Raw genomic sequence first — 72089 nt, forward strand, 5'->3', positions numbered from 1 at the left:
GCCACTCTGTCCCCTGCCCCTGTGTTCGGTGTAGTCCAGAATTTGGGAAGGTCCATTAGGGAGAACCTCTGCCCTCATGGAATTTCAAATCTCGCAGGAGAACCCACATACATGGAAAGAGGGAGAGGTGCACAGATACGGACAGGGAGCTCACCACTGAAAATTAAGACATTACTTCCAACTTGCCAAACTGCAGTGAGACACCATATCACACCCACTAGAAGGGCTAAAGTCAAAACGGCTCAAAACACCACCTGGGACGCTCTCATATTGCTGGTGGGATTCCAAAATCGGTGCAACCACTTTGGAAAACCACTTTGGAAGTTTTTCATGTAGCTAAACATACACTTGGCTCAAACTGCCACTCTGGTGCCCAAAAGAAATGAAAACATATGTCCACCAAAAGACTTGTATGAGAATGTTCATAACATCCTTACTCACAGTAGCCCAAACTGGAAACAACCCAAATGTCCATCATCGGGAGAGGGGATAAATAAACTGGGGCATCTCCCCGTAATGGAGTGCTACTCCGTGACTGCAAGGACCAATCTACTGACATATGAAATAGCATGAATGATTCTCAAAGTTTGTTGAGTGAAAGGAGCCAGGCACAAATCCATAGATATGACATGATTCCACTTATATGAAATCCCAAATACAGGGAGAACGAACACATTGTGATAGAAATCAGAAAGTTGTCAAGACCACAAAGCATACAGAGAACTCACTGAGGGGGATGGGAGTTTTACATATCTTATTTTGGGTGGTAACCACATAAGTGTATGTAGTCATCAAAGTTCATCAAAAACCCATAAGTTTTCTTTTGCGTTAATCAGTTCTCAATTAAAAAACACAAAAGACCTAATTTGGCAGGTGAGCGACACAAGCCCTGTTCAGGGTTCCCAGAACTCCCTGGTCTTTATGACTTAACTGCCAAGAGGTCCGGCCTTCTTCATACACCACAGATCTCCTGGAAGAGGGACTTCTAAACATCTTCAGTCTGTGGGGGTAGATAAGGTACTCAAAGAAGGCAACTATCCCATCTTACAACAGGAAGCAGAAGTTCAGAGAGCTTAAGCAACTCTCTCAAAGTCACCCAGCTGGCAAGCAAGAGAATCAACACTCAGTATCACATTACCTGTGTCTAAAGTTTATGCTTTTTCCAATATTCCTGTGACATCATTCCATAGGGTAGAAATCAGTGCCAGGATCCTGCATCTGGCATGCCAAAAGAAGAAGGGAATTTTATGACCCTAAGAGCTCCTCAGGGAAGGGGAGATTAATATCCATCGACATGAGTGTAAGGAAATTTACTCAACACCCCAGAAAGGCATTCCCTTGTCATAAATTCAATAAACAAATCTTAGCATCCAAAAGATATAAAGACCTCCTACAACTTAGTGAAGAAAAATACCAACAATCCACAGAAAAATAGCTAAAAGACATAGCAGCAATTTACAGAATATAAAAGCCAAAAAACAGTCTTGGTAACAAAGGAACACAAAGTGAATAATGAAATATGAATTCTGTCCATAAGTTTGTCAAATGTTTTTACAGATTGATAATATCCTGTGTTGGCAAGAATATGGACTCACACATACAGTGCAAGAGAGTATAAATTGGTACAACATTTTTGGAAGACAATTTGACAGTATCTAACAAAATATAAAACATAAATTCCCTCCAACTCACAATCTCCCTTTCATCTTACAGAAACATGGACACAAATCCACAGTGACGTGTACGAAGATTTTCATTAAAGCATTGTTTGCCACGGGGACATTTAGAAGCAATAACCATACACGTGAATAGGGACTGAGTAAACAGACGATGTTGAATTATGTAATGCAATACTATGTAACTGTTAGAAAGAATAAAGTGGTCTTAAAATGGCAGAGGAAGGGCTATGCTTGGAAAGGTGTCCTTGATACATAATGAATACATAGAAAATGTTGCCGTTTTTGCAAACTGGGTCCTGGGCAATGATTCCTCATTCAATGCACTTTCAGACTGAGTAAGATTGCGCCTTTGGGCACAGTAGAAACTCAAATACGGTTTGGGTTTGAATTTCAGGAGTGCTAACAGGCCACCAGAAAAGACCGGAGGTGCTGATCCTTGGGGATCATCCTGGGGGCTGAGACAAGGTCGCGTCTTGGTAACCCATCAAGATGTAAATGACAGCCATGGTTTTTATTTCTTTAGCACTTCAGAACTTTTGAAGTACTTTCTTATATATTCCCTCATCTAATACTCTCATCCCTTTCTTGGGGTTGGCATTGTCCCCCTCAGACTATGAGGAGGGAGTCTTCAGATCGGCTCCTCGAGTAACGCACATCCACTCCAGTCTGTGCAATTCCCCCACAGTGCTCCTGGGCTTTGGTCACCGCGCACCACACACAGGAAGAAAAGGGGTATTTCGTGAGTCTGCGAGTGAGTGGTTGGGTGAGTGAGTGAAAATGAGCAAATCTGCTGTCACTTGTGACAGAAGCTTATTCCGCTCATCCCCACCCCTCTAGGTAGGCAGGCAGGGAGTGCCCAGCACGAGACAAGACGATGTCAAGAATACAACCCAAAGCAGATAGCAGCCTCATCTCCTCCTCCCGCAGCTCTGGAATTTTACGTCTCTAGGGCAGAAGCAATGGCAGCTCGTCTAGATGAGCATCTCTTGGGGCAGACTAACCAGCAGGGCCGCCCAGGAGGCTCCCTGTGAGGTCTAGCCCTTCACACCCTCTCATGTCTCTTCCATCAGAACATGGTGGAGTGGTACAGAGACCTGACTTCAGATCTCCACTCGGTGCCTTGCTAGCTTCGTGGACTGAGGCCAATCGCGTAATTTCTCTGAGCTTGTTTCCTTGTCTGTAAGGGAGGGACATTCAAAGCTGCTGCCTAGCGAGGATATAAAGGGTTAATGGGATAACGCTGATAAAGTATGGCATCTGATACTTGGTTAACGAACATGCAATAGGCTGTCATTAGCTTCTGATTACCACCCAGGCAGGACCAGCATCGGAAGTAGGACCACAGGCTATCTGCTGAGAGCACTTTAGGCAAAGGTGTTTGCATGCAAACGTGTGTGCACTGTTGAGCCTCAGGGCTGAGCAGAGATGGTTTTGTGGTTTGGTCAAAGAAGCTGTGTGACGAGTGGGGTTCTCAAACTGTGTTACTGCCCTCCTGGAAAACCATTAAGACAATGCCCAAGCCCAGCCCAAAAGCTGGAGTCACCGCAGGTCTCTCTCCCCTGCCCGAGCAGCCTTTGTGACATCCCTCCCCTCACGCGGGCACAATTGGGAAACCCGTGAGAATGCTTTCTGACCGGAAGCTTGTTGTTTCAGTATTCGACCCCCCAAGAAGTGACGCTTCGCTACCTGACTATCGTGAGGAGTAAGAGAGACCCCAGAGTTCTCTGTGCTTTTGTGTCCCAACCACGTTTACTAATCAAGAGGCTCCATCTATTCCCAAATGTTTCCAGAGTGTTATTCCTCCAAGCTGGAGAGGGCTTTGCCATTTTGCTCGGAATCCGCAACTACTGGGAAAATGAAAAGAGGTAGCTTTTCCGCCACCATCCTCATCTCTCACCTGAAACTGTTTCTCTTCCCGCTGCTAAGAGGGAAGAGAAATCCCAAGAACTCTGCTGCGCTCCTCCCACCGGCCGCGTTACCGTGATGCTCCACGCAGGCGGCCCCGACAGCGCAGTCTGGGTTGGGCTGTCTTTCCCACCAAAACCATCTAACACAGGAGCTTAAGAAATGTCTTCACTGGGGAGGGTATGGGCTATGGTGAGTGCTGTGAAGTGTGTACACCTGATGATTCACAGACCTGTACCCCTGGGGCAAATAATACATTATATGTTAACAAAAATAATTAAAAAACAAAAAAACAAAAAAACAAAACAAGAGTCGGGATGTCCAGCCAACTGCTCCACCCAGATGCCCTGCACTTTTAAGTTTCTTACTGAAGAATGTTCGTACAATCAAGTACACACACACACATACACACACACACACACACGTCCTGAGTGGCACAGGAAACAAAGAGGAAGGAAAGGCTTTCCAGAACAATCTGGTATCTCCACAACACTACACAAGGCCCTGCTCAAAAACTGAGCATTTCCCCAGCAGAACTGCCCATGCTGTTTCCTTCCGTTTCCTCCCCCGCACCAGGTTGCCAAAACTCTCATGTGCTCCCCAGGCTGCCAGGACTTGACTCATGTGCTCCCCTGGGGAGAGCTTGCACTGATTTCTGGAGGCTGCTCACCCCTTCCCAGGGATGGCCCTGCTTGGATATGGCATCAGGTGGCCATTTGCTTGTTTTAAGGATGCTGTAGACCCTGGGGGTCAGAACACACAGCGGAAACAGAGAGCCACAGAGCACAAGAGGCAGCAAGGAGGGAGGGAAGGCTGGCTCTTAAGTAAAAGGAACCCTGGATGGCCCCTTCCAGTGGTTTCTACATGAGCTGTCTGCTAACTAGGAGTCTCCTAGGAGTATTCCAGAAAGGCCAACACAGAAGTTTCTGATTAGTTCCACAAACATGTAGATCATCCTAACGCTGAGTCTTTAAAAATGAGCACAGCACAGGCCTGGCCCGGAGGAGCCCATGAGCTAACGCTGGAAGGTCCTCCTGCAGCCTTGCATGCCTGCTGGTCACCTGGTTCAAGCAGGGCTCCAAGGGTCAGTCCGCAGGCAGCATCCAGTGACAAAGCAGCTGCTGGCCTGGACCAGAGCACACAGAGGAGTTGCCCAGGGTGGCTAGTGCCTAGGCAAGGAATTATCTTCAGGCCTAGGGGCTCTGAGGCTGCAGTGGGAATGGACAGGGGGTGACCTACTCCTTGCTTACTGTTTGGATAGCTTTAACTCTCTTTTCTATTCCAAAGACTGTAAAACTCCCATACAGATGTCAGAGACTTGGGGACTGACTGGTTTGCAAAATGAGCCTTCACCCATCCCAACAGAGGGTACCCCGGCTCCCGGCCCAGTCGTCAAGCCACACCTCAGAGTGGAAGTGAGATTATTCAGCTAAGGAGAATTGTATCCAGTAACAGACATGCTAGCTGTAAAAAATAAAAATATGCACATTTCTCCAAATCTTTACCAAAATTGAGTATAATCATTTAAATTTTTTCACTTCGATGGGTATTTTAATTATGCTACATCTATAAAACGAGATAATATATGGCTGTTGACAATTTGATTTTTTAAAAACAATGACACGATACAGCTTCAGTTGTATGCCTGAAAAAGATGTGCTGAAGTCCTTACCCCCCGTGCCTCTGAGTGTGATCTTATCTGGAAATAAGGTCAATTAAGGTGGGCCAGTCAATATTTTCTACCATATTTACTGGTCCCATACTTCCTTATGAGAATTATCTGCTCAAACCCTTCCAGGAAAGGTAACTTTTGAGGTTGAGAGTTAGCACTCCAGCCCAGGACTCTCCAGTAGCTGCAGGGCTGGCCCCTTGGCTGCCCCTCCTTGAGTCTCCTTCACTCTACTCTTTTATGCTCTGAAGATTAAAATCTGATCCCCTCAATTGCCCTTTAGTTCCCTTCCAAGGGTCGGTTTGGCCACTGACCTGAGCTTCCTCTTTGGCAGAGAACAGATTTGATAGAAAATTATTTAGCTTAAATTACTTCCAATGTTTCAAGCACATTTCCTGTTCCAGGATGGCAGAATTAATACAAGTACAATAGCTTAGGAACATTCGATATTACATAATTGGCTGATTGGGGCTCTTACTGTTGTCAAGTTCTTGACTGAGCACCTTTGGAATTTAAGATGGGCCCAAGAGGACGGGACGTACCTTTCTTCCCTATGCATTCCCTTTCTTACCAAGCCGTCTATCCTTAAAAGCCCAACACAGATAAATAGGAATTCATAAGCATGAGAATCTGCAGTCTGCTCCCCTCCCTCAGCCCTCCCTTTTCCCCACTAATAATAAGCCACAGCCTCTGTCTCTCTCCAGAGGAAGCAGGCCACCGAGCAAGGCTGCTGGCGAGAGGGTAGGGCATGGCCATTTTACAGGAGACGCATTATGAGGTCAGTTGCTTACGGGGTACTTTCACACTATACACTCTTCTCATATTTGGGTATTTCTAAAGACAATCTGTAGTTGTAATTTTTCACAAGCAACCTACTGTCTGTTTTCCTCCCAAATTAATGATTCTCCAGTTGGGAATCCTCAAAGAAGTTATCAAGTGTAAACCCTGATTCTATTATAACCCTTATCACCCTGTATTGGTTTATAGGGTACAGGTATGGATTTGCATTACTAGACTATGAGCTCTTGAGTTCAAGGTCATGATTTATTTCTCTTTGTATTTTCCCAGCCTGGATCCTACATGGTACATGCTCTATACAGTCAATATTCTTTTGAGGAAGATTTTGAAAGTTTGATCTGGCCTCCTTAGCCCCAGAGTGGGGCAGGATGGAGGAAAAGGCAGAGAAAACTGAAGGAATCACCCACACACCCTCACAGTGTGGTAGTTGGAACAGCTTAGGGAATGTCTCCCATATGAGGTGACCTTCCAACCAGAGCAGGAAAAAAGTATAATTTCACCCAGTGGGAAGGGGGAATGAAGGACAAGCCCAAGACAGTGTGCAAGTGAGTTTGTGTCATTACTTTGGTGTGACTAGAGCATAGGGCGGGCAGAAGGCCTGATGGAAACCTGCAAAAAGTTGCAAAATGTTCTCCCAGATTAAGCCTTCACCACTAATGAGCATGGTCATTTTACTGTGGTCTGTTTCTGACTTTAAATCCAGCCTGGTTCTCTCTCTCTCACTCAGTGGGCACACCGAGCATCTGCAGAATTTAAGACACTGTGTTAGGATTCATATGTCACAGTCTCACCCCTACAGAGGGCCATCCATTGCTCTAGAAAGGTGATGCAGACATTCTGTGCTGTCTCCTTTAGCTCTGAACTTAAAGGATGAGCTAAAGATTGCATCTTTAATCCTTTCATATCTTTCCACCAAACATGCATAGATGTTTTATAGTCATGGGTATTAATAAGTGCTTTTGAGTTGAATTAGGCTATTCTCAGGTACAAAGATAGCAGAAGGAAGAGGGATAATAGGTGGGGAGGATAAATACAAAAGAACACCTAGAAAGGAAAATGTTAGGGCAAGGGAGGAAATAATTAGAACAGAGAATAAAGGAGGTTGAACAAGAAGACGTTCAAGAGCACAGAGTCTTGAGTCTAAAAGGATGAACCTTGGGTTTAGATGGGTTTCCAGAGGCGAAACACTTAAGGACACCTCGACTAGGAAGGAAGATGGGCAGGATTCTAACACTCTCTCTCACGCTAAAGTTCTAGGCAGTATACAGCAACGTTGCTTTGACTCGTGTTTGACTAAGCAACTGCAGGCCTATTTACAGACCCTCAAAGATACGGCCCTTAGGCCATGTGCTGAGCCACTTGGCAAAAGGCGGGGTGGTAGTTATAGCAGTTGAACCCACGCCTCAGGGCTGGGTAAATTAGGTTGACAGAATTCCAAAGCATTAAAAAAAAAAAAAATCACAATAATCTTTCTTCTCAAACTCCAAGATACAGTGTCCAAGTTTTGAGGCTGTGAAAGCAGAGGACCCAACCCAGACTGTGTTATGTCTCCACATTCATTATTTCTGACAAGCCAAGTGAGAAGCACCATTTCTAACTTGTGCAAATCAAACTGCTCTTCAGATTCGCTGCTTCCAGAGAGAGAAAATATTTCCCCAATGTTCCATTTCCCCATTATGGTCTTGGTTGTCATACGGGCATCATAATAGTGACACATAACTCCCTTGTACTGTTTTTATTACATCAAGTTTCAGTGGACCTTGGGGAAGAGATGACTAATGACACCCCCTCCTACTTCAGCGTGACAGAAATGAATCAGACACCCCACCAGGAAGCAGTGGAAATAGAACTAGCTTATGAATCAGCAATCGTGGCTCTTAGGTAAGGTTTTGTCTCTAACTAAAGTGAGGAAACCTTGCAGACGTCTCTCCAAACTTCACTGATCACCTTCTTTTAAAAAATGTGTCCCCGTTAAACTTTGACATCCTTGTCTCTCAACCTTCTTCCAAAATCTAATTAAATTTCTATTTATGGTGAAATAGGTTTTATATGTTCATTGTCTGAGTGTTTTGGAGGACAAAGGATTCTATCCAGGTATTTGGACACCTGCTGAATAACACCCAGCTGATATATAAGATTTGCCTCCTCCAAAGCAATTAAAAGCAGAGGAAGCGTTTGGCATTGATTCCTCAAGAATTTAGAGAGGTTCCTTAAACAAAGTCTGCCATTTTGTTGGATGGACTTTTGCAGGCAGCAAAGCTGGAGCCCAGATGAGCTGAGAAAAAGAAGCGATACCATGCATTTCATTTCTCCTCCAAGAACTCAAAGAATTCATTCATTAGACTGCCTGGTTAATACTGTAAGACAGAATGTCGAAAGGAAGAAATCTTTAGCTACTGGGTCCTCAAAAGGTAGAGACATTATCAAGCATTTTGAGCTATACCATTAATACCGTAAAGTACTAAATGTGCTATTATTGGTCCTGATAGTATTAAATTTGCCACAAAAAAAAAAAAAAAAGTAGGAGAGTTGTCTCTTTTTAATCCAAAATTTCTTCTTTGGTCCTGTTGACATCGTGGCCATTCCCTTCAATGCACTCGGGCCCTTTCTTGACTAACAGATCAAAGAATTATCAACCACTCTTGGAGAATCTGACATGAGAAAAAGCTACACACTAAATGAAGGATACTTTGGAATATTTCTGAAATTAGGTAGAAGTTGGAGAAAGACTTTTTTGAGCAACGATCTTCCCTCGAGGCCCTGAAATCAGAGTATTCCTATGTGTCAGCAGTTTCGTGTCAAGTCACATCAAAAGCCTTCCAGCAAGCAGGATGCCAACCAGGCATCACTGTATGATCACCAGCAACTTTTAACACGAACCAATTACTTAGAAGTAAGTTCAGGTCCTGCCAGCTTCTCTTGGGATTCAAAACTGAACACCTAAGTCTGAAATGAAGCTGCCTAAGGCGGTAAGAGTGAGCCTGAGAAATGTGGACCTGGCCCAGGATGTCCTTCATAATAAATCAGAAGATTCCTGGTTAACAAAAGGTTAGAACAAAGGGAATCAACACTTTTCTTCCATCCACCAGGCAACAGTGAGTTGCACAGCCATGACCCACCAAGAAGGGAACTGAATGGGTTTTAGCGTTTTGAGAAATAACCGACTTACAAAGTAAAGTCCTACTTACAGAGCATCTTCTACATATCATAGCCACATACTGCTGTGTTTAACCTCTCTCTCTACTACCTAGCTACCTATTAGCTTCTGTCTCAAATAATAACCTCATCCTTGACATTGAAACCAGAGTAATGGTGAATTCTCTGCAGTGACCACAAAACAGACCTGAATCCCCATATTTAAAACCTCCAATCCTTGTGTTTGATGTGTGTATCTCACACACACTCAGTCACACACACACACACACACACACACACTCCAGCCCATTCTCATATAATACCAACTGGTTCTAAAACATTTTCCCTCCAAACATTAGCCTCGACTTGAGATTAAATCTTGACACTCCTGTCTCCATTTTCATGAAGAACTTAAAACCTCAGAAGGCAGCTACCATCATGATCACCAAACATTAATTCGTGTTCCAACATGTGCCAGGAACAAGAATTAGAAATACTTCAGAATCTTTAAGTCTAATTGGGGGAGGTAGAAAAGAAACAGAACGAAAAAGGTAGTAACCCCGAACAAAACTGTTGGTTCCTAGAGCTACAGGGGATCACACTGGGCATTTTTTCCAGTCCCATCTCTGGATTTCCTCCCTGCAGTCACAAGTTTAAAAATTTCACTTGTATTTCAAAACCCAGGTCATTGGACACACTTTTTTCAAAGACTTTCAAAGCCTTGAATCTAAGATGTACTTCATTTATCCCCAAATCAGAAGTGATTTCTCAATTCTTTCAACTCCCGCAGCAGCTAATCTGTTTCTCTCCTGGGATACTTGTATCATAATTATTTATATACATGATTTATTTCCAGGGCCAGATTAGATTAGAAACCTCTGGAGGACAGAATCTATGTATCTGTAAATCTCAATATAACCCAGCACAAGGGGCTGGGGAGGGAGGGAAATGGGGAAATGTCGGTCAAAAGTCAAAAACTTCCAGTGAGAAGATGAGTAAGTTCTGGGATCCGAAGTAGAGCATGATACTTAGAGTCAGTAATACTGTATTACATTGTATACATATACTGAAAGTTGCTGCGAGTAGAACTTAAATGTTCTTACCAGAAAAGGGAATGGTAATTACGGGAGGTGATGGAAGTATTAACCAATATTCTGGAGGTAATCATTTTGCAAGATGTAAGCGTATAAATCAGTGTGTTGTGTACCTTAAACTCACACAATATTGCATGTGTCAGTTTATATATATATATATATATATGTGTGTGTGTGTGTGTGTGTGTGTATATATATATATATATATATATTCAATAAAGCTCTGGGAGGGAACACCATGAAAAAACAAAACAAACAAACAAAAACCAGTATGGAAATACAGTGCTGAGATCTTGGGGCAGCTTTTCAGATGCTGAACCTATATTTTTGCCCAGCCCTATGGTATTCCTTCTCCATCCCTAAAATCAGTCTGTTACAAGAAAGGATCTAATTGACTTTTCCACTAATCACCAACGAAGCAGCTAATATATTTTCGCCCTCCAAAGATCAACTTATCAAAGAAACTATTTCAAATACCAAATATTCTCTTGTACCTATTAGTTTACAAGTTCCACAGAAGTCCTAGTGTTACTTATTGCTGGGGGAAAAGGAAGGCAAAAGAGCAAATATACTTAGGTAGAGACCCTGCCTGGGATGCCCTCCACTCACCCGCTCCACCTGAGCAAGGCCAAGACCACTCCTACCCACGGTGCCTTCAGTCCATATGAATCTGCAAAGCAAAAATTCCTGCAAAGGAAGCTGGGCCTCAGAACTGGGCTACACAGGATTTCTCAGCTACGGCATTTCAGAAAATGTGAAATTGGATCTTGATCATTGGGAACCTGCCATCATCACTGAACAGAGAAAAGCAGACAGACATCTGTTCTGTCCGGGAACACAGGCAGCATACTAATCGCGGGCTACTGCCTGGTAAGGAACACTGTGGCCTCAGCCTGGGACGGGCTGCAGTCACCCTGGGAGCAAGGGAGGCCACCACCCAAGCCTCCTGCCTCTCATCAGTGAGTGAACAAATTATATGGAGCCCATTCTCCATCACTGTCCCTTCCTCCCCTTAGAGGTCCTGGATTCCAGGGACAAATCTGAGAAGTGAGATTACAAGCTGAATCCTGTGCTTTTCATTCCCTAAGCCCGTCATAATACTCTCTCCTCTCCTCCTTTTGTCCCAGTCTCATCCCCCTGGCAAGACTCATCCCCAGATCCTTGTTCTTCAACCACTGATTCATCTACCAAACATGAGTACTTACTTTATACAAAGTGATGTGCTAGTCCTTGTGCGAGATCCAAAGTGGATTGTGGGTAGATCCTTCTTTTACGACGTTTACAAGCCTGGAAAGCAATAAATACATAAATAATGTCAATAGAAGGCCAAAAAAAAAAAAAAGTGGCAGTAGCATAAGACAGATAAGACAGGATGTTCAAAATAAAGAGCAATGACCTCTATTCAAGTATGTCAAATAAGGCTTCATTGAAAAGGTGGTGGTCACATTTGGACTTGAAGAATGAGCAGGACTTGGAGTCATAGATATGGAGGAAGAAGCACAAAGAACCACCAAAGGAAATAAAGAAAGAACATGCAAGCTGTGTTTACAGAACACCGAATACATTCAGAGTGATGAGAAATGAACTTAGAAAGGAATCATGAAATATCTACATAGGCAGGTTAAAGCCTAATTATAGCATCCCTTCTGGAAAACAACTTGAGCATCGACGACCTCTCCTGACTCCCTCTCTCTGTCACTTTCCATAACACTTCTGTCTTCATCTCCCCTTCTGAGCTCTGATTGGCAGACATTCCATAAGTGTGTGTTGAATAATGAATTAACAATACCTTCGCTGGTCAGTTTTTTTATGTAACATAACCCAGGGAAATTGTGTAGTATGTTCTAAGTGAAAACTTAGTTGCTTCCCTAATGTTTGCAAAGCTAATAAATAAAACCTATGGACTTGAGAAAGGCAAGATAATAGTGGTAATTCACATTTAAGGGCATCTTGAGATGTGTAAATCATCTTACTCTATCTCAAGTTACTTCAGACTGAGAAGGACCTAAAGGCAGATGTGCTAGAGGAACCTGGAAGAACTGGGTTGCCCCTGAGCTCCTGGACAGGCATATCCCCAACCCCCAGGCTCCCAGGCCCCATGCTACCTCATCAGAAACATCCACCGAGAGGCCAGAGATAGCACACATTGAAAACAGACCTGGTGAAAGAATACATGAAGCAAATGGAGAATGCTTGGAAAACTGAGAAGACTTGAGATTCCCAGCTGAAATTATTTACCAGCTCCCAAAACATTCAGCTAAGGAGCACCTGGGTGGCTCAAGGGGTTGGGCGACTGCCTTCAGCTCAGGTCATGATCCTGGAGTACCGGTATCAAGTCACACATCGGGTTCCCTGCTCAGTGGGGAGTCTGCTTCTCCCTCTGACCTCTCCCCTCTCATGCTCTCTCTCTCTCTTTCTCTCTCTTATTCTCTCTCTCTCTCTCAAATAAATAAAATCTTTAAAAAAAAAAAAAACATTCCGCTAAACCATCACCACCACCATTATCAGCATCATCATCGTGATAATTTACTGAGTACTTACTATGCACCAGGCATTGTAATAAATGCTTTATAAATAGAATTTCATTTAATACCCCTAACTGTTATATGGAGAAATATTATTAAAACCATTTTATAGATGAGGAGAATGAGGTATAAGTGGTGAACCCAGCGGACCAGGTTTAACAGCAGGAGTTGGCAGAACCAGGATTAAAACTCAGATCTGTTCAATTCCAAGCCCTATTCAGACTACCTGTCTGCATGTCTAATGGATGATGGATTCTTCATGCACTGTCCGAGGAGGCCAGGACACTTAGCAGAAACCAACACGGTAGGCAATTGGCAGTCAGCGGTGCCCTTGACAGAATGTGACAGAGCTCCTGACTCTTACTGACTTTCAAGGATGGAAAACACAGCAGACATGTCACAACCTAAGAATAAATAAATGTTCACCAGATCCACTCACTGAATATAAGAAAAGCAGGCTAACAAGCAACATGTCAAAACTCCTTAAAGAAGTACTTTTCGAAGACTGGGAAGGACCTACATGTATCAACAGTGTCGAAAAGTAGTGTAGAAACTTGGGGCAAGAGCTGAGAACCAAAAGAACGGAGAGTACACAGTCATCCCCGTGGTTCCTCCCCCTCAAAACATTCTCTCAGTATTTGCCTTGGTCTGTCCTCCCTTTAATGAAAATAGAGTTGCTTCTTTGTGTTTTTTCAGGCAAGATATCATTTATATGCTCAAGCTTGTCTGGGAGATAAATCTACAGATTCCAGCCCTCCTCTCCCATGGAGTAGTAGTGTGACCTGTGACAAGTTATCACGAGCCTTTGTCACTGTGGGCGCAAGCCACTTCTCTCTATACCTCGGCCTCCTCATCTGTAAAATTGAGATAACAAAGAATACTTCCCCTCCCCCACACACAGAACTGATGTGAGGGTTTAATATGCTTATAATTAACAGATACCTAATGTGCCTTAAGCAATGTCTGCCCCGCACACAGTAAGCACTAGGTAAACTGAGGTGTTCTAATTCTATGTGCAGAACCACTGGGCAAATACTACTTTTGCAGTCATTTCATTAAATCCCACTTACCAGGGGTCTGCAGAGTCTCCCGAAGCAGGAGTCACTGTATTTACATGTTAACCTGCCCACACCTACACACATTTTTCTGAAATTTTCACAGGTAATTTCTAGTGTGTTCTTGCTTTCACGCATCAGTGTGTGTTTTTTTCTTGAACAGCGTCCCTGAATTCACGCTCTTCGTCGTCCTTCCGTTCTCCCGTGGGGAGTCCCTGACGTTGGGACCTCACAGTGCTCAGTGGTGCCAAAGCGGGAAGGATCTTTCAGCAGGGCCGCGCTCCACCTGCCCAGCGGAGCTCCTCTCCTCGCGTGTCGCATCAAGGGCAAAACTTAGGGTCCTGAGAGGCCTCTGCATACCCCCAGATGTACCCCAATTGGGGCGGTGGTGCGAAAAGCTCAGCTCAGGTGGGCCTGCCTCCTCCACTTAGGAAATACCACGTGGTGCACCTGCTGGGCCAGGCACCGTGCTGGGCAGCACGAGACACTAGGACCGCAGGAGGCCAGAGCTGGCGCCCGGCGCTCCCCCAGGCCACAGCGGCCGCCGCACAGACAACCAGCCGCCTCCTCCCGCTACCCCCCACCCGGGGGCGCGCGGCCGGGCGGGGACGGGGTCGGCGCAGGCGCCCGGCGGGGCCCCGCCCACGCGCCGCCCGAGCGCGCCCCGCGGACGCACGTGGCCCTTCCGGCGGCCGCCGCAGCTGCGCGGGCCTCGGGCGCGCGGGCCGCCCAGCTGTCAATCACGCGCGGGCTGAGCTCCGCACGGCGGGAGCGGCGGCGGCGGCGGCGGCGGCGGCGATGATGGGACCCCGGCGAGAGATCTGCGGCTAGCTGGCTGCACTTGCTCCACGGGTCAGGGGATCGGAGGGGCCAGGTAAAGCCTTGCGGAGCCCAGGGCAGGTTTTCTGTGCTCCGTTTGTCTCTCCCCACTTCTCCCGCTCCTCCCTTCCTGTCTCCTGCCTCTCTCACGCGCACATATTCCTGATCTGTTTTTCTGTGTCTGTCGCACATACACAACCACACACACACCCCTTACTCATTCACGTTTATTATATGTGCACGAATCTCTACAAAGATCTTGCGTTTTAAAATCCGGGAGCACATCCAAATTAGGGGTAGCCAACTCCATGCTTTGGTGATTTGTGGTTTGTGTTACGTAAGAACTGGGGAGGTATACAGGGAAAACTTAAGAGTTTCTTTCCCGGGAGACAAGAAAAGTTATGGATTAGGTAAGAGTCAAATACGTATTGGAAGTTTGCAAAGCTGGTTTGATTTGTTTTCAAGCTGAATTTACCCCACCCCCACATACTAGCCCTCCCCATTCCTTTGCCATATTCAAAGATATGTGAGGGCTTGGATATAATCTCAGGACCTACTTCTTTGTGTTGTTAGAAAGAGGCGTTGGGTGGGGGTCAGAGCTGATGACCTCAAAGAAAACACAGCTGCAGTTAAACAGCTGGTGTTTACTTAATTGGTTCCTGGCTCTGAAGCAGAAATGTTTTCAGCACGTTGGAGAGATCCCGGGGCTCCAGACCAGGCCAGCCTTTCCTAAAGGGCAAGTGAGGAGTCATTTCCTTCAGAGAAAAGGGGCAAAAAGACAGACAAAAAGAAGAGACATTTAATTGAGAGAGAGGCACGGATGGGGGCCAGGGGGGTGGGGTGAAGACCACTTGTTTTCTTTCACTTATCCAGATCCAGGATCCTAATATAATTTGCTCCCCCAACCCCCCTCCAAATCTGCTCGCATACCACCTACAAAATAAAATTTTAGGGCAAAGAAATGAGTCTTGAAGAAGGTTTTACTATGGCTCAGAGAGGCTGAAACTGGAAAATATAGAAAACAGTCTGTCAAGCCTCAACTAGACGTGCTCACCTCACGTCTTTGAGGTTCTTGTCCAAATGGAACTGCTCGTCAGGAAGAATTTTTAGTGACTTCTTGAAAAATATTGCCCAGCCATTATTTTATTTCACATGACTAGAGTAATGTAGGGCGCCAGTATCTCTAGAGCCAGCCCTGATGCTTTAATTAAATCTTGCATGGGCACCTGCTTTTCTTAGGCAGACGGAAAGTAAAATGATCATGATAGGAAGAAATGGATGTAGGAGTGAAAAGAATCAACCCAATGAGTAAATCATCTAAAGAACCTCAATAAGTCTAAAATGCATGTAAACAGATTGAAAATACCATGGCTATAAGATTAATTTACTTTACAGTATAATGGAACAGGCACCAGATAGATCAATTCTGGAGTATCTAGGGAGCAAATAAAGTTTTTATTTAGAATTTTTAAAATACAGGTGTATTAGTCTAGTTGTATTACTGACTATGCAGAAGATAATTATATCAAAATAAGGATAGAGTTTGCATAGTATGTTATAGTTTACAAAGCCCATTTATGTTGTCTTATTTACCCTACAAAGTCTCCTGAGAGCCCATTAAAAAGTTATGAAATATGTATACTTTTGTTAAGAACAAATAACTCCCTGCTCTTCAGCAAGAAGTCTTTTGCCCATGTTTTTGTCAACATTAAAGTGACTCTTTACAGGTCGTAAGAATAGCTTATGAAATTCAGATTTTTATCTATATCACATTCTGCAGAGTTTTGGGTTTTGTTTTTTTTTTTCCTTAAATAGGTTTGAAGGACGATGTGCCGTTAAAAAAGAAAGGCCAAAGACTAAACAAGGAGAAGAGGAAGAGGAAGACTTCAAAGGTAAGACTCCATCCTTGTCATAAGCAAATTCATAAGCACCTTGTGGTTTGCATGTAGATAAAGAGGAGGTTTTAAGAGAATATGAGTTCTTTTTCTCTTCTCATTTTGATTTTGGACTTTGTATACCTTACTTTAAAAAAACACCTTGAAGGAGTAATAAGGTAATTGCGTATCATTACTCCTTTTTTAAAAATTACAAAAGTGGGGGCACCTGGGCAGCCCAGTTGGGTAAGCAGCTAACTCTTGGTTTTAGCTCAGGTCTTGATCTCAGGGTGGTGACATCGAGCCCTGCGTTCAGCAATATGCACGATGCAGAATCTGCTTGAGAATCTCTCTCCTTCTCTCCCTGCCCCTCCAACTTGTGCTCTCTCTCTCTCTCTAAAACAAACAAATCTTCAAAAAAATTATGAAAGTGGCTGCGTACTTACTGACTTAGATGGCATTAAAAAGCTCAAAATGCAGAGCCGCAATCTCTACCACAGCTCCAAGGAAATAAAATACCTCTGCGATGATCTTCTGGTAGAAACACATTTTCAAGTTTTAAGGTCATGCTTATACAATTCTAGAATACCTGATTTAAAAATGAGAGAGCTCTTAGCCGGCTTTCCTGCCTTCCTGCATCCACGCAGAGACAGCCCTTTTAGCAAACTGACCTTTTGGTTTGGTGTTGGATAAATGGTCTGAAGCAGCTTTGTGCCTCTACCCTGCAGCCTGGCTCTGTGGAGAAGTGGCTCTAATGGGGACTTCACTCTCATTATCTCCGAAGGATTTTATGGGAGAGAAAAGCAGTATGAAAAGATTGAGTGATATTTCAAAGAGAATAAATAGAACGGGGCCTGGGCCTGGCTTCACAACTGACTCACCCAGGGAGCCATGGGAAAGCACTAATCTTTTTTGTGCCTCAATTTTCTGCCTCTCTTCCCTCAAGGAGACCATGAAGGCAAATAATATAGAGTCGATGATGTTCTTGGAGTTTCGAGAGGCATGAAGACTTATTTCCGTTTTCATGGCTAATAGCATTTTTTTAAGTATGATAAAAAAAAGTAATTGCCTTTATTTGACTGAGAGTCAAGTTTCCAACAAATTGGTAGGATCACATATTGGTACATGTAGTGATCTTAATAGTACCTGTATGGGTTTACTTGCTGAAAGAGGAATTGTTCATGGAGAAAGGGAGGAAAAACAAAATAAGACAAAATCAGAGAGGGAGACAAACCCTAAGAGACTCTTAATCATAGGAAACAAACTGCAGGTTTGCTGGGTTGGGGGGGAATGGGTGGTGGGCATTAAGGAGGGCATGGTGGAATGAGCATGGGGGGTCATATGCAACTGATGAATCACTAAATCCTACCCCTGAAATTAATAGTACACCTGTGTTAACTAAACTGAATTTAAAGAAAAAAAATTTTTTTTTTTTTAAAGAGGAATTGTTCAAGGGATTCTCAGCATTTTCACTCCCTCCAGCTATGAATATCTGAGGTTTTGGATTTAGTTGTTTTTTTGTTTGTTTGTTTTAAGATTTTATTTATTTACTTGACAGAGAGAGAGATCACGGGTGGGCAGAGAGGCAGGCGGAGGTCGGGGAGGGAAGCAGGCTCCCTGCTGAACAAAGAGTCAGATGTGGGACTTGATCTCAGGATCCTGAGATCATGACCTGAGCCGAAGGCAGAGGCTTAACCCACTGAGCCACACAGGCGCCCAGTTTTTTTTGTTTTTTTTTTTGTTTTGCTTTGTTTTGTTTTGTTTGTTTTTTAAGATTTATTTATACTTGGGAGGTTACATGCACAAGTTGGGGGAAGGAGCAGAGAGAGAATCTCAGGCAGATTCCCCGCTAAGTGTGGAGCCTGAAATGGGGCCAATCTCATGACCCTGAGGTCATGATCCAAGCCAAAACCAAGAGTTGGACATTCAACTGAATGAGCCATGCCAGTGCCCCAGCAAATATCTGTTTTTGGTGCCCATTTTGTCGCCCTTCTTGCTTCATCAGTGTTTCTCTTTCTAATCTAAGTGTCCACTGAGAGCAGATTGTGCCCTCCTCAGCTTTATTATCTCACATAATCTGGCCCATCATTAGTGCTGTAAAAACAAGAAAGGAAGGGAGGAATGAAAAAGGAAGGACGATCAGACCATCATCCACATCCACCCATGGACACTTTTGTACCAAGGAGTTTCAAAGTGCTTGTCACCAGGACAGAAAACTCCCGCCCTCAGGAAGCTTACAGTCCCTCACGTATATAGTCCTTTGGACTATGTACAAATACAGCACGTACGGAGCATCAGATGGTAACCAGCCCTATACAAAGAAACAAGTTTGGACAAGAGAAAGAGAGGGATAGAGGGCTGGCATTGAACACTCTAACTGTAGGAGGCCACTCGGGAGAGTTGGGGAGGGGCGACGAGGCATGATACTCTCCTCCTGTGGGTCTCCGGAACATGGCAGGTGTGCTGGGCTGCCAAGACAGGAGGAGCCAGTTAAATATATAACCACGAAAGGAATCGAGGTAGATACCACAGATTATTAAAAAAAAAAAAAAAGAAGAAGAAGAAGAAAACCATGCCCAGATCCTCACTAATTAGCCTAGAATGTCCTTTGAGGAGAGTAAAAATAACTCCCTCTTCATAGATGACCAAACAGCCAGACGCTCTTGTTGCTCGCGCTCCATCATGATGCCCACGCTGGCTGCAAGGACAGAAAGTCAAACAGGAACCAGGTAGGGTGTTTATAAAAGGAGTACTCACGTAAGCCCATTTAGGTACAATGCTGGAAAATATCCCCCCCCCCCCCGTTTGTGCACTTTCTGGAATGTTAAGCCTTCTCCAGTACCCATCCCTTAACAAGAGTCACAGACAGAACATTACTGCTTCTGCAGCTGCCACTCTGGCTGTAGTTACTCCAATATGAAAGCCAGATTTCTCAGGAGACCTTGCTCACTGAGTAAATGCTGAGCCAAGCTGAAAAGCCTCTGCACATACCTTCCCATTCTTCTCGGCCTTCGTTTGTTTTCTAATAATTGCCCAGCTTTTAAAAGGGACTTTATGAAATGACATCGAGTCTTGTCTTGATGGTAACTGGAGGCGTCAATCAACCAAGCAGATTCTAAACAAATGTAACATTTTCTATGTTGGGACAAAAAGTTACTGGCTTCACTACAAGGAACTGTAACTCTGTTGTGTTTCTGTAGGTGCAAAATTCTCATTATAACCTGGTACATTTTTAAATTCCTTTCTAGTGATCATTCTCCTCTAAGAATGAATCCAGTAAGTTATGTATCTGGAAAGATGTATGGAACCTCTGAGGTCCCCAGGGGCTACAGGCATAACTCATTGTAGTGCATTTCACTTTACTGTGCATCACAAATAATGTGTTTTTTTTACAAATTGAAGGTCTGTGGCGACCGTGAGTCAAACGAGTCTATCAAGCACCATTTTTCCAACAGCATTTGTTCACATCGTGTCTCGGGGTCACATTTTGGTAATTCCTACAGTATTTCAGACTTTTTCATTATTGCTGTGATTGTTTCAGCGATCTATGATCAGTGATCTTTGATGTTACTATTGGGATGGTTTAGCACACCAGGAAATCTGCCCATATGAGACAGGGAACATAATCGATAAATGTTGCATGTGTTCTAACTGCTCCATCAACCAGCTGTTCCTCTGTCTCTCTCCCTCTCCTTGCACCCACCCCCCATTCCCTGAGACACAGCAATATTGGAATTAGGACAATCAATACCTTTACAGTGGCCAATAGGAGTTCAAGTGAAAGGAAGAATGAGTTGATATGGCAAACTTCGTTGTTGTCCTATTTTAAGAAATTGCCACTGCCTCCCCACCTTTAAGTAACCACCCTCTAATCAGTCAGCAGCCTCAACACTAAGGTAGAGACCCTCCACCAGCAAAAAGATTATGGCTTGTTGCAAGGTCAGATGATAGTTAGCATTTTCTAACAATGAAGTATTTTTTTAATTAATGTATAATGCTATTATACCCTTAGTAGACTACAGTATAGTGTAAAAATAATATTTATATGCACTGGGCAACCAAAACAAGTCATTTGACTTGTTTTATATGATATTTGCTATATTGTGGGGGTTTAGAACCAAACCTGCCATGTCTGAGATACACTTGTACTGTTTAGGAACGTACACAATCCTGAAGTAAGTTGTGAAACAAATACTACACAACCATTTAGTCCATTAATACCAAGTAATTGACCTACCTAATCACTTATATTCTCTTGTAAACCAAAACTTTCATATACGATAATGATAAGGAATTGGGGACAATCTGACAATCAATGAGAGATGGGAAATCAGTAAACCCAGTTTTTTATCCAACAAAAATAACTGATTCACTCTGTAAACTCATGGCCAGAGACTGTTGGAAAACTATCTCTGGAAGTAATTCAAGGCTATCTGGCCCCACTTTCTTATTTTAAGGATAATAAAACCATAGTTCTGGTTGGTGAATGAGCTTACCAGCAGTGTCATGACCAATACATTGTAGGTCAGGAACTAGGATTAGAACCCATTCTCTGCCCTGTGTGGTTAGCACAACGCAGGCCATGTTCTTGTGTTTTGTATACCTGGAGAAGAAAGTAAGGCTCTTTGGGATTTCTTTTCTAGCACAGATCTAGCATCACTAAAAAATCTGCTCTGACTTAGGGTTCCAGCCTTCCATCACTCAGGCTCAAAAACATTTGTTTAGGACACTTCCCATCTCTTTTATGATTTGACCTGTATTTTGTTTAATGAAGTTGGACTCCTGAATCCCAACTTATAATGCAGAAGCACTCGACCCCGTGTGCTGGAATCCAGACGTGCGGGGAGGGTCTACACCATGTCACACGGCCAGCTCCGCGTTGAGCTGTACCCCGAGCAGGAGGGACTTCAGCAGCGAAGACAACTCCTGCCGTTGCTATGAGGGATTTCTTTGTGCCCCGGTCCTATTTTTGCCCTTTCTCCATGTTCAAGTCTCTGATGTTTTATAGGACACCTGGAAATACGTGTCTGGATGACCTGGTCTGATTATGCAAAGTCATGATTCAGGCCATACTCCTGCTTTCTGCATTGTTGGCGTTCATCTGCTCCCTGACTCAGGGGGTCACCTTTTAGCAGATGACTTTTTGATGCCTGGGTGTTTTCAATGACAAAGCAGAATTGGTAAAGCATGAGTCCCTTCTCTTGATCAAAAGTTTTTTTCTTTTATCAACATTTACTTCCTTTTTTTAAAAATGTAAATTCAATTAGCCAACATAGTTTCAGATGTAGTGTTCAGTGATTCATCAGTAGCATATGATACCCAGTGTCCCTTGATCTAAATTTTATTAAAATGTCTCTTTTAAGAAGCACCTTTAAAATTATTCTACTTGTGGGGGCACCTGGGTGTCTCAGTTGGTGAAGCGTCTGCCTTCAGCTCAGGTCATGATCCCAGGGTCCTGGGATCGAGTCCAGCATCGAGCTCCCTGCTCAGTAGGGAGTCTGCTTCTCCCTCTCCTTCTACCCCTCCCTGTGTTTGTGCTCTTGTTCTCTCTCTCTCTCTAATGTATAAATTAAAAATCTTTAAAAAAAATTATTCTACATAGACCCTTATTAATCCTCTTCACCATAAGGCATTAAATTAAAGGCACTGAAGAGATCATCCTAACACTTAAAATATGAAAACAAGGTTAACAAATGAATTTGATCCATCACAATTTGCTGTTCCAATCGGGCAAAAATACATTCTAAAATCTTTATATTTTATGAAATAATATCCTTCTGAAATGTTTAAAAGTAAAAAAGAAGAAGAAGAAGAAGGAGGAGGAGGAGGAGAAGGAGAAGAAGAAGTTGTTGAAGAAGTTGTTTTTGTATTGTCTCTCCTGCTCGCTCTTCCTGGGTCATCACTCCTGGCTGCCATATCAGAAACAGGGCAGAAGGCCCTAAATGTAATACCGACCAACAGTAAAAAAGATGAGAGTATTGATCACCATCAATGGAACCAATCTGCCTCATTTTTCTAAGATCTGGGCCATATATTTTTTTCTGCATTTGACAAAATTTTCTAACCAGAATGCCTTTTTGGCCATGAGCACCCATTACAAGATAATTTAATGGATTCACTTTGTGCCTATGGGACGGGACAAGGCTAACTCTCTGGGGCTTCAGCTTTGATTTTACGTCCTGAATTCTATCCAGCCACACTAAGGCTCCACACAGGGGTACTTGCTGGCAGCTTGGGATAACTTCTCCCTTGTAGATAAACATCACTACATGGTTTCTGGATAAGGATTTGGAAACTGTTTCTGTCTTCTGTTAACCTGGATGACATACAGGACAAGTCCTGAGAGAATTTGGTTCAATGGGAAAATGCTCTTCTATGTTGCTCCTTGTTTTGTCATCTGGAGACCATGTCCACACAGGGAAAACCATCTGGAGGATAACTGGAAAATCTAAAAAAAAAAAAAAAAAAAATATTGTATTTCACATTCCCAGCTATATACCATATGTATCTGCTTATGTGAAGATAAGAAAAGCAAACACCAGAGAATTACTAAAAATTTCCTTACTCACCAAAATTGCTATCCCTCAGCAATTCCTTTTTTTTTTTAAATATGGATTAATAACCAAATGCTTCCCTCTAAGGGTACTAATTAGGTGAAATCAAGTAGAAATTTCCATCTTAAGAAGACCGAGTCCCAAATAACCCACCCAGAACATAGTTCTATTTAACAATTCTCTGGCCTCTTGTGTATAGTAGACACTTCCTGCAACATGATGATGGTCTGTGTCTACCCTCTCCATTATGCTCTATCATCCTGCATGGACAGATGTGTCCACAAATAATGACTGAAATATTTAGGGTTAGAGTCGGTGAGGTGTAAAGTATTGCCTGAGCCATTTGTGATTAATAAACCATGACACGTACGTTGCTCAGCAGCCTTCAAACACATATTCCATACAACGTGACAATTAGCTAAAATGTGAGAGCAAGATCCACAAGATCTGAGAGCAAAATTGCAAACTGCTGAGGAGTAACACCCTGTATTTTCCACCAGGGAACGTGGGAAAGCATCCGAGAGGACAATCCAAGACAAATTCCATCTGTAGCAAGTGAGAGGACCTGCCTAATTCTTTAACATGTAAGTGTAAAGACTACTGGTTTCTAAGAGATTAAAGATTTCTTGTGAAGATAATGAAAATCTTGGCTTCTCTGTCGCCGTTTTTCATGTGCTTCATGCTTCCCTTTTTGCATAATTTAAGTGAGCTGTGCCATTATGTCTCCTTTCATTTATGGAGAACCAGTGTCTAGTCATCGAGTGTCTGGGGGTAATTTTGCTTTGAGTCAAAAAGCAGCGCAGCTTATAAGAAAGGCTGGTCTTTAAAAATGTCTTTTCTCTTAAGAAAAGAGCACTGTTCAACTAGACTAACATGACTCAGCCCAGTTCTCACCTTTAATATGCCTTTTAATCCTGAAGCCAGAGCACGGGGCTGACTGATACCTGGGGATGTTGTCATTGCAGCTGGGAAGGATGAGTTCTTGCAGCAATATCTGTGGGTCCAAGCAGTTGCAGGCAGCTACAGAGGGCGGGTACCAGCGCTACGGAGTCCGGTCCTATCTGCATCAGTTCTATGAGGACTGCACCACCTCAATCTGGGAGTATGAGGATGATTTCCAGATCCAGAGATCACCTAATAGGTGGAGCTCAGCATTCTGGAAGGTAAGGAAAGAACACATGTGTAAGGCAAGAGATGGAAATGTTATCGGCTGTGGTGAATCCTGTAGCTGTGAAGAGCTGAGGGTTCTGGTCTTCTCTGTGTGCCTCCGTCTTGATGATCCTAAGGGCAGTCTTCTTCCCTTAGGAACAGAGAACATAAACCTTGAGCTGAAGAAAGCCCCCGAATGCAGGACAATGGTTGATTTGCAGGTTAAACATAAATAGGTATAAATGCCATCATTAATTATTATTTTTGATACTGATATTGATGGACCGCTGAATTCACCAGCTGGGAAGCCACCCATAGGCAAAATCATATAAGCCCTCCCCCCAATAGGCTTGGTAAGCATCATTTGACATATTGCAATAATTATTAAAGAGAAATGATCAGGTATTGAGAGAGATTTGAGGCTGAGGCATAGTACGATGGTCAGTGATGGTCAGCGTGCTGTCTCTGCCTCTACCAGCCATGATCAGGAGACTGTTAGCTTGAGTTTCTCCACAGCATCTCTTCAGACAGCATATTCAGTCATTCAGTGTACAATTATGAGCCCCTACTCTGTGCCGAGAAGCTGCAACGTGCTAGACATTAAAGTGATGAGAAGGAAAAGCCCTTACCCTCTTGGAACCTGTAACTGATCACAGGAAACAGACCATAAATGAATAAACCACATACTAGGAGGTCAGGTGGTGACTAGCGCCGTGGAAAGAAACGCGTCTGGACAAGACGGTAGGGAGTGATGGAGCCAGGGTGTGGCATAGGCTGTTCATAGACAGTCTTTCAGAGGAGACGCCATTGGAGCAAGTGCCAGGACGAGCTGAGGGACAGGACTGTAAGACGATCTGGCTGAACGTCCTTCTGGGCTGGGAAGAAAGCTCTGAAACGGGAACCGATTTTGGGTGCTTGAAAAGTAGCAAGAGTTCCAGTCTGGCTGGAGTGGAAGGAGGGGGGAGGGGTAGGACAGGTGGTGGATCCAGAAAAATAATGGGACAGAGATGATTTGTGTAGCCCCTTGTAGGTGTTCATGAGGACGCTGGCTTTTTCCTGGAGAGGTATGGGGAGCCATTTTGAGCAGACGAGTGACATGAACTGACTTGTATTTTAACAGGATCATACTGACTACAGCATGGAAAGTAGATTATAGGAGCACATGGGTCGAGGCAGCCAGATTATTTACGAGGCTCTGAAAGCACTGAGGCAAGACGTGATGCTGGCTTGGATTAGGGTGGTGTTGGTAGAGATGGTGAGAAGTAGTCTGATTTAGCATAAAGTGTGAAGATCACATTGTGAGAACGTGCCGACAAGGTAGACGTGAGAGAAAGCAGAGTTGGCACGCCTCCGAGGCCTGCAGTCTGAGCTATTTACTGAATGATGTTACAGTTTTCTGGGATGGGAAACCCTGGGAGAGCAGTGGCAGGGGTGGGGAACCAAGAGTCCGAGTCTGGCTGTGCTATGCTGGAGATGTGAGTGGGGATCTCTAGTGGCGATTCACATAATGCTTTTGAACGTGGACTCCGCCGTCCTTAGATTACACGGCTTCAAACCTCAGCCCTTCCATTTCACAGCCTGTACCTTTGGGCAAGTTAACTGACTGTAGTGAGCCCAGTGGCGATGCTTATCATACCTACCAGGTAAAGTTGTGAGAATTAAGTAAGATGTTTCATATGTGTTCAAGGATTCAGTGTATCAGTCCCTACTATCAGAGGTCCAATGAAACATTGGATCCTGAAGTGGAAAGAAAATTTGAAATCTAGTTAATAAATAAAGTACTGGGCAACACAGTCGTTAACAGGGATGAGCCAAGACCCGCATTAATTCGATATCTTACAAGTGTCAGGTACTCCGCATTAAAATTGGTTGACCCAGAATCCTTGCCCTGTAGAAATGTCATCTCTGATGAATCCTCACTGGCCTGGACCGATGAAATACGCAGCCAAGCTTGGCACATCTTGTATTTACCCAGTTAAGTGGGTGGTTGCTTCCCCATGTGTAAAAAAAATAAATATTTGCCTGACAGATCCGTCGTGCCAAGAGCCTGAAATGCCAGTATCATACAGAATACTGAAAGCATTCACATGGTTCCAAGGCACAACCAAGATGAGATATGAGAAGCTATAAATCCATCAAACGAGACTCAGGTATGGATTTCAAATAAAGAACCCATCGTTAATGACCAACCCCGGGATTCAGATTTCGGAATTCTGTCTTCTATCTGACACAAGCAAGGTTCAAAAGTACTTGTTCCCCCATTATGCTGAACCTACTTCAAAAACTAAAAACAGGCAAAAGTCCATGGGCTCATAGAGATTATATTCCAGCAAAATCCAAATCCTAGACTCAGATCCTCATCACAAAACACAAGGCTAACATTCAGAAGCTTAGAGTCAACCTGAATCACGTAAGAACTCACTTAGAAACCCGTCCTCTACCGGGGTAAGACACTGACCGTTCTTCCGTTTCCTTCTAGGAAGGACAAGGGAATCCATTCCAGTGGGTCTTATGAAATGTTTCCTATCAGTACAGAGAAAGGCAATGGTTATGCCCATGTTTCTAATCATGACTCTTTTTTCTGATTTTCTTTCATTTCAAACTGCATCTGTAGGTGGTTCAAGTTACGGGCTTCCCCTTGCCCCCTTCCCAATAAAGCGGTGCTAAGGGATTCTTGGTCTCTTGCTGGAGGCTAGGACATTGCCTCTGAGCCGGTGTCAGAGCTGTGGGCAGCTTGGAGGGGCTTAATGAGGATGGAGATTGGACTCTGATGAGCTTGAGTTAGAATCTCTGCCCGCCACGTGCATCTGGAGAGCCTGTAGCTCACGGTGCTAGTCGTTCTTTCTCTCTACAAGTGATTCTGTGTCCACTGTGTGCAGGGTCACGTGGGAGGCTTGGTTGTGAACAAGATGTGGTTGTTCACCTGTGAATTAGATACAGCCTTGACCTGAAAGAGCTGGCGAAGAAGGTAGGCATGTCTGCAGACAGCTACAATCCAGCATGATAAATGCTACCCTCAAAGGAGTCCCAGAACTTACTGGGAGCATAGGGATTGGGGGCAGGGAGGGTCTGAGGCAGCCTGGGGAAGCAGTGGCTCCACAGAGAGATCCCCTGGGAAGAGGAGACTTTGGAGGAGGGGGGGCAAGAGATGAATGGGGGAAGGTACACAAGAGTGGGATCACAGAAGACTTTGAAAGGCTTTGAAATCAGTACTTTTCCGGAACCTTCTAGCTTGAGTCCAGCAAGTGGGCAAGAAAATAAATGTAGGCTTTCTCAGGGAGGTTGTCTCATAGGTGTAAACACACACACACACACAGGATTACACACACTCTCTGGACCCCACAGGTTCTACCCTCTGGCTGCCTCAGCCACACCTCCTTTATCCTAGTGCCTGCAACTCCTGGCACACACAAGGTTCCTGTGACATGATCCCACTGACACCCTGCCTCCTGCTGCACTGCCCATGAATCAGGCTGGCTGGGGGGGGGAGGGACTTTTCTTCTTGGTCTTGCACTTGACCTTGACAAGAGCTGCTGACGCCCGTTTGTGCAACAGATCACCTCAGTTAGGCAGCTGTGAACTAAAGGAGCAAACCCCTTACCCCATCCATGCTCTCCTTACCTCAGAGTCACCCTCCTTCCTACCTTCTCCTCACCCATACTAGAAATCTCTCAAACGGTGTCCCCAGCCATGTGTAGGCATGAGATAAGACCGTCTTAATGGGGAGTGACTCGGGCTCCCCTCTTTCCTCCCAAGACCCTCCTCCCCTCTGTCCTGATGTCTCCAGTTCCCACACTGAGCTAAGTCAGAGTTTAAGTATCTGTCTTAGATTTTCTTCAAAGTATAGCTAGAGATTGCTGAATTGGTTTTATACTAGGAATGAGAGGAGCTCTGTGACTGGGTGGATGGCAGGAGCACAGAGAAAGTGGGAAGGAAGGGAGGGAGGGAAGGGAGGGAGGAAGAGAGGAAAGGAGGAGGAAAGGGACCATTTTGAATATCTGGGGTTTGAGGAGCCTTTGGGACATTTTTGTGCAGATCTTACCACTGGCTGTCAGAAGTCCAGGGTGAGAGCCCAGGAAGGAAATCCAGGCTGGAGATGGGAGCTTGGAAGTCACTGGCACGTAGATGGGAGTTGGAATGACAGCTGCACATGCAACCCTAGAGAGATCTTGAACAAGAGATGTGAGTCAAGGGGGAACCCTGGGAAACACCAGTAATTTGAGAACATCTGGCAAAACAGGTTGAGAGTGCCTTGTTAAAGATGCAGATGTAGAAACAGGAAAGAGTCGTGTCGGGGACAAGAGTTTTTAAGAAGACAAAAGCACTTAACATCACTGGCTGCAGAACATTCGAATGAGGTCACACTGGATTGGACAATTAGGAGGGTTTTCATGACCTTGGAGAAACCAGTTTCAGTGACACTGTAGGACTCGGCTTGAATATCAAGGATTGGATGAGTTCAAGCCGTAGCTAAAGAGAGACACAGGGCTTCGGAATAGCTTTTGAAGATGGGGACAGTTGGCTGTCTTCCCATGCTGGAGGGACCGAGCCTCCATCAGGTGGGAGACCAAGGGCGGGGTGCGAGGTATCATGCCTGGGGGGCGCGTGGGCCTGGATCCCAGCTGGACATCAATGGATGCTCCACAAAGCTCAGTTTCCCTACAAGCAGGTCAGGCCAGGTGAGTTCCATCTGCTGTCATTGCTGGCAAGGGACAGCCCTCAGAGCCCGGGTCCTGCTCAGGAGAGGTCAGAGTGGCCTTCAGGGCTGATGAGGAAGATGCATCCCTCTTCCGTCCTGCTGCTCCCTCCCCTGCATGTTACCTCAAAGCCAGAGGGCTCCTTTCACCTTCAGCTCCTCAGCTCCGCGCCGTCCTTCCTCCCACACTGGCTCTCACTCCCAGCGGTCATTACCACGCCCTCTGCTGGGACAGCTGCCCAGCTCCTGCCAGCAGCCCTCCTTTTTTGGAGCAAACGGAGGTATGTTCCGACCTCGTCTGCTCACGCAGAGGTGATGACGGGGATGCTGGTCTGAGTCACAGCCGGAGCCAGCTGGCAGCCTGCATCACCAGGGTTTCTGGAATCCGGGTTCTCCTCCCTGTCCTAGCCCCCTTTCCAGCAGCAGGTGCTGGATTCTCACACATCGTCCCCACAACAAGGATGCCATCAGAAGTCACCGTCCTCGCTGCGGCCTGTAAGGTTTGTCCCAGCGGAGGCGCCCTTCGCTCTCGGCATTGGGCCGGCCCAACCACCAGCCATCCCAGGGGCTCCACCAGGCCCCAGGGGGCCCTCTCCCTGCGGGGTCCCATCTCTCTGCATGGACCCACACCGGGCTGTCTGCGCTCTCAGACCCTTAAGGAGCCCTGTGTTGCATTTTTTCAAACTCTATTTAATAGAGCCCCCTTTCTCTTAGGCCAAGGACCACTTCAACTTAGAGAGACCATTTTTACGGCTCTATATGGCATCACTCCCCAAATCTTCATTCCTTTCCATTCTCCAAGATGGTACCAGGGTTAGGCTGATGCATCCCAGCATCCCGTCTCGCCTCTGTCCCGTGCTCCGTGGAGACGGCATCCTTCAGATCCCACGCGTGCCCCTCCACTCCCGCCCTCCCGTTCCCTCCCAGACATGTCGCCGTGTTCTGGGTCCTCTCTGGGCCCCGGGGCTCGGAGCGCCTCTTTAAACTTGCATGGAGGGCTCCTTCTGGACCCTGGGAGTCGGCTGTCCGCCGCCGCCCTCCCCTCCAGAGACAGCAGGCCCCCCTCGGATACCCCCGTTCAACAAGGGCAAAGGGAGAAGTCTCGGGAGGCCAGCCCCTTTCCAGTTCTTGAAGTGCTTGAAGTGAGCAGGAGTTCTGCCATCTGCAAGGCACCGTTTGCCTTTTAGCTTCCGAGGGAGGTTCCAAGAGTGGATTTTCATCTCTACGTCGCGGCTCAGTGGAGGAGCAGGCTGCTCCCGGATTCGGTCACCTGGCTCCGCCAGCAGCGGTCTGGCGGTCAAGTTCAACGGTTAGAATGTTTACGGAGTGTAAGGCGGGAACGAGAGATGTGGAGAGCAGGGCAGGACTAGCAGACACGGGGCGCTGGCCTCTGTCACTCTTCAGAACCTCAGAAACGACGATGGCTACACTTACAGTCCTCAGCTTTTGAAAACGAGTGCCAGTCCTTGAGGAAGAAAGGGATTCAGTGACATAGGACGCATGTCAGCGTGGATATTAATGTTCATTTAGCTCGCGCATTCAGAATTTTCCAGCGTGACTCACTTTTTTAAGTTACAAATAATGGTTAGGCTTTGGGGATGAATTTGCCACTATTTTCAGAAACATAAAGAAAGCCATCCAAAACGTGATTTTTTTTTACAACCCAACTTTTCCTATGGTACTTGAGGTCTCATGTAGAAAAGGTTCTTTTCTTTTCAGAAGACTTTATATTGACTGTTTTTTTCAGTTTCTGTATAATATACATAATGGAAATTTGTCCCTCCATGGTGACTAAAACTCTGTGGTAATTTAAAAAAATAATAATAGCACATAAGTAATTGGTGAAGTGCCATGGGAGGATAAAAGGGGAGTGTGAGGCTTGGTGATCACACCCACCTGGGTTAGAGCCTGGTCGTGCCAGCTGCTGGCTACAGGACCCTGAACGATGCTTCTCCTTCCCCACTGGCCTCCGTCCCCTCCAGGTGAAATGTAGATAAAAATACCTCCTTGGGGCGCCTCAGTGGCTCAATGGGTTGAGCCTCTGCCTTTGGCTCAGGTCATGGTCTCAGGCTCCTGGGATCGAGCCCCGCATCAGGCTCTCTGCTCAGCGGGGAGCCTGCTTCCTCCTCTCTCTCTGCCTGCCTCTCTGCCTACTTGTGATCTCTCTCTGTCAAATAAATAAATAAAATCTTAAAAAAAAAAACCACCTCCTTTTCATAAGAAGCTGCAGAGCATCAAGGGAAAAAACATAGCGAACCCTATGCCTAGGTTGTGAGCGAGAACTCCGTAATACCAGCTCTCTGATGGACTTGGGAACACGTTTTCCTCCTATTATCCCAATCTTCTTTATTACTGCATTACCCTAAAACTTAATAAATAATAAATAATAATAATAAATAATAAACTTAATAAATAAATTAAATAAATACGCTTTAAATTCAAAGCTCAAGATAGCTCTCTATCCAAGTGCTATGCATTTGGTTTTTTTCCCAATGTTGTTATGCTCAATAAAGCAATTAGGGACAGGAGGAAATGTATTTAAATGTACTTAGAAAATAAATAACTGTATTAGCTGACCTTCAAATACTCAGATCGTTCTAGTGCTGTTGCCGGTGTAGCATCATTTCACAAGAGGCGCGTCTCCAGATGGATGTAGTGACAGCTACTTGTTACAGTGGTGGCTTCACCAGGCGCCGGGCTCCGTTTTTGAGCTTGGCCTCGCTTGGTCCTCTCCACCACTCCGGTTATCGTTTAGCCTTTTATAAAGGGGGAAATGAATGAAGAAAGTGTTTAGGCAACTTTCCTTCTGTGACAAGTACTCGTTGGCAGTGCCGGAAGCCATGCCCAAATCTGTCCGTTCCAAACCACCGCAGGGCGGACAGCCCTCTCCCGCTTCGGCATGTTACCCTGTATCTGAACTGAGCTAATGCAGTTTCTCTACCACTTGCTCGCCAATGTCCGTCCTTGGACCAGTGACCCATCCTCCTTGAGGGGAAATTTCCTGACCTGTAAACTAGTGATTATGGTGCCCTCCCAGCACCTTGGGGGAAGAGGTGGGTACTTACGCGGATTGCCCGTGTCCTCCACCCACGTCACCGGGAACATACGTGCAGGCTGGACAAGTTGAGCTGATCCCTCGTCGCAGGGAGAGGTGTGACACCACAGGGTGTCCTGGGGAATTTCAGTAAGAGTGTGAGGAAGGATGTGTTATGGCTTTGGGTGGGTGAAGGGTGTGTGGGAGCTGGAGTTGGCTCTCGATCACCACGGCCCATTCTATGATCGGACAATAAGTAAATGGTAAATCTGACCCACAGGGAGGGACAGGCCAGGGTAAGACCGAAGCTGTCCTGGGTAAAGCAGGAGCCACTGTTCGTATTACCAGGGATGGGGGGTGGGTGGGAAGGGAGACTGTGGATGGTTGGTGCTTGGCACAATGACCCTGTTTGTCGTCTGTGCTTAGACAGAATGATGAAATGGACTTGTTTCGTGTCCCTCCATGATGGGCACAGAGCAAGCCCATCGGATGCAGACATTCTGTGTCACAGGTTATATCCACAGGGGGACGCTGCAGCCTACCTGTGAGCTCCAGGCCAGCTTCTCAGAGCACCAGGGCCTAGTGGAGAGGCAGGGTTCTTCACGGGAGCAAGATTGTTTCACTGTTGCTCACAGACTCAAGGGGACAACTCAGACCGAAGGTGATCGGGCCGCTGCAAAGCTTTTTGCTTTGAGAAAGCTCAAAGGAAACCGTTAAGGCAGTGCTGGCTTGTCTGGTTGGCATTAAAACTAGAAAGTGCCTCCTTTCACCTTCTGTTATCGTTAGGAAATGGTATAGGGTTTGCATGCCAAATTTGGGGTGCAGGGGACTATTAACTGCTCCCAGAAGCCAGGTACTGCTCTAGGGAGCTCAGGAGAGCCCAGGCGATGAGCTCACCCTGTCCTGCCTCCCTGTGTCTTTCCCCAGGTCGGACTCATCTCCGGCACAGTCTTCGTGGTTCTCGGACTGACTGTCCTGGCAGTGGGCTTTCTGGTGCCCCCCAAAATCGAAGCGTTTGGCGAAGCCGACTTCGTGGTGGTGGACACGCAGGCCATGCAATTTAACGGGGCCCTCGATGCATGCAAGCTGGCCGGGGCCATTCTCTTCTGCCTCGGGGGCATGTCCATGGCAGGGTTCTTGCTGACGTCCGTGTTTGTGAAAAGCTACTCCAAAGAGGAAAAGCTTCTTCAGCAGAAGTTTAAAGAGCGCATCGCCGACATCAAGGTCCACAGCCAGCCCGTTACAAAAGCCCCAGGCCCAGGGGAAACAAAGATTCCCGTCACTCTGTCTAGGGTGCAGAATGTCCAGCCTATTTCAGCAACCTGAGACACCTCTCACCCCAGTCCCCCCTCTCTGATCACATGCAGTGTTAACAAGGAGCGGGGCCAGGTTTGGAGATGATAGGGCTTGGGCTTTGGCCGGCACCAGCCCGGGGCTTGGCTGCGGGCAGAGCGGTGCGGGAGCTCACATCGGCTGGGCTTGGGGTCTTGGGAGGAGGTGACCTCCCTGGAGACCTGTGCGTAGGCACCACGCTGCTTCAGGGGGGCTCGTGTGCCCATGGGGCACCCTCGGGAGCTCCCCTCTCAAATATCGTGACTGTCATTCCCCCGCATTACTGGAGAGCGCCCAGTGGTTTAGACCAGGTGACCAGTGGCTAACGTGGTGTGTTTTATTTTCTAATGTCGGTTTCCTGATTTTTCTTGTGTGGTGCTGCGTCTGTTCCTATCTCACTACGTGTAAGATATTGTCATGTGTGTTCATAGAAAAGTCGAGTTCCTTGATATTGACCCAAACGTTCGTCTTCTAACTCTCTCTTCACATGAGGTTGCTGAGAATGGGTACAAATTTATCGGAGTTCTCCGCCAATCTTTTTCTTTTTTTTTTTTTTTTTTTGTTTGGTTTGGTTCTCTCCAGTGTTTTCACTTGAAAAGCTAACATTGCCAACTTTAGAAACTTGGGGAAGAAATGAACTTTAGGAGTTTCTATGCAGCCTCTGAGAGCCAGGGAATAAGAAGCTACTACCCCCTAGCTGTGTGACCTTGGGGGTTTGTTTAAACTGCCCCGGCCTCAGTGTCCCCATCGATGCGACAGAGATCCTGGACTATGGTGTCTGAGATTCCTCCTTTGCCGCGTGGCATCGTGTCTCCTGGGGGCCAAGCCTGTGATGTCCCTGGGGCTCTCACCTCGGTGGGACTGTTTGAGATCTGGACTCCCAGAAAAATCTCCGAATCAGCAGCTACTCACGTTTCAATATCCAGCCCCAGCAGTTTATACAGTGCTGTCGTGTTTTTATAAAAACTAAAGTAAGCCATCCTCAAATAAGAAACCCGTGAGTAGATACTAACCTTAAAAAGGGTTTTCTTCCTCAAATCAGAGGTTTGATTCTCCAGCAAGATGCTCATCTCACCCCTACGCACTTTTACTTAATCTGTGGACTTAAACTGGACTGAGGAGAACATGACCTTGGTCTTCTCTCAGAAATCGTGCCACCTTCGAGTCCTGTCTCTCCTCTCTTTCCTCCCTCACTGGATAAATAAAATATGTGCCCAAACAGAACGTAAGTTGCCATGTCATTCCTTCGCTGCGACTGTTTTCTCTTCAAGGAACGAGTCTCCATCCTGAGGCTGGGGGGGCCAGCCCCCGGGTTTCCCTGGCGAAATGGAAGAACAGAGCAAGCAATTGGCCCTTCTGGTGTGCGCCGTTACGCACAGCCCAGCGGGGACCACGGGGCCCATCAGCACCCTCAACAGGGATCAGGGGCAGGTAGGGGAGAAATCATTCCAGCTTCCTCAGGTTCTCACCTTGCCATGGATGTAGCATTTTATTTTATTTTATTTTATTTTATTTTATTTTATTTTATATTTTATTTTATTTATTTTTGACATAGCATTTTAATTGTACCCTTGGAAGCCTTGCGTTAAGCCCCAAGCATCTGTTGAAGGCAACATCACTGGAAGCTTCCCGTGCTTGCCTCGGCGTTGTGTACCAAGGAGTCTTGGAGGATGGGACTTGACTTTTAAAAGCCCCCAGAATGAAAATTAAGGGCAGCGGGGCTTGGGAGCCTTTAGGTACAGGCATGATTGCAGCTATAAAAAAGCAGCTCTGGTCCCCCAAAGACCTAAAGGGAACCAAATCAGAGAGAAGCTGAGTCTGAAAAAGCAATTCTGCATGTCCCGTCTGTCCCGTCCTGCCCAGGCTTTGTGAGAGCAGGAGCTGGTGAGGGCCCTCCCGGCACCCTTGGCAGGGACTGTAGAAAGCAGAGGAGAAGGAGGACACATGCTTTGATCTTTGGAGAGGGTGGACCACGTGTACTCACAAGGAAGAGCCCACGAGGACTTTGTAAAGCCGGAGTGGGCAGACAGTGGTGGTAATGGCAGCAGAACGGCCCTAGAGCCTTGGGCTCATTCTGCCTGTTTCGGGGGTGAGGGGGATGAGGGGGAAGTGGAGCCATTCCCTCCTCCCTGCTACTGAAATTCCCATGGGTGCGCCAGGCAGTCTGTGCTCACAATGCCACTGGAGAAACACAATGTGTTAAGGCCTGGAGATCACACAGGGATAGCGTGGAGTGGGTCCCAGCCCTAGATGACACGGGCCCAGCCACACCATCACGGGTCCTGCAAGTGCTTGGAGCAGCAGTGAGGGACCCCTGCTGCCTCCTGCAACAAGCCCCTGCGTCTTTGGCTTAGGAAGCTTACCCTGAGATCTTTCCAAAATCTGCCTTTCTAAACCTTCCATTGGACCAAATTGGTCCACACTGGACCAAATCCTATCATTCAGAGTTACCTGCATGCTAACCCTGCTTATACTTACCTCCCCTCTCCCGGTCCTCCTGGCTGGGAAGATTTCCATGTGACCATTTCCTGTCCCCTCCTGCATTGTCTTCTGCAGGGAGACACATCTGTGTGCTCTTACTGTCCCTACTTCAACTGTGCCACCTACGAAATGGGGTCCCTACCCGTTTTCAAGTGTGTATCAGATTTAGAACCCCCGTGTGTGCACAGCACCTCAAGCCCGAAAACTGAAGGCACGGCCTCCTGGGGTCTGAGCTGGCTCCTTCCCAGACTTATTCTGATGCTCACTCCAGAGCCCTGCATCCCGCCCACACATCACTGCTTTTCTCCTTCAGCGAGCCTTCTCGCCCGGGGCTTATCCTCCCCGCTGTAACCACCTGCCCCTGCACTGGTGATTGGACCCGTCATTCAAGGCCCAATCAGGAAATAACAGCAATAATCACGGGACCTAATATATACTGAGGGGAAATCAGCCTCATCCTGGACACAGCCAGCATTGTGTACGAACACTTATCTGTCTCTGTTATAACTGGTTTACACACCTGTTTCTTCCATTAGCAGCTGGACTGTTAGCTGTTTGGGTGGCAGTGACCACATCTTAATGAGGGCAAACCCTCAAAAGTGCATATGGAAAAGCTGTGTGCTGCTATGACATGGGCACTTAAAACAACTATTGCGGATTTACTTAGAGCCAGGCATGAGAGAAGCAAAGAGATAATTGGTAGAGGCACTAAAATTTCTGACCTAATGAGAGAGAGAGAGAGAGAGAGAGAGAGAGTGTGTGTGTGTGTGTGTGTGTGTGTGTGTGTGTGTATACAGGGGATCTCGTGGACAGAATTAAGACCAGAGTATGGATACGGGTGCCTCAAAGCAAAGCTCTCCTCAACCCGACGCTTTGGACTGGGGGAGCCCATCTAGTGGCTGGCTCGCCATTACAATCTCTAAAACCAGAATCCTCCCTCCAAGGAGCCCTGCTCACTGACACAGAACTCGCAGGCATACTGCTCATTCCTGGGAGAATCGGATGGAAGACCCGGAATGGCCCGGGCAAGAGCAGAGTCATTGTCTCCAACGCTCCTAAACCAACCACGTGTTTCTTCATCCTTGAACATGGAAGTATGGCCAAAACGATCAGACACGTGAGGGCAGCACCTTGAAAGCAGAAACGCAGAGAGAATAACAGATTCCACGGGAAGCGTGAGTGTTTCAGGAATCACAGGAGAACTCTTAAAAAATCGAATTAGTCTTCAGGAAGAAATGGCACCCATAAGACAAAAATAGGATGCCATGAAAGAGGAACATCAAATGGTTTTAAAATAACAAATTGCTACATGAATAATTTGAAAACCCTTCCAGAAAAGTAAAATCCCATCTCGTAAAAATTTTAAAAGGAGATTAAAAAATAAAAGACCCAGAGAGTCCATCAAAGATAAAAAGGTAACAGGAGAAAAGAAGAGGAAAAATTATCAATAAAATAACAGAAGGAAACTACAGAATATAGAATACAGAATATAGAAATTGCCAGATTGGATGTGTTTGCTGGATATTCAACACCATGAATGGTTAAATAAAAGAGACACATTTTTGTGAAATTTCAGGACAAAAAAGAAAAAAATCATCCAAGAAGCTTCCAGAGAGAACAGACATCTATAAAATAATAAAAATCACAGTGGGCAGAGAAAAGGGCTGTGACTTCAGGCAATAGATGAGAACATTATTTTTGGCCTACAGAAACAGACACTGATTCTTATCATGGAGAAAAGAGGCAAGTGGTAGAAACCCCCCAAAAACATTTAGAGATGGGGCTCCTGGCTGGCTCAGTTGCTGGAGCATGGAACTCTTGACTTTGGGGTTGTGATTTCAAGCCCCATGTTGGGCCTAGAGCTTTTTTTTCAATTGTGTTACGTTAGTCCCCATATAGTACATCATTAGTTTTTGATGTTGTGTGCCATGATTCACTGTTAGCGTATAACACCCAGGGCTCCATGCAATCCATGCCCTCCTTAATACCCACCACCAGACTCACCCATCCCCCCAACCCCCTCCCCTCTAAAACCCTGTTTGTTTCCCAGAGTCCACAGTCTCTCATGGTTCATCTCCCACTCTGATTTCTCCCCCTTCATTTTTTGCCTTCTCCTAATGTCCTCCATGTTATTACTTATGCTCTACAAATGAGTGAAACCGTATGATAATTGACTTTCCCTGTTTGACTTATTTCACTCAGCATAATCTCCTCCAGTCCCGTCCATGTTGATGCAAAAGTTGGGTATTCATCCTTTCTGATGGCTGAGTAATATTCCATTGTGTATATGGACCACATCTTCTTTTAAATAAATAAAAGTGTTTTTTTAGGAAAAAAAGAAGGAAAATTTTAAAATAAAGTGCACAATGAAATCATGGTCCCAATTATTAAGCATGACTCTGGAATCATGGGGAAGAATTAATAGGAGTCTGAGACAAAAGAAGCCGTTGGAAACCCAACCTGCCTTCCCACTGGGCCCAGTCTATTGCTGGCAGGACAGGAGCTGGGATGGGAGCCTGGGAGGACCGAACCCTGCCCTCAAGGGTCCTGCCATGACATACACTTACAAAGCCAAAATAGTGCAAACCAATTATTTGTTTCCAACCTCCAGTATCACACGGTAGACAAACAAAATGCCTAAAATATGATTATGAAACAGACTGCAAGTGTGATCAGTGTGATGCTGTGGCCGTACAGGGAGAGCCAGCAAGATATGGAAAGCAGAAGGGAAGGGGGAAGGAGAGAGAAGGGTAGGAAAACTGATATCATCATCTGCTCTAGTGAGAAATTAAGTATCTAAATGTGGGGGAAAGAAGAAATGCATGTAAAATTAAGAACTTAATAAAAAAAAAGAAAAATTTTAAAAACATACTCTCTCAAAAAAATAATAATAATTAATTTAATTTAATTTAAAAGGCTCAGTGGGTTAAACCTCTGACTCTTGATTTCGAGTCATGATCTCAGGGTCATGAGATCAAGCCCCACATCGTGGGGCGTGTGAAGTCTGCTTAGGGTTCTCTCCCCTGCCTTCCCCCACCCCTGCCCCTGTGCTTGTTTGTTCTCTCAATCAATCAATCAATAAAATAAAAAATAAAAAGAGGCAATGGCTTAACTTTATCAGTTGTCATCATAAAGACAGCCCAATGGAAGAACTGAAAATGAAGCACAAACCTCAGAAAGAAAAGAATAAATAAAATGGAATAAAAAGGAAACCTTCATCTTTCCGTGACAAGAAATCAGTCAATACGGTCTCAGGTAATAAACCACGAAATCACACAGAAGTGTGTTATTTACAGTTGTGGAAGGAGCCACCAAGAAGAGCTTCAGAAAGGAATTACTAAGTTATTAAATTATTAAATGAGGTTGCCTCTCAGGGAGGCTGGGGGAGGGAGGCCAGAGCGGAGGCCAGATGCTCACACATGGAAGACCAGGATGGTCAGCATTCCAGTCCCCGCAGCCTTGACCCAGACCTCGAGCAAACCGCTACAAAGGAGCATCCGGGATCCTGTTCAAACAAAGGGATCTCTCCCGGAGTAGGTTTCTGGGAGGGTCCCCCTGAGGAACTGAGATGTAACCCGTGCCCTGGAATACAAGCAGACCAGAGGGATCCTGGTCTAAGGGGGAATATGTTCTTTGTTTTTGGGGGGAGTGGGGGGCGGACTTGGGGCTTTCAAGGCTGAAGCAACGGCATAAAGTGCCAGAGCAAAGAGGGAGTGTGGCAGGTAGGGAGAACTGGACCGAGGCCACTCTAGCTAAAGCAGCCCAGGACCCGGGGCAGGGGAGGGGAAGTGGGGGAGCACCTGGGCCAAGGCCACCAAGCTTCACAACTCCACGGGGATCAGAACCTTCCAGAGCGGCACAACATGCCAGACTGGAGGATGAGGCAGAGTCATGGCCGAGGGCAAGGTTTCCTGCAGAGGCCAGGATGGGGCCAGCAGAGGAAGGGAAGCTTGAGGCCCGCAGAGGACGGCTCCGAGCAGCCAAGGGTGGGCGAGCAGAGGGTGTGGGCCAGATGTGAACACGTGGACAAGGGTGTGGGCCAGATGTGAACAAGAGGACGAGGACAGCGGGCGCTCTGGGCCCCAAAGCATCAGGCACCTTGGTCTTCTCCCCAGGCTCCACCGCCAGTCCCCGCCCTGCAGTCTGGTCCTGAGGAGACGCTCCCTGGTTACTGTCCTCGCCTTCTGAGAACGAGAAGGTGTCAGCCGGAAACAATGAGCGTCTTACTGCCATGTTTTACTTGCCCAACTTACTCTCTGCTCCAAGGGGGAAAAGAAAGAGACAAAAGTAATTTTTGTTCTGCTAGAGAGTCTGTTCCAGAGCATGGCACGATGAGATGGAATTCTGAAACCGCAGCAAAGTAGCCCACACTTGCTGAATGCGTCCTGGGTTCCCCACCAGGGCGAGACACCACTATGCCTTTTTGCATTTAGTTTATCCCGGAAACAGCTGTGAGGGTGACCACTTTTATTTCCTCCCAGTTACAGAGAAGGAAGTCTGGGCTCAGAGAGATGAAGAAAGTCTCCCGAAAACATAAGGCCTCCAAGTGATCAAACCGGCATTTCCACGCAGGGGGCCTGACTTGGGGACTCCCCTCCCTTGGATGGATTCTGCTGGAAAGGATGAGAATGCAGTTGCCTCTCACCCTTCTTCTAAATGTCCCGGGTGAAACCTGTCCTTTATCCCAGAGCCCTGCACTGGTGTGGAGCCTAAGAACGTGGGCAGGAACTACTATGTGCATGTGTTACCACGACGCGGGAATTCGGTCTACACCAGCGCGAGCGATGAAGGCGAGTCTGCCTCGGAACTCGAGCACTAAGTTTACAAAAGATCCGTCCAGACTGTTATTTTTGTGTTTTCCCCGAAATCTTAGAAAGGACAGACTTGCCCATCTTTGAGCATCTTGAAGGTCAGTACCACGTCTGACTCATAGTTCTCCCCAACACCTAACATAGTTTCTGGTTCACAGCAGAAGCTCAAGAAACATTTGCTAAATCAAGGTTTGTTGGTTCAAAAAAGGGCAATAATTGTTCTTACCAACCCAATCTCCCCATGACCTCTTTCCATCTGTATGATACTGGTGAGAACCACCTGCCTTGCCTTTTGACCTATCCCAAAATTCATTGGCTGGAATTTCCGGAAGGCAGGGGTGCCTCAAACCCCACGGGAGGTGGTGCATTTTTAACTACATGAACACAAACCAACCCTTGACAGAAGGAGGTGGCAAAGATTAGTTTTGAAGCACACGGACCCTGGAGTCAGAATTCAGGCATTCGAATCTTGGCTCTATCACTCTGTAGACTGTGGAAACGTAGCCAAGTCCTTACAATTCTCTGTGCCTCAGTTTCCTTATCTATTAAGAACTATAACAGCATGTGCCTACTAGGGTTGCTGTTGGGGATTAAATGCATTAATGCATCTAAACCCTTGGAGCAATAATGTACACGGAGCCAGCACTCAATACAGATACAAATGGCATTAGCTGGGACACAGCTCGTTTATGATGCACCCAGTGAGGGCTCCTGGGGTCGGCCTAGGACCCCGCATCCTATGTACATGTTTGCTTTCAGCCCTACAGTCGCCCCTACTGTCAGGTCTGAAGAGATTTGCAGCCTGCCAGACAGGGCACTGACCTTTTCAACGTCAAGTTTAATTAAGGCTGGTGAGTAGCTCAAGTGTAATGTTTCATGTCTTTCCATGTAGTTCAGTAAGAAAGATTTATTAACTCATTAAAATGTCTTGTTAGTGAGCTACCCAGAATGACTACTACTCCCAACCAGCTACTCGTTCCAGAAAATGCCAAGAATAGAATCTGACTTTCCTGACTTCCTAGGTGGCATCTGCATCACTAGGTCATGCCGCTCCAGCATGAGGATAAAAAGCTTCAACAGGTGTGGTGGTGGATTAAAACAGCTGCCTCTGGTGACAGGCAGAAGGCGGCAGACGTGTCATGAGGAGACCACATCGGCCTGGCACCCTACCCTGCTTCTCTTTGCCATGGAGGCGAGCTGGCTGACGGACTGAGCCATCCAGTTCCAAGGAGCTGGGTCTCTGGGAGGTGCCGATCCTGCTTCCTGCAAACCAACCACCTGAACTCACCAGCGTTAAGTTAGTCTACTCCGCTCTCCATTTGGCCCATCAGACCATTTCCATTTCTAAAATGTAACCTTTTGGGGCAACTGGGTGGCTCAGTCAGTCAAGCATCTGCCTTCAGCTCAAGTCATGATCCTGGGGTCCTGGGATCAAGCCCCGGGTCAGGCTCCCTTAAGCAGGGAGCCTGCTTCTCCCTCTCCCTCTGCCCTTGCCCCTGCTCATGCTCTCTTGCTCTTTCACTCTCTCTCTCTCTCAAATAAATAAAATCTTTTTTTTAAATAAAGTAAAACATAGGGGCGCCTGGGTGGCTCAGTGGGTTACTCCTCTGCCTTCGGCTCAGGTCATGATCTCAGGGTCCTGGGATCAAGCCCCACATCGGGCTCTCTGCTCAGCGAGGAGCCTGCTTCCTCCTCTCTCTCTGCCTGTCTCTCTGCCTACTTGTGATCTCTCTGTGTCAAATAAAGAAATAATCTTCCTAAGAAATTAAATAAAAAGTAAATAAAAATAAAAATAAAGTAAAACGTAATCTTTCTGCTTCTCCACCTGCCTCTCCCATACTTCCAAGCAATTTACAAATGCACAGTCTCCTTTTCAGAATCTCACTGTTTGGCCAAGCAGGAATTCCCCTCAATGTCCAATTCCTCAAACTGTCTTCTCACCCCCCATCCTGCAAAATGTGCTGACATCTAGAGTGGGATAACAAGTGCACACTTCTATTTTTGGTCTACGTGTGCATTCCCTCTCTGCTTTCTCTTCTGTCCTCATTCGATTAGAGGCAGTAGAACATAGTGGTGAGTGACGTGGGGTAGGAAGGGGTGACTTCAGACTCCTCTCTCTACTAGATGTGGGACTTTGAGTAAATTACTGACTTGGTGTCTTTTCGTCAATATGATGGAAGTAATAACAGCCCCTTCCTCACACGGCTGCTGTTGAGGACTACATTCTGTAAAAGCTAACTAAGGTTCTTAGAAGAATGTCTATCAATAATTAAGTATCAAATAAACACTGTCATTTCATTCTTGTGGTCTTCATGGTGTTTGTTGTTACAAGGTGCTAATGCACAGTGGTCCAATCATCCACAGTGCCAAGTAGAGATCGATATTTAATAAAGTTCTTTTGATCATGGGCTATTGATGAGAATAGGAATGGCGGGGGGAAATGCCAAATAAGGTCTAGGTTTTTAATAAATTAAAGTAGGCAACAGTGAGTTCCCCAGCAACCAGATTTCTGTACGCATTTCCACCATCATCTCAAGCTTCCCATTTATTATGACAATTTCCTGCTTTCAAATATTGAACAGTAAACAGGAAATTAATTTGAGGATGATGGTCTCCATCCGGAAAGGAAAGCAATATCCGCATCAAGTAACCAGACACTCTTCCTAGAAAATTTCCTTCAGAAAATGGATATGATGAACATGGACCTTGAAATAATCTCAGCAGACTTAGAAATTTCACTACTAGAAGTGAAGGACGAATTGCACTTCCGGTCTGGGATAGCCCAAATTGTCACCATGATTTTGTTTTATTTTCTAGTTGGAGACTGTCTTCTGGAAATCCACAGAGGGATCTGACTCCAAACCTGGAAAATGGGTCACTGTCTGGTGACTCCCTCCTTCCTTGTACTGGGGTCGCGTCCATGGACAGGAACAGAGATGCAAAGTTTGAAAGCACAAAACTATACATGCTGGGAATTCTGTAAACTTTTCATTAATGATAAAGAGGTTCATGTTTAAAACTCCATGCGCACACTAGTGTCCAAACGGGTCTAGTTACCCACAAGTATTTCAAAGGAAGTCTAAAACTGACCACTTCACAGATTGAGTAATAGAGACTGTCCAGTATAACGTTCAAATCACCTGTGGCTATTCTGTTTGGGCTGCATGGGTTAGGATCAACAGTAATTAAGGCTCTAAGGTCGATGTGAAAACAACCCCCCCCAATCTACACGTAAACCGTCTGTGTGTTCAGTGAGGCAAAGATTAGTAGAAGTAAGAAGATGACGGTGCATAAAACAATATGGCCAGCAGAGGGCGCCAGAGGGGCTCCGTTGGTTAGGCTGGTTTAGGCTCAGACCATGATGTCAGGGGCATGAGATTGAGCCCTGTGTTGTGTCTGTGCTCAGTGCAAAGTCTGCTTGGGATTCTCTCTTGCCCTCTCCCTCTGCCCCTAAATCTTTAAAACAAAAACAAAAACAAAAACAAAAAACCACGCACACAATATGGCTGACCATCCCCACTCTCATATAGACATGGACTATTACCAGACACCATCAATACCATCTCCCTCTCTTTATATGGGAGACCCTGAAAATTAAGCACCAGCTTTAGTGAGAGACCGAGAGCATGAACCCAGTAGGTCCCAGGTAATATAGGTATAGCAAGACTAACAAAAGTAGTGATTCAGGGAGTATTTTTGTCGATAATGGAAAAGCACCAATTAAAAAAAAAATCAACTCTGGCTCAAAGATAGATAATAAAGAGGCAGCAGGAAGCCAGGGAAAGTTGGCAGGAGTTTCAGAAGAAGATGCCAAAAACCAAGTCAAAGCTAATGATCATAACATCTAACAGCTGCAGAGGGCTTGCCCTCTGCCGAGCACCTCCATGGATGCTGTCTATAAATCCTCACAAGTCGACAAATTACTGTTATTTTCTCCTTTGCATAAGTGAGAAAGCTGAGACTCAGAGAGGTTGATCAAGTTGCCTAAGTGACAGCATACGTGCTGAACGCCAAAACTCAAACGAGGTCTGCCTGATGCTGAGGCACCGAGTCAGTGGGAGTGACCCCAGATTAAAGGGGGAGACGGCAGAGGGGGCAGCCTGAAAAGACCAAGACAGGAACCCCCAGACAACAGCCAGTTCATGAGCGAGCAATTGGAAAAATTCGGCTCACAGGCTCCTAGAAATAGCGTGGACATTTTGCTCTCCACCACATCTTCTCGATAGGAAAAAAATACATGGAACATGGAAAACTAAAATCCAGCCTTACAATATTCATGGGGTCCCAAGTTTATACTATGCCAGGACTGTGGGACTCCTCAATCAAACACCGAAACTGAAGACCACAAAACCTCTCAGGCAGTGGCAAAAGGAAATGTGAAGCCTTCCCAGAGACACTTCCAGAACCCAGAGTATACTTGTCTCATGCAAAATAAAGGGCAGAGGTGCACTCACGATAAGAAGGTGTAAGCCGTGTAAGGAAGGATCTCGGGAGGTCAAGTCAGCAGACACCACAGATGGGGAAACAGACACCCCAGAAGCCACAATCAGCGGCTTTTAAAGTCCTATAGGTCTATAATTAAATATTTAAGTATGTTCAAAATTATTAAACTTGGAAAAGAGCTATGAGACATGATAAAACAACAGACCCTCCACAACGCAGAGTACTAACAACTATACGATCATGGCACAACAGAGCCTCCAAACAGACAAAAGAACCAATCTGAAAAACTAAGCAGAGCTTCTACAAAAGAACCAGTCATTTTTTCCCAGATTTATTGAAGTAAAATTGAACATTTATATATATATATACATATTTTATATACATATATAAATATTTATAATATTAAATATATAATAAATTGAGTATATGAAATATTATAATATTAAGTATATATTTTATATATAACACATATATAAATATGTATGTATATGCGGTACAACATGATTCGACACAGACACTGTGAAATGATTGCCACAATCTGGCTAATTCACACCTCCGTCACCTCTCATGGTTATCTTTTCATATGTGGGTGTGGTAAGAACCCTTAAAATCTGCTCTCTTGGGCCATATAAAATTGTCGACTCTAGTCACCATGCTGTACATTAAATATACAGCACCTACCTCATTTCCTCTACCCCCAGCCCCTGGTAACCACCACTGTAGTCTCTGCATCTGTGAATTTGACTCTTTGAAACTCCACATACAAGTGAGATCACACTACTTGCCACTCTGCCTGGTTTACTTCACTTAGCCTCATGTCCTCTGGGTCCATCCACGTCGGTGCAAATGGCAGGATGTCCTTCTTTCTCATGACTCATCCCCCTGTATTAATGTACTACATTTTGTTGATCCATTTGTCTGTTGATGCACATGTCAGTTTTTTCCCATGTCTTGGCTAATGTGCATAAGGCTGCAATGAACATGAGGGTGCAGATCCCTGAGATGTTGACTTCATTTCCAGTACAACTGCTGGGTGACAGGATAGTACTATTTTGAATTTTGTGAGGGAGCTCCATGCTGTTTTCCATGATGGCTATCCCCATTTACATTCCCCTCAACACTGTGTGAGGGACCCTTTTCTCCGCTTCCTCCCCAACACATGTTATCTCCTGTCTTTCTGATAACAGCCATCCTAACAGATTTGGGGGCTATCTTATGGAAGTTTTCCCATTTCCTCGATTCTTAGTGATATTCAGCATCTTTTCATATACATGTCAGCCATTTGTATATGTTGAGAAAATGTCTATCCAGTTCCTTTGCATATTTTCAAAAAAGGTTATTAGGGTCTTTGCTATTTAGTTTTATGAGTTCCTTATGTATTTTGGGTATTAACCCTATGTCAGATAGACAGCTTGCAAATATTTTCTCCAATTCTATAGTCGAACTTTTCATTTGGTTGATTCTTTTGTCATGCAGATTTTAAACTTGTTGTAGTACACTTGTTTCTTGCTTTTATAGCTTGGGCTTTGGGTAGGATGGACATTTAAAGAATATTAAATTTTATCTTATCTGTGAACACAGGATAGCTTTCCACTTACTTGTGTTTTCTTTGATTTCTTTCTTATAGTTTTATAGTCTCAGAGTTTTCAATATGTAGGTCTTCCACCTCCTTGATTAAATTGATTCCTATGTACTTTATTCTTTTGATGCTAATATTTATAAATGGAATTATTTTAATTTCTTTTCTAGATAGCTTGTTGTTCATGTTTATAAACACAGATGATTTTTATATGTTGGCTCTGTATCCTACAACCTTACTGAATTTATTAATTCTAACAGGGTTTTGGTGGAGTCTTTAGGATTTTCAACGTATAATATGTTATCGACAAACAGCGACCGTTTTATTTCTTCTCCCTGATATGAATCCTTATTTTTTTTCTTGCTTAATTGCTCTGGCTGGGACTTCCAGGACTGTATTGAATAGTAGTGGTAAGTAAACACCCTTGTTTTACTGCTAATTTCACAGGGGAAACTTCCAGCTTTCCAGCATTCGGAGGCTAGCTTTGGGCTTGTCGTAGACGGCCTTTATTAAGTTGAGGCACATTCCTTCGACGGATAATTTGTTGAAGTTGTTATTATGAAAGGACGTTGAATTTTGTCAGATGAGCTCTAGGTATCTATTGACATGTTCCTACGGCTTTTACCCTTCATGCTGTTAACATGCGTCATTTTTGCTGATTCGCAAATGTTGAACGAGGCTTGCATCATGAGGATAATCCCACTAGATCAGGCGTGTGATCCTTTTAACGCATTATTGAATTCAGTTTCCTGCTATTTTGTCGAGGATTTTTGCATATACGTTCACCAGACATTACTGGCCTCTAATCTTCTTTTCTCGTATGGTCCTTATTTGGCTTTTGTATACCTAATAAAATGAGTCTGGGAGTGTTCCCTCTTCTTCGGTGTTTTGGAGGAGTTTGGAAAGGATTAGCATTAATTCTTCTTCAAATATTTAGTAGAGTTCACCGCGGAAGCCGTCTGGTCCTGAGCTTTCCTTTGCTGAGAGAGTTTTGATGACTGCTCTAACCTCCTTGCGCATTATTGATCTATTCAGGTTTTCCATTTCGTCGTGATGCAGTCTTGATAGATTATACATGTCTAGAATCATATCTGTTTCTTCCAAGTAATCTGATTTGTTGACACAACCGTGCACAGCAGTCTTTTGTGGTTCTTCGTACTTCTGCAATACCAGTTGTATTATCCCCAGTTTCACCATCTTATTTGAGTTTCTCCTTTTCTCCTGGTAAGTTTGACTAAAGGTTTGTCAATTTTGTGTATATTTTCAAAACCAGCTCTTAGTTTCCTTGTCTTTCTTGTGTGTTAGTGCATTTCTGTTTCTAGTGTATTTCATGGATTTCTGCCCTCCTCCTTATTATTTGCTTTCTTCTTGCTAACTTTTGGCTTATTTTGTTGTTCTTTTCCTAGTTCCTTGATGTGTAGGCTAGGTCTTTTGAGATCTTTCTTTTCTCTTAATGTAGGCATTTATCACTGTAAAAATTCCTCAGAACTGCTCTTGCCGCATCCCATAAGTGTCGGTAGGTTGTGTTTCCATTTTGTCTCAAGATACTTTCTGAGTTGCCCTCGATTATTCGATGCATGGTTGTTGAGCGGTGCTGTTTCTTTTCTACACTTGCACTTTCCAGCTCTTTCTCCTGATTTCTAGTTCATACCATTGTGGTCAGAAAACATTCTTGATGTGATTTCAACCTTCTTAACTTTGTTAAGACTTGTGTTGTGGCCCGGACATGACCCATCCTGAGACGTCTCCATGCACACTTGAGAAGAAGGTGATTTCTGCCGCTCTTGGATGGAATGTTCTGTGTGTGTCTGTTAGCTCCATTTGGTTCAAAGTATGGCTCGTGTCTGCTGTTTTCTTATTGGTTTTCTGGCTGGAGGATCTATCTGTTGTTGAGATGGGGTTATTAAAGTCCCCCACTCCCTACGGTTATCTTATTGCTTCTGTTTCTCCCTTCAATCTGTTAATATTTGCTCTCTATATATTTGTATGCTATGGTGAGTGCATGTCTATTAAGAATTATTATAACCATAGTCATTAATCTTAAAAAAAAAGTAAAAAAAAAAAACCACAAAAACCCAGTAGTTTACACGCTGCTAAAGAAAGATGTGGGGAGGGATACCTGGGTGGCTGGTTAAGTGTCTACCTTCAGCTCAGGTCATAATCCTGGGGTCCTGAGATGGAGCCCTGCATCAGGCTCCCTGCTCAGCAGGGGGTCTGTTTCTCCCTCTCCCTGTGCCCCTTCTCCAGCTTGTGCTCTCTCTCTATCTCTCAAATAAATAAAATCTTTAAAAAGAGAGAAAGATTTGGGGAACTGAAGAAATATCTGAAGTAATTACCTACAAACCAACATAAAATATAAATGGGTAAAAATATAAAGAAAGATCATGATTTGGAAAATGAATTAAGTGCCCAATACCTAGCTAAGGAAAGTTATCAGACAGAAAAAATAGAATGGGACTAAGGTATTATTTAAAATGGGAAACTGAGAATTTTCTAGAAATTCCTTGAGAATTTTCTAGAATCAGAAAACAAAGTAAATATGAAAAACAGATCTATCTAAATGAGATCATACAATGAAGTGAAAATATATGTAAATTAAGCAAACTCTCTTTTAAAGCACAAAGATTCACAGATTGAATTTTTAAAATCCAGTTACATGCCATTACAAGAGATAATTTTAGAAAGGAACAGAAAGGTTGAAAGTAAAAGAATGAAATAAGATATGGCCAACCAAATATTTCCCAAAAAGAGCTATAACAGTAGTATGGATTTCCAAAGAAATAACATAGCCTTTTAATAAGACCTCTATGTTTACTCTTGACCAGCCCATAGAAGTGCAAACTGATTCTCCTTCTTACTGGGTACTGAAGAGGATACATATGCCTAATCAATATAGGTACATACTACATATCAGAGGCCGTCTTAACCTCTTCTAATAAAGACACAGCATTTGACACAAGCTTCTGGAATTGGGCTATTTGTTACATGGTGGTGGTGTATTATTGTTACCATTAGCAGTGGCCAGGCCCAGTAAATTAAATGGGGATATGAGGGGCTACCACCCTTGTATCCTTTACATTTTTAAGAATAGCAATGATCTCAGTCATTCCCTCAACACATGATATTTATTTTCTTGGCCTAGAGGGAGAGTTTCTTGGCCTTTCCCTCTGTAATAACTCCTATAGGTCATAAGAATCAAGGTGAGGCCTGAGACATCCACTCCACTCATTTGCGACTGGGGAAATGACCCTGGCTGGGTCTGTGGACCTACTGGACCCACTGTGTCATGGAACTTGGCCAGGACTCCATGTATTATCTGACTCCCATATGTCTCTACAGTGATAGAGGAGACCAGGATATCACTTTGGGTCCCCAAAAATCAATGTCAACTTGGAACCTGTATCCAACAGTGCTCAAAAAACTGAGTATATCCCTTTCCTCCGTGTGTGGTTATCTGAGTACACGTCTATAGTTCTTTTTGGGGAAGGAGTGAGGAAATTGCTAACCTGCCCTTGTCACGGCATTTCAGGGTCCTTCTCCATGAGGACCTGGCTTCTGTAGTTAATTCATTCTGGGACTAAAAAAAAAAAAAAAGCTCAGGCTGAAAACTAGGCAAAGGATTGTGACCATTTATTGGGGCAACTGACTTCAGCCTTCTGCTTAACCACTGTTTACTCCATTTGGTCATCTACATTAAGCAACATCCTTGTTAGCTGCCCAACTATCTTGCCTTCAGGAACACCATATCCTAATGGCCATCGTCGTGCATCCTGCAAAGCCAGGCCCTGCGGGTCCCAATCCAATACTGCTGTCCATAACAGTAATTCCCCCAACTTTGCTTTGGTTACATATATTCTGGGACCGCATCATCTTTACTGTTGTTACAAAGTCCAGTTCTGCAACAGCATCTCCTACCATCCATCCCAGCCTACAAAATAGAGCTACGGCTAAGCTCCTAAAAAATGCTGGAGCTCACCAGCGCATTCATTGCCTTAATAAGTGGCGTATCTTCCAAGCTCTCCTAATACCTTCCTGTCTTACACCGGAGACTTATCCTAGCTCGCTCACATCAAGCGATTTTTTATCTCTTCCTCCATAGCCTGTCATACCGCCTGACACATATACTTCCTTTAACTGGAATTGGTGCTTTTTCCAATCTTCCCAGAGCTACCCCAGTCACATATGAGAACTGTGTCCCAGGGCCTGTGCTGGGGAATCCAATCTTGTGTCATCAGAGCATGTCTCCGAGTTGGCGAGCTCTCCATCCAGCTGTATACTCTTCCCTACTTGATCTAACATCCTCCCTGCAGCCGTGCTGTACTGGTTCTCGAAAGATGGTCAGCACAATCTAGTAAACAGTCTGCCCTTGAATGAGACCACTGCATGGTATTCACAAAGGGGGGAGGGCTCTAATTTCCAGTGATAGGGAGTGAGTTCTTCAGATCCAGAGGGTTCAGGAGAAACTAGAGTGGGTTCAAGGTTCTCAACTGCATCTACCCAGAGGATTTCACACTAAGTCTTGGGTTCCCAGTCTTTCCCCATTTAAGGATCTGGCATTGCCATAGGAGACTTGCCTAGGCTGAGAATTCAGCCTTCTTTGACTCCTTCTCTTATATCCTGGGTTTGGTCTGCAGTTCTATCTGCTTTGGAACATAGAAGGAACGAATTCTTTTAAATGCTGCTGATAAGGCCCTTGGAAGTTTATATTCTGCTTTCAATCGCTAACAGACCTGAACCTGTCATTTTCTTTCTTCAGTGTCAAAGAGCACTTAGCAAGAGCAACATAATTCCAGCCGTCCTCCTTAGCATAACCTTTTCCCCTGTGGACCCCTCAAATCCCAGAGACATTGCCCCAGCGAGTGCATCCCCTTCCCCCTACATGCCCTCCGACGTTACTGCAGATGACACAGTACAGCAGAGATTATCAAAACTCCGCCTACCTCCAGGGATGGGACTGACGCCCATTGCTGAGTTCTCCACGGCCAAAATTCCACCCGAAAAATCTGTTTCCCAAGCCATGCTCTTCTGGTATCCCCAGCTTGGGTTGTGCCTTCCAGATGCAGAACCTGAGATGAGGATTCATGTACAATGGACAGAGGGAGGGAGAAGTGTGAGAGAAAGAGGAGAGGGCGGAGGGGAAAGTAAAGCAAGGAGGGGGCCCCACTGAGAAGTAGCCTGATCCCACAGGGAGGTCTGGAGCAGAAACTGCACATGGAATTGGTGTCATCTTGAGACGGGGGCGGGCAGGGCGGGGCTCACATTATTTCCTCCCATGTCAGTCGTTCATTGGCTGCAAGCTGTCACTGTGCGAGTGGAACCTCCGGGCAAGACCGCTTCTGTTTCACTTCTTCAGAGGAAGTCAGCCCTCACAGCGCTGGGCGGAGGGGTGCACTGGCCGCATAAAACGGGCTCCGGATGGGACACCAATAGCATCCCCCATCCACGCCCACTGACCTGTGAGTCAGTGGAGAAGAGAAGGGAAACTTACAAAAATGATTTAGAGCCAAATGACAATAAAAAATAGCTTATATCGGAACCTGCAGTTACAGGTAATATGGTACATCTTGGCAACTGGACAGCTTCAAAAGCACACATTAGATATGAATCAGGCCAAAATATGATGAGCAAGGCATTCGACTGAGATGTCACGGGAAACACGCAGAAAGTGAAGGGAAGGAAATCCTAGTGAAAAGAATCGAGAACAGTGATGCAATGGATAGAGTACAGAGGGTCAGAAAATGGGATATTTTTAAAAAACATTAATAAAAACAAACATCTGGTGATAATGAACAGGAAAGAAAAAAAGAGATATAAACAACCCTAGAGATAAAAAAAAGAGAGAGAGAGAGAACAACATGTGGACAAGAGTTTTTAAATGTTTGAAAATACTACCATAAATAGCTTTGGCAAGCAAACATGAAAGGTTAAGGAAATGAACAATTTTCTAACTAAAAATAAATGGCCAGTTTGGTTCAATAAACAGAAAATCTGTTAGGCATGTAACTACTAAAGAAATTAAATTAAGGGGCACCTGGGTGGCTCAGTAGGTTGAGCCTCTGCCTTTGGCTCAGGTCTCAGGGTCCTAGGACTGAGTACCGCATCCGGCTCTCTGCTCAGTGGGGAGTTTGCTTCCCCCTCTCCCTCTGCCTGCCTCTCTGCCTACTTGTGATCTCTCTCTCTCTCTCTGTGTCAAATAAATAAATACAATCTTTATTAAAAAAATCATTCATAGCTCATCCTTTCAGAGTTTGCAAATAAAATAACCTCTTAGGAAACTACAAGTGAAAGAGAAATTTAACCTGATAAAAGTTACCTACCAAAAATATGAACGAATGTTACATCTCATGTTAACTACCAAAAATATTCCCTTAATGTCAGGGAAAGACAAAAATATCCACTATTACCACTTCCATTCAAGACGTGCTGGAGACCCTAGCTAGTTCAAGAAGAATAAGGAAAGAAAAAAAAATATTTCAGGATTGGAACAGAAAAAAAAACAGTGTTACTTTTGTAGACAGCATTATAGTTTTCATTAAAAATCCCACCAAAACTTACAAACTGATTTTAATAAGAGAGTTCGGCAAGGTGCTAAATACAAAATTAATATAGAAAACAGTGACATCTCTCGACACCATGAATATATCCTTGGAAAACATAACTTTTCAAAAACTATTCAATTCACAATAGCCACAGAATTACAAACTCTCTGGGAATAAATACATTAAAAAATGTTCAAGTCCTTTCCAGTAAAAAGTATGCAAATTTTTTAACTTTTTTCAAAAGCCCTGGATGAAGGAAAGTTTCAGATTTATGGCTATCTCAATATTATAAAGATCTATACAGATTTAATCAAAATCTCAGCAGAGCTTTTCACAGATCCTGACAAGTTTAGCCTATAATAATCTACAGAACAGTAAAGAGCCAAGACAGTTTTGAGTGGAGTAGGGGGTTTGTGCAACCAAACATCCCTTCTTATTTTAAGTTATATATTATTTAAAAGTAAAGTTTCAGCACAAGGAGCCCCAGAAAAACAGAGGGGAAAGAACATGAGGCCAATCTATGGACAGACCTTCCCCTACAAATAGACAAATAGGCCTTTGTCACGAACATGCTTCCTTCATCTATGAACACAAGAACTTAATACACGATCACAAGGAGAGCTGGGTACCTCCAACACTTGAGTCATTCCTGCCCCAAGAGGTCACATCTTTAAAAAAAAAAGAGAGAGAGAGAGAAAGAGAGGTAGAGATCGTATCCAAAAATTTGAGAAAAGGGAAGGCATCAAGTATGGAGTAGGACATGTCTTTCCAGAGTAGTCCCCACATCGGTGCAGAAGCAATGTCCAGACTCTAGTGGGGTGCTCGACCCTGGGCAGACCTCCTTGGATCCCCGCCCCCACCGAGAAAGCCTCTCACACTCTTCAGAGGAACCGGGCTCATGAGCAGGAGCCTAGAAAACAAGTGTGTGTAAGACAGGACACAAATTAATGTTATCTTGAGCATCACGAGAACTGGTTGACAATAAAAGATCTGAGCGAGAATTTTCTCTTGTATATTCACTGACCAAATAAATAAATAAACACATAATAAAGTCCATTACACGATCAGGACCCAGCAGAAAGAGATGTGGTCCGGTCCACTCAGCCACCATAATGAGATACCGCGGATGGTGTGGCTTTGACAACAGACACTTATTTTCTTACCGTTCTGGAGGTGGAAGTCTGTAATCAAGGTGCTGGTGGGTCTGGTTTCTGGAGAGGGAGACAGAGGGCTGCCTTCTTGCTGTGTCCTCATGTGGCCTTTCCTCTGTGTGGGCAAACAGGAAGTGGAAACATGCATGTCTCCTCTCTTGTCTGCCAGTCCTCAAGGTTTAGGCCCCATCCTTACGACCTGCTGTAACTAAATGCCTCCAGGAGGACCCTATCTCCAGATACAGTCACACTGGGGTTTCCACATACAAATTTGGGGCCGGGGGAGGGACACAATTCAGTCCATAATAGGATTCTCCTCCAATCTTGGCCCAAGAATGTCCCTAAAACACATGGGAAGTTGGTACAGTTCCCAGTATAGATCGATGGGAGAAAAGACAGTCTGTTCAATAAACAGTGCTAATGGGATGTAAAGCACAGCGTAGGGAATACAGTCAATAATACCGTTACAACTTTGTATGGCAACCGACAGAGGGCAACTGCACTTAACCGTAGTGGGCATACTGTTAGGTATACAAATGCTGAATCGATATGTTGCACAGCTGAAACTAACACAACACAGAATGGTAACTATACTGGAATTAAAATACTTAAAAAAAAAAAAAAAGAAGAAGAAATACATTGCTTCTTCTTCCCTGACCTGTTGGCCACTCTCAGAAGCAATAAAAAAATTTTTTTAAATAAATGTATTTCTAAGAAAATGGAATGGGTTAGAGGCAACGATGGGATATCCAATGGAGAGTTGTATGCCCAGGTCTAGAGCTCCCATGCAAAAGACAGCTGACCTGGAAACCCAGGTCTGGGAGTCATGAGTACAGAAATGGCTGTGACGACCATGAGTGCACATGAGATTGCTCAGGCAAACCACAAAGATTCAAAGAGAAGGAAGAGAAACCAATAAATTAGCAGCCGGAGTTGGGGGAGAACCACAGTAATCCTCAGGCTTTTGTATCCACAAAGAACAAATACAGTGAAACTAAGGGGCTTTGCCTTGAGTTTTAAACTTGATGATTGTTGGTTTTTGTTTTGGGTTTTTTTTTTTTTTGCATTTTAAAGCCATTTTTGTTATTATGAAACCAATAATAAAATCAATAATAAATGAAAGAGAAGTGTAGGATATCTCTGCATCTTTTGTGTCTTTAGTGGAAGATTGAGTTTGTGAGGGAACTTGAGAGATCTGTACAAATATTGAATAGATTAAGTTCCCATTAGGAGGGAGGAAAACACTTGGAAACCTGCAGAAAAGCTGTATGTTTATTTTCATAAATAAGAATTTTATAGGCAGTGCATGGCTAGTCACTGTACAATACCTTGTAGTAAAGACGGTCATTGTTGGTGGTGGGAAGGGTGGAAGGAGTTTTGCCGTTGGCAACCCAGAAGACTTCTTGGTTGGTGACGTTTCCTTTTTCACTCTCGTGGAACAACAGAAATATTTGGGTCAACTGCTCAAGCGGTATTCTCCTCAGCTGCGATACATATTTTGTTACTACATATCAAGAGGGCAAAATGCTTGTGCTTAACGATCTTTGTTTCTCAAACATGAAGGGAAAACATGAAACAACTTTCATTCAGTAGAAGGAAAGCAGTGACTTGCCCACAAACTAAACCCAAATTTTAGCTGACCTCTGTAAAATTGTAAGTTTAAAAAACAATTGTAAGTTTATTCCCATAGGTATATCTACACAAAATATGTGTAAGTTGGGCAATTTGTTCTGTTTTTAAAGACATCTTTATTCATTGCATAATGGGAACTTTGGATCCATGTTTCCCTAATACTATTTCATAAAAGAAAAACAATGTTTTTTTAATATACCTGAAATTTTCATCAACTAAACAACATGTCTATGAAGATATAAACAATTTTTCTGTACATAATGAAGCTTAACACCCATGCCAAATAGAAACAGGAGTATCGTTTGGTGTGTTGAATTCCCACATGGTTTAAATCAAAAAGTTTGTACTGCATTTGTGAAAAAGGTCATGTAGAGAATTGATAAATGAAATATCAACCACACAACCTCATAAACAAGCAATAAAACAGCCAAACACATTTTAGTTAAATAAAACAAAGATCTATTTACTCAAGAGGAAACAGTAAACTTTCGTATTTCAGAATGAGCACGGATACAGAAATTTTTAAAAAACTAACGCTCATAATTTGTATCAAAGCACAAATCATTTTCCTTACAAAGAGAAGTTCTAAATATAAATCACATAAAAATGATAAGCGGGACTTAACCTTTACTTACAACGTCAATAATCACCCATTATCATTGTTACATAGTAAGGATTTAAGGCACAAAAGCAGCAGCGAAGCAAAAACCGGGATGAGTTTTCTCCAAACTTCTGAACAGACTACGGTCATTCCGTCTTCCCACTTGCCATGACATGTGCGACAATAACTCAGTCACTCAGTGAGACTGTGTGGTTTAAGCTGATTGACTACAGAGAATTCATTCGGTCCCATTCGTAGATTGAAGCGAAGTCTGTTGTTGGCTTAAGTCAACGGAGCTCCATTACCCACCTCCTGATTTGACGTATGCTTTACAGTTATCCAGACATCTGAAAATCCTTTCTTGATGCCCCATATTTTGCAGGATGTCATACCTCTTCCAAAACAAGGTTTCCTTCTTCACCACCGTGGGGCACACACTCTCATGCTCTCTCCAAGTCCCTCAGAGTTGGTGGTAGGAAATACGCAAACTTTACGTGGGGAGGACAAAAATCAGACCCACTTCCACACTGGGACAATTTCTGGAAAGCAAGAATCTTAGAGTATTTACAAGACCGATATTTAATAATAAAGAACTGCAGGTGCTTGTCACCTTAGAAAAACAGAATAACCTTTAAAAAAAAAAAAAGGAAAGAGAAAACAAGAAAGTGTTGCCACTCGAGGACACGACAGTCACTCAAGGACCCTGCAAAGCTTCTGCACTGAGCTAGAACATCATAGATCAAGTTGTGGAATAATAAGTCAGTCCAGTATTCTATTTGTAGCGAACCTGGCTACTTGGTTCCAAAGAGAGTTCTCTACGCATTCCTGTAAATCACACTCGTGTAGTCACTCACAGGGATAAACCTTCCGACAGAGCCTCTGTTGGTGTGGAATATTCCGCAGCTAAAGCATAGGGTAGTTAAGGCTGGTAACTAAGAACTAAGGGTTTGTACTCTGTCGTTAGGTCAGGAAAACAAAATGATCTATCATCTGTCTGTCTGTCTGTCTATCTGCAATCACCCCTTCATAGAATAAATTTTTCATTAAAATTCTGGAAGCTTTCTAACTTGGAAAACTTTAAAGCTCTTAAAGCCTGCAGGAAACAAGTTTAAAGCACCATGATACAGATCATTTCTTAGCGTTTCCTCTCCGTGTGTTTTTACACATTGCTTCTCTCAGAAGAGCCTTGTTCTATTAGTAACGCTGTGCCTGAGGGGGCCCGTCCACTGGTTTAAAGTGTGCGAGTGCATCTGTACAGTATTTGATATGCAGATGTGAATATCTATACATTCTCTTTCTGTTCAGATTGGCAACAGTTCACATGGGATGCTTTCCCTTTAGTAATTGAATCTGCTTTTAAAAATTTTGAGTTACCACTGACTGAGCAACAAGGAAAGGACTGAGCGAATTTTTTTAGGAGGGTCCAGTAAAAACGTAAAGAAGGCTTCCTGATGTTCTGTGGCCACAGACGTTTCCTAGGGGAATGAACTTTATCCCTTATTGTAGAAGATAGGTCATTGAGTGACATTCTCCAGGATGCCAGATTATGAGCTATATGCTGGAGAAGTTAGCAAGATTACGTTCACATTAGTGTGGCTTGACAACCGTGAGCCCACAGAGCTAGCTAACGGACTCCGGGCCATGGGCATGTGGAAGGTTCTGACTTTATGGGCCACGGTGGAGCCAACGCTCTCAGAATAAAACAAGAGGATGAGATTATCCTGCTTTTCCCATGAGTTGGCATTCGAACATCCCCCAAAACACATTAAGGGGAAAAGCAATTGTCTTAATAAATGGAAAGGCATTCTGTGGCTACAGAGAAAAACAATGAGTAAAAAGTTGTCGTATGGCCATAATATCCTGTTGTGTAACTAGACAGCTAAAAATCTGTATTTTGCTCTGCAAATCTCTAATCTTCCAATTCAACTAAGAAACGGGTTGTTTACAAATGTCTTAACCCACAGTTAAGCTTGAGAAACGAGTTCCATAAAACTAGAATTAGGTAGGGGGTCTGTACCCACAGCCTCGCGAAGGACTGACCCGGTAAAGCCTTCCTTTTGGCTAAGTCACTAGAGTTAGAGGATTTTGTTACAGCGTCCTCGCTCCTGGAAACACTCCGTGCCACCGGACCAGTATCTCTTCTGCTCGCTCACATAAGCGCTCTCCAGATGTGTCCGTCAATCCGGCTCAACTCATGCAACTTGCCTGCCACGGAGACCACGATGCCCACAGAGACCACGTCCACATGTGGGAGGAGAATCAGCTTTCCTTCCTCGTGCTGACGTCATCTTCAAAATGGTGTTCACGCTCCCCATTCTCTGTGAATGATGCTTTCCTTGGTTAGATGACAGATTTCATTCTTTTTTTTTTTTTAAGTGGTATATGTTTACAAGGTGTTTTCAGGGGATGAGTTGTTGTCCATCTCAAGATAGGTCACAATTACATCTTGTTAACAAGTGGTAAAAATGCATATCCAAGACAAGAATTACTTCCTGACTTTTCCAATTTTTGCTACAGTTACTATGGTCCATGGTCTTCTTAAAGCATTTGTATATTTTGTTTTTCATGTAAAACAACATTGGGCTTTATTGAGATGACTTGTAAAAAGGTCCTGAAAACCTAAGTTTATGGTATAATGAGGAATGGAAGAAAAAAATGCAATGTAGCTCTTTTAAAGAAGGAAAAAAGAGAAACTCATTAAAGGAAGGAAAGTGAAAGAATCACCTTGAAAATTAGTTATAACTTCTTGCATTTAATCCCTGATTTCTATAAACTATTTAACATCATTAACCCCAGGCCCAGTAATGGCATGGGAATTTAACACCAAAAAAACCGGCTAGTCTATTTCCCTAGCCTCAAGAGTGTTGCTTGCAGTCTATAGGGTTTCAGATTGTCCCCTTTGAAAAAAGAAGTCTCCCTGTAATAAAGCACCATCTATATTTTATACCAGAAATATAGAACCTCCCACTTACAACTCGTCCTGCCAGATCAACATACCCTTATAACACCATCTCTTTTCCAATACTGTTACATTATTGTCTCCATTTATGCTTCTTATTTGTAGAAAATATTAAAATAGCTGCTAGGAAAAAAAAATTCATTTTCTGTAGTATTATTAAGTACTTGATATAAATACCCTTACTCTAAATGGCTGGTTATGAAACCTGGAGGGGAAGAAAATCTTTTAACCTTATGATTAATAACGAATTCTACAAAAGCACTAGAAGTTTCCTTCCAAATTTATAACATCTACATCATTAATAAAAATATTCTTTAATATGTGAAAAATATATTATTTCTATATTTAAGGAAGATCTGCATCATCTCTTAAAAATTCAGAAAACTAATACAATTATGTCTTTCCCCATATATACCTAACAAGGCCATTATGAGTTCATATAATTAGCCCACAAAATTGTAATAAGAAACTGGTTTCATCATGACAATTTAAACATTTTTCAACAATTTCTATCAGAAGACTTCTAATTATATAGGAAGGAATCTGCTTGGAAGTCTAACTATAACCGGCCATTAAAATAAACCTTTGCTGATATCCCTAGGGGCAAAAATATAACAAGGCTAATCCTAATAGAAATAAGGCTTTTAAAAAGCAAGTCAAATGCATTCTTGGTTTTTTGTTCTTTTGTTAAAAAACTGGAGAGAATTCAACCTTTAGACTAGCCAATATTGAGTTTTCAAACGTAGTAACATGATGGAGAAGAGATGGGTATTCTTGATAAGGGTAGACTAGACCCATGAAAACCCTAGGGTATCAGAACTTGCAAACCATCTCACCGAGCTCACTCACTAAAGCCCTTCCTGAGTGTGTCATTAAAGCCATAAGGATTAAAACCCGAAGCACTTGAGGGAGAGGCGTGCCGAAATGAATCACTAACACACTGCATGGACACTTCCTCCTTCCAAAATGTGTTCATTTTAATTCTTGGGAGACGGATTTGGGATAAGGAGGAAGAAAGGAAGGAATGTCAACAAGTCACAAATCTACTGCCGTCTCTGAAACTAAATTACAATTTGTTTATTCAAGAGTTTATTGCTTTAAAAAAAAAAAGTACATGCCTTCCTATTATCGTCTCTACAATTCTATGCCTTCCTAGATAAGTGCTTTAGAACAAGCTCCCATCTACTAACCTCACTTCTAAATGTATAGAAAAGTATAGATGGGTGTGGTCCTTTTTTTTCATCACTTACAAAGACAAGTGGCCAATTGCCCTCCGTGCAACATGCCCCTCTATCCCTCTTATTTTTTCTAAATGACTTTTACAGACACATCCCATGAAAAGAAGCCACTCTCCTTTAGTAGCTACTCAAAATCATCTAGCCTTTCCATTAAACCTCTAATCTTAGAATTTCGTATGCAGCATTCAACCATATTGTCACATTATGTTCAGCAGTAACTATATCCTTATTGTTCACGTGTTATAACCCTTCATTTTCCCGATCATCAATACACTCTCTTCTTAAAAATCATCTATGCTACGGCAGCATAGTCCTTGTTTTGTTCATTCTCATTTTCTTGCGGGCTCGTGATTTTTACTTCTGGTCTTGGTGGTCTTTGAGGGTCTAAGTCAGCCTGGAAGAAAAGTGATCAAAACAAAGATATTTAGTTCTTTCGTCCCAAAGGTCATAAAATTCACAAGGAAAAAAAAAATGACTCCATATTTAGGTAATCATATAAACAGTCAACTAAAAATAGTTCCTGGGGTCCTCTTTGTGTTTTAGTTGATCATGCCAGTGGACGTGCCATCCTCAATACCTTACTTGCACAAAAGCCCTACCTGGGACCATAAGAGCATAGCAGGGGAGCGGCACGGAGAGGGAGAAGCAGAATCCTCACTGATTAGGGAGCCCGACGTGGGGCTCCATCCCAGGACCCCGAGATCATGACCTGAGCCAAAGGCAGCGGCTTAACCCATTGAGCCACCCAGGTGCCCAAGTTTTTATTTTCAATAGCATATTTATACTTTTCATTTCAGCATTTTCAGAGAAGAAAGCACAGCAATTCTACCTCCATGTCACATTAACCCAGCCCCATACCAGCTGTTCTTGTGTGAATCAGAGCTCACAAATTCTTTGTGACTATGATACCAAGTGCCACCATGTACAGAGATAAGGGCAGGAAGCAAACCAAGTACCGAGGGAGGATTTCTCCAATGTTATGGGCAACCCTGTACTTGGACTTCTTTCATGTTGTTAAGGATCTTGTCTCACATCCAATGTGCCCACCTCCCACTAGACTGAAATCCAAGCGGATGAGATCAGAATTCCCTGGTTTACAAGCTCTGCTCCGTGGAACCCTGGAGGCTCCACCGCCCTCATAAGGGCCACCCAAGTGGGGACAGGAGGACTAGCTCCAAGGCCCTTTCCCCTACAGCCATAACTGATGGCCTAAAAAAGAAAAAGAAAAAATATCGGGACTCCTTTTTCACACTGTTATCTCAGGAAGTGTCTCCAACACCACGTGACCTCCATGTCCGTGGCTTGTGCTGCGTTTCTCCCACTTCCCTGCTGTCTGTCTGTCTGTCTGTCATCCCAGCACCCCGTACCTAAGAATGGCTACACCGGACAAAATGGTAACTGCTAAACTGAACCTGGGGCCGTTCTAGAAACAAACTGTCTTTTTGAAATAGTTAATTTTTAAAGTATAATTTGTAATTCCTATGGATCTTGTTTTTCGCATGTTCGATACGCTTCAAATGTACCTGAAGGAGCCCGTGAGGGAGAATGGAAACAGCCTTCACTGCCCTTAGGGGAGAGAGGAATGGAGCAAGATTCAGTCTCCCGGCAGGCGACCGCCCTGCTCTGGCATATGCAGAGTTAACAGCCCTGACTTGTCACACAGCAGGGACCCGAGTTCAGATTCCCCAACAGGACACCCCGGGAAGACCTGGACTTCACATTACAGGACCTTGATCTTGACCGAGGCCCGATTCTTACAAGATGTCTGTTTTTAAAAGCTGAATTTACAGAATGGACAGACAGGTCCCCCACTGGTTTTGGTACAGCTGTTTGAGGTGATAGCACTGAATTAAAACCCAGAGCACTGGGAGAGCGCACTCTTGGACCTCAGGACCGAGGTCCCACAGAGGGTTTGCACTTGGGTTTCTTGCTGGAGATTTTCATCAAAGGCAACAATAACAGAGTTTCATGAAGCCGACTGCCGTAGTTACCATATGAGTGACAGTGAGGACACTGTCCTCCACGTACTGTGCTTTGCAGGTGATACCCCCAGATGAGCCATTTTGCTTCCCTTGAGAAAGCGTGTGTGTGTGTGTGTGTGTGTGTGTGTGTGTGTGTGTGTGTGTGTTTCTTGAGAAGTTCATTTTATGTCCTTATTGAGGGAAAGAGAATCATGTTATAGACTGATTTCCTTTTCTAATTTTAGCTACAAACAACTTCAGGATACAAATTTTCGCTCATTTTCAGTAACTCTGCAGAACGGCATATGGGGAATTTCTAACTGACTACAACTGTGATTCCCTCACCTTAAGGAAAGATGAGACAGGAGACACATTGAGTGTTTTCATTTAGATGCTGAGAATGTTTTCGTATAAACCAGACAACAGATTACAGACGACTCTGTGCAGGTTATTGAAACCCGGCCACAAGAAGGTTTTGCTATTTTGCCATCACTAAACTTGGTCTCCCCCACCCAAGCAAAATAAAACAGATGAGTCCATAGTAAATCAAGAAAACCACAGTCATGACACCAGGTGTCAGGAATAAAGACATCCAGGCCCACATGAGAAGTTACAGCCCGAGGGACCTGGGCCCTGAACAGAGGGAGAGACAGGAAGGTTCATTCTCCCGGATGGGAAGAAGGCTTCGGAGTGCACCCTGCCTCTTACGCTATGACATTGAACTTGACTCTATTCATCAGTCTCTAATTTAATCATCCAGCCTCTGGAAGGATGCCTGCTGCAGGGACCCTAGCGGGAACACGGGCTAGGAAGGAGGCATTGCCGTGTCATTCCTTACCCTCTCGGTCTAATAAGTAGCACCACGTATTAATAAATGCCTGGTGCATTGACTGCTTAATTCAATTAATCCGTTTAATGGGGACTAACCAAGTGAGACGTAACAGAGTACAAAGAAGTCACCCATGACAGAAGGGATGTTCTTTCTTTCATGTCTAGATCTCATGGCCTTGATGTTCATTTCTTGTCTGTGCCTCCCCGGATCTTAACTTACTTGTATTGGTTCATATTTGTTATATACACTCTCGGGAGCCTCTGCGAACTCTGTAGAATGAGAGAAGGGATGGGAGGGTGGATGGATGAGTGACGTGTGATGGGTGGGTGGAGGTGTGGAATGGGTAGGTGAGTGGGTGGATGTATGGATGAGTGGGTCCCTGAGTGGGTGGGTGGGTGAGGGGATGGGTGGGGATAGACGGACAGGTACGTGAGTGGGTAGATGAGTGGGTGCAGGGGTCGATGGTGGACGGGGGTTGAGTGGCTGCGTGGGTGAATGAGTGGGTGAGGGGATGGGTGGGTAGGTGGATAGGAAGTTGGGTGGGTGACTGGGTAGATGGGTGAATGAGTGGGTGTATATGTGGATGGGGGATGAGTGGGTGGGTGGATGGACAGAGGGATGAGTGGGTGGGTGGGGATGGGTGGACAGGTGGATGGGTGGGTGGCTGGTTGGATGGATGGATGGGTGGGTGGGTGATGAGTGGGTGGATGGATGGACAGACAGATGAGTGGGTGGGTGGGGAGATGGGTGGACGACAGGACAGATGCGTGGACTCTCTGATAGGTGGATGGCAGTTCTTGTTAACTGACCGAAATAATACAATCAAGTAAGCAGTGTGGAGTCCTTCCCTGCTCAGCAATAAGTGATTTCAGTGCAAGTCCTAAGTGCTTGGGCAACTCCCGAAGTGCACGGGCGCGTGCACCGCACACACATTCATGCACGAACACATGTGAGCACGAGCAGCAGAAGTACCTCGCCTTGTGCACTGCCAGCTCCTTGCGACTTGACTTCCTCCTCCACTGTCTCCTGAGGCTCGGGATTAATCTGATCCAGCTCCTCGCCATTCTCTTCATTGGTGCCTCCGTTAACACGGGCGGGGGCCACCGGCTCCTCCCTGGGACCCGGGACGCCCTCGACCTGCTCGGGGGCACCTGGCGCCGCCTCCTCTCCTCCTTCAATGGCACCATTCATTCCCGAAAAGTCTTCTTTCTGCTCTGCATCCTTGTTCGCTTTTCCTCCATCTTCCTCCTCATCCACGATTTCCGCTGGCCTCTGGCAGGTCAGAATGAATAAGGGAGGAAAGTCAGCAGGACGACAGAGGTTCTCCACCGCCCATTAGGACGACGTGACGATGATCACGCCACAGTCACATAAACGTCCTCACACGCACACAGCGCTCGGCAGCAGACAAGGCACAACCTTCCCTGAGAACCCACGGTGTGCCGCTCTTTGCGAGGGATCTCCCGCACTGGCCCTCCCAACATCCCTGTGCAGTGGGTGTTAGTCCCCTTCTACGGGGGAGAAAACCGAGGTGCAAAGAGACCAAACAGCTCGCCCAAGATCCTGCTGTGTGGGAGTCAAAGAGCCAGGACTGGAATGAGGCGTGTGACTCCAGGAACAGTGCTCCTAAGCCCTGCAGCAGAGACAAAGCCAGACTGTAGGGCCTTTGGCCCATACCTAGTACAGTGTCCGGCCCAGAGGAGGAGCTTAAAGAAAAAAGTCTCTGAGGAGAAGTCAACCTCCCCACGGCGATGTCTGGTGTGTATTTAGATCACAAGATACAGAGAGAGTGCAACGGTGCTGGTGCCAGGACGTGAGGCCAGGCTTTCCAGCACCGCATGTGGCCCGCTGCCCACACGATGCCTGGGGGCTCCCGGCGTATCTCAAAACACAAACACAGTCACTCAGCTCCAAGGCCAAGCCACTCTACGTCCTTTCTATAAAAATGGTAAGTGCTTAAGAGCCTATGAGCCCAAATTAGACAATTTCCAAGTTATTCGGATACATGTACGTCTGCTTTAAAAGACAGCAGGAGGCTGACTTCCAGAGCCAAGACTTGGGAGAAAGGCCTGGGCTTAGGGCTTGGGCGGGTACTTACTGGCTGTCACCTCACTTCCGTGAGGGCCAGAGTCCCCAAGTGTCACATGAGAATGTCATAAAACATGCAGGGGGAGTGAAGGAGAGAAGTTACACGCAGTGCCTCCCACCCTACTTGGCATATCACATCTTAAAACACCAGAGTCGCCTCCAATTTGTAGGACATGGTCTGTCCAGGAGTCAGATTTTTCACTGCCTATGATAAAATAACAGCTTGTCTTCTAAAGAAGAGAACAGAAAGAACACAAGATTTGTTCTAAGTTAGGACCTAGACCTGCCTCCTTCTGGTTGACACCGGACAGGTCACGGCCATGGTCCCCCAGCACCTATAAAATGAGGGTCTGAGATTAAATTCACCCTAACCACCCCCCGTTCCAGCTCTGGAAGTCCGTTCTCCCCAAACCACTCTAATGTTTGTTAGGAGGTCTTAATGGTCTTCTCATAAAAGTTAACATAATACGCTCCATTTTGGAAGAAAAAACAAAACAAAACAAAACCAGAGTGAACTAAAAGTTCAGGACAAAACTCCACACAACATTACTTTGAAGAGGAAAAGAGATGAACCGTGAAATCTTGCATTCTGTCCAACATAGTGCCTCAGTTTTGACAGCATGATATCAATGATGCACTTGAAAAAAAACTAATTGTTCTTAAGATATTCCAATGACCATGGCGTTGGCCATCACACAGCTTAAATTATGGTATACGGTAAGGCTGGGTCTCCCACATTTTCCGTTCGGATGTTCAGTGTCGGAGGGTGTGGGGCCCCCACGATCCCTAAGCTTGCTGCCCTGGGTGAGGCCCTTGGGAAGGCCAAATGCGGGACAGAAATGGGCACGTGGGTGGTGAACCTGCCAGATGGTATGAAGAGAGAAGACAGAGACTTAGGAAATGGAACCTATGCTGGGTAAGGGTTTCCTGCTTTGATGTGTGAGACCGAGATGAAAGGAGGTGAGAAAAACCTCCAGTTTCCAAGAGGCAAAGCAGTATGCGCCCATGCCCACACCCCGCCCCACTCTTTCTACAGAGAACACTCACGGAAAAGCCCTGAGACAGACTTACTTCCAGTGACGAGTCAAGAGTGTGCTGAGGGAGAGGACAGGCGCGGTCGTCCAGAGGGCAGGGGAGAGGAAATGTCTGGGCCAGGGTGGGTGTGTATGCACCCTAAGGAGCAAGGGCTTGGAGGGGGCTTGCTCAACAGGACACTAGGACAGAGAGGGGACTGCAGGTGGGAAAGAGCTAGAATAAGGAGCCGACTCAGAATCACTGTGGGCAGATTGCCACGCACATGTCATGAGAGCCCAAGGAAAGGCCAAAGGGCCTCGGGTCCAGAGCCCCCAAGCTCCTTCCTTAGGGACTCTGAAGGACGTGAGGGGCACTCCCTTTGCCCCTCTGGAAGAGGTCATCTTCCATCATGAGTCACCGTGACTCATGAGTGGGCCTGGGGTATCCATCGGTGCTGAGCAGCACTGCGGGTGCTAGACATTCGGAGACAAATCCGACAGGAATCGGGGAGCTCAGAGCCGGGCGGGCACTGGGCACACCGTATACAGCCTGGCGCAGGGGTCCGGAAAGTGACCGCGGGTGGTGGGCATGGCAGCCTGCCACCTGGGCTCAGTCACGGCGCCCACTGGAGCCCATGGGAATACCGTGTGCAGGTGGAGTGGGTCCCCAGAGGCCCCGGCTCCCATCCGCGATGAGAGTCGCGCCCTGTGCTTGCACACTCGTCACTTCGTGAGGCCGTCCTGACACCCGTGCCAGGTCCACCTCTTAGGTCCCCACACATGTCAGGAAAAGGAGGAGCCACGCAATCCTGACAGCATCACATGGCAACGACCAGGCAGGGCGGGGACTGGAACCCAGGGCCACAGCTGGCCCCTGGGGCCCAGTGTTTGTCCTTAAAGACATACCACGAGGAGTTTCTCCTTCACGCTGTCACTGCGGCGAGCACCCCCGAGGGTCCTTTCAGCGGCCCGAGCTATGGCTCCGAAAGATGCAGCCCCGCTTCAACATGAAACAATTACCGAACATCTCCAGATTTCTCTGAAAGACTTTCGACGGGATCCAGGGAGGACGTGTCATGAGGAGGGCTGGGCAGAGTCCCCGAAGCATTACACAACAAAACTCCAGAAATACCACAGCACCAGGGCCAATGAGAGCAGAGTTCTTTTTAGATTATTTCTGAGAATTGGATAATGGTTAGTGTATCTAAACTCGCCCCATTCGGAGCAACATTTTGTTTTGGTTTTAAAGGGAAGTTATACAGAATTCTATAATAAAAACATGGAAGGATAATGACACAGAACACCCCAAGTTCACTGCCATCATTTAGGAGCATAGATCTGTCTGTCCCTTGTCTCTCTGAGAATCTGTTACAAGAACACGCTAACGTCTATTAAGGTGACTACTTCTGTGTCAAGTGAAGTCTCTTTTCCTTTCCTGAAATCTGGATTTATTCTGAAATGTGGGAAAATAGTGTGAGTTGGTTTTTAGTTTTGCATTTCTCATCTCACTCTTTTTCCTCACTCCCAATTCCCAAACACATATACTTTTTTTTTTCTTCTTTTCATGCAATCAGCGGGGACAGACCCTAACCTCTGTCTAAGGAAGGAGACACCCAGCCCTGAATTCAGGCTCTGCTGTCCCTACCATTAGGAGCGCTGCTGTAAACACACAGGATCACCCTCCCATCCCATTCATTCTGTTACACTTTCCCAACACGGCTCTCTCACTGTCATCTCACAAAGCCACATCTGGTTAGCTCAGCTTTACGAAATGAAAGAATAAGGTGCTACACTAAGAGTTGGATCCATTTAAATAAGACGGTAATGGGAGTTAAAAGGCTTATAATGCTTTAAAATATCCACAGTGTAGAACACAATTTATTATTACTACAACACTACAACTCAGGCCAAAAAAAAAAAAAAATTCTGCTATGACAGATCTGTAATGAATAAATGAAAAGCAATGTGCTTTTTGGTGTAATCTCCTTTGAAGCAGACATTAAATTATTAAAGATGTTTCCAGTGCATACATCAATCACATCATCCCCAGAAGGAACACTGGGTTTCACACCCATACACACACACACACACACACACACACACACACACACAGATAAAATCTATACCATGGTGAGGACCTTCAGAGAAGCAAAAGAACGCCCCTTCCACAAGACGGTGGGGGTCCACAGTGGGAAGAAGGGAGGAGGGGAGTCAGCAAGCCGCACACCCCCTCAATCCTTGCCCTCCTTCTCTTGCTGCAGAGAAACTCCCCAGGATGATGCTGGTGTCCCTCGAGCAATGCTGACCTGACATTTGGCCCCGGCAGCAGGACGCCCACATGGAGAGTCTACTCGGGTAAATGCTTTTCTTAGAGGCCTTGGGATCTCCCCTCACAGCAAGAACAGCTCTTCCCTGGGGGGCAGGCTGTGAGTTAGCTCTACGCACAGCCAGACACAGAAGGTCACTTACTATATGATTTCATTTCCATGAAAATCCACAAAACATTCAGAATAGGTCCATCTATGAAGACAGAAAGTAGATTCATGGTGGCCAGGCCTGAGGAAAAGGGAGAATGGGGAGAGGCTGCTTACTAGGGAGGAGGTTTTGGGGTGCCTGCGTGGCTCAGTCAGTTGAGCGTCTGACTCCTGGGTTTCGGCTCAGAGCATGATCCCGGGGTCCTGGGATTGAGTCCTATGTCAGGCTCTGTGCTTAGCTGGGAACCTGCTTCTCCCCCTCTCTCTCTGCCTCTGCCCCTCCCCCTGCTTGCACACACACTGTCTCTGTCTCTCTCTCAAATAAATAAATCGTTTAAAACATAGGCATGGGGTTTCCTTTGGGAGAGATGGAAAATGCCCGGGAACTAGACAGAGGGAACAGCTGAACAACACTGTGAGTGTCTGGAAGGCCCCAGATCTCTCGATTTAAGAATTGTCGATGGTTTGTTGTATGTTAGCAGAATCTTCCATTTCTTCACTTCTCTCTCTTTTTTTTTTTTTAAGAGAGAAAAAGAGGGAGCACAAGCATGAGCAGGAAGGGAGAGGGACGGGAGAATCTTAAGCAGGTTCCGTGCACGGAGCAGAGCCCATCACAGAGCTCGACTTGAGCCGAAATTAAGAATCAGATGCCTGACTGACCGACCCAGCCACCCAAGTGCCCCTCTTGCTTCAACTTTTAAGGAAACCGTGTGCCCCAACTCCTGACCACCAGGTGGAGCTGTGTGGCCACCTCTCTGTCTGCGAAGATGCCCAGGGAATGTGCCACCTGAGGAACCAGCCTCTGGGTATCTCCCTGCTTTATTGGGAAGTTACGCTCTAGGCAGACACCTCCCTTGTGTCAGGTGTAAAACCTTCCCTTCACAGACTGTCCTGTGACTCCTGGTGGGAAGTCACTGCTGGTGCTGAATGAATGAGAACGCTGAATGAATGAACTAACAAAAAGATCTGAGAGGAGCAGCTCACTTAGAATTAAAATACAGAAAGTGCTGGAAAAATATTCCTAGTGCCCCACCCCCTCCCCCACACACAAAAAATCTTACAACTATTTAATTTCCTCAAAATCCCCAAGTAGTTCTCAGCCTCTGTGCATTTAGCTGGACCTGCCCTCTGGCTGGGATGCGGGCACTGGCATCGAGTCAGTGAACAAGGCTCAGGGACACGGAGCCCATGTTCCAATCCCACCTCAAAGAACCCTACAAAGATCCTGGTAACGTTAGTAATTAGATAAGAGGGGTAGCCACACAGCCAAGGGGAGGAGGGGCTGTGTGGGGAGGAAGGAGCAGGGATCCCAAAGGAAAAGGTAAGACTAGGAAGTGGCAATTCATCTGGAGGGAGGTGAGGGAGGAGGAAAAGGAACAGGAAGGAAAAAGGCCTTTTCACCGCAGTCTGCGCAAAGTCACCGCACCCAGCCCGGGTCCCCGGGTTCCCGCGAAGTCACCGCACCCAGCCCAGGTCCCTCCAAGTCACCGCTGCACCCAGCCTGAGTACCAGTGACGTCACCGCACCCGGCCCAAGTCCCCTTTGGAATTTGAGGACGATCACAACAACCTCACAGGATTGTAGTAAGGAACCAACAGGACCACGCACATAAAAGACCACTGTAAAGCTAACAAGCTGTATACATGTTTACGACTGCTCTCACTCCACTCTCGTCGCCGTTGAATGGAAGGAGTGTAGAGGTTGTCTGAAGGAAGAATCAAGCACAGGGTTTGCACTACTGAAACTGTGCTCTGGTGGGCTACTTCCCATGCTCTCCCTTCTAAATCTAATTCACATAAAAACAAACAAAAAGTCCTATCAAGACACTTTGCCACAGTCTTGCCCTTATGCATTAATTCGGTTAAAATGCAGGCTGGCGTTGGGGCGTCTGGGGGGCTCTGTCAGTTAAGCGGCCAACTCTGGATTTCGGCTTAGGTCATGATCTGCCATTCCTTATTAAGGGTCGTGTTAGAGAAAGGAGACACAGCAGAGCAAAGGCAACAAATCAGGAAGATGCTTTTACTGAGGCTTCAAGTCTTCTCCCTTAAAGAAGGGGATTTACCTTCTTCTTTGCATTGACCTCAAATTTTAGCCAATCTGTGGCTAAAATTTTAAGAGAACCCGTTTTCAGGTAGGAATTGTTTCTCCAAACAGTACATCCATCCTAAAATCTCAGGACTACTAGGAATTGTGGAATCCTAAGTCCTGTATAGAGCACGATTCCCCTGCTTTGCTGGCTTCAAGGAAGGGTGTGCACTAGACCTTCTCCAGGACACGCACAACCCGATGTACACAGTAGGACAGCAAGGATCACAGAAGTCCCTCAAACAATTCCAGCCCCACAACCTGGCATCAGGAGCAACCACAGCACAGCTAGAGTAACAGACACGTTACACATATGTGTACAATTATAGACAATATATATCCTCAAACCTACAAGTTTTTATAAAAAAAAAAAAAGGTAAGAACATTTATCTGTCAAAAAGCATGTTACTTAGGGTCTCCTGGGGGCCAGGGAGGGCTCAGTTGGTTGAGCATATGACTTGGCTTTGGCTCAGGTCATGATCCTAGGGTCGTGAGATCGAGCCCCCAACATCGGGCTCTGTGCCCAGTGGAGAGTCTGCTTCAGATCCTCCCACTCTCTCTGCCCTACCCTCCTTCCCCACTTAAAAAAAAAAAAAAAAGCAAGCATATTATTTATCATAAGCAATTGTTCTTACAAAGTTTTACTAGAAAGCTTCCATATTTCTCCTTAATACAACACCAGTGTTGGTATTCCAAGCGCCTTTTGCCTGCATGCGCTTATCTGCATATCTATTTATTTCCTAACAGGCGGTCTGAGATAATGGTTGATTTGGATGGCAAGTCAGGAAAGGTCTGGTAGTTATTAGCGCCAGCTGCGTCCTCACGGGGACAGTTCTGAGTATTCAGGATTCCTAGAGAGTGAGAATGCAGTGACTAAGGTTAAC

General features: G+C 45.0%; 2 protein-coding genes across 3 annotated transcripts in view; one reads left to right on the plus strand and one right to left on the minus strand.

Annotated features, from left to right (window-relative positions):
* Positions 1-14582: 14582 nt before the first annotated feature.
* NRSN1 (neurensin 1) lies at positions 14583-33399 on the plus strand. 2 transcript variants are annotated; one of them, XM_032861636.1, is made up of 5 exons: positions 14583-14734; positions 16495-16571; positions 23608-23691; positions 24073-24270; positions 32914-33399. In XM_032861636.1, exons 4-5 carry the CDS (start codon positions 24082-24084, stop codon positions 33310-33312), a joined length of 588 nt encoding a protein of 195 aa, XP_032717527.1. In that variant the 5' UTR covers positions 14583-14734; positions 16495-16571; positions 23608-23691; positions 24073-24081; the 3' UTR covers positions 33313-33399. The 2 variants fall into 2 exon arrangements, with proteins under 2 accessions (XP_032717527.1, XP_032717528.1); XM_032861637.1 differs by lacking the exon at positions 23608-23691.
* A 27387-nt stretch (positions 33400-60786) lies between these two features.
* LOC116869982 (doublecortin domain-containing protein 2-like) overlaps positions 60787-72089 on the minus strand; it is a 103453-nt gene continuing 92150 nt past the window's right edge. The window contains exons 8-9 of the mRNA XM_032861638.1: positions 64518-64817; positions 60787-61146 (exon numbers count right to left, since the gene is read on the minus strand). Coding sequence (XP_032717529.1) covers positions 61045-61146; positions 64518-64817 — 402 coding nt within the window. The 3' untranslated portion in view covers positions 60787-61044. The remainder of the gene's footprint in view (positions 61147-64517; positions 64818-72089) is intronic.

Source organism: Lontra canadensis, unplaced genomic scaffold, assembly GCF_010015895.1.
Source record: "Lontra canadensis isolate GAN:19392208 unplaced genomic scaffold, GSC_riverotter_1.0 scaffold21, whole genome shotgun sequence".
Classification (NCBI taxonomy): domain Eukaryota; kingdom Metazoa; phylum Chordata; class Mammalia; order Carnivora; family Mustelidae; genus Lontra; species Lontra canadensis.

Excerpts from the sequence above, each read along its gene's own strand:
- NRSN1 (XM_032861636.1), top strand. The coding sequence starts at position 24,082 with ATGAGTTCTTGCAGCAATATCTGTGGGTCCAAGCAGTTGCAGGCAGCT. Across the intron at positions 24,271-32,913 it reads GGAGCTCAGCATTCTGGAAG|GTCGGACTCATCTCCGGCAC; the intron begins GTAAGGAAAGAA and ends GTCTTTCCCCAG.